Source organism: Osmia lignaria, unplaced genomic scaffold (assembly GCF_051020975.1).
Source record: "Osmia lignaria lignaria isolate PbOS001 unplaced genomic scaffold, iyOsmLign1 scaffold0006, whole genome shotgun sequence".
In the NCBI taxonomy this organism is placed as follows: domain Eukaryota; kingdom Metazoa; phylum Arthropoda; class Insecta; order Hymenoptera; family Megachilidae; genus Osmia; species Osmia lignaria.
In genome coordinates this window covers 19,799,112-19,871,200 of record NW_027478163.1, presented here as the reverse complement: position 1 = coordinate 19,871,200, position 72,089 = coordinate 19,799,112, and positions in this window count along the sequence as shown.

Genomic DNA, 72,089 nt, shown 5'->3' with positions numbered 1-72,089 from the left:
GCAAAATGTTAAGAGACGTTTTTTGTAGAAAATTAGGTTTCCTACAATTTATGTTCTATGATGTTTTTTGATCAGAAGCGTAGTTTTCGAGATATATCGAGATATTTAAAAGTTCCGAAGCCGCACCAACATAATAGAGATACAGAAACAACGTGGCCCCTTTCTTTGAGATAACTCTGCACTAGTGCGAGCCGCAAATGCCACCTCCAGCTTAGCTGTGCAGAAGAAGGACAACAAGAAGAAGAAATATCTCGAAATATGTCCGTCAGGCCCCTTCACTTGAGATAAATCTGCAAATATCTCGGAAACGAAGCGAGCTATGGCAAAATGTTAAGAGACGTTTTTTGTAGAGAATTATGTTTCCTACAATTTATGTTCTATGATGTTTTTTGACCAGAAGCGTAGTTTTCGAGATATATCGAGATATTCAAAAGTTCCGAAGCCGCACCAACATAATAGAGATACAGAAACACCGTGGCCCCTTTCTTTGAGATAACTCTGCACTAGTGCGAGCCGCAAATGCCACTTCCAGCTTAGCTGTGCAGAAGAAGGACAACAAGAAGAAGAAATATCTCGAAATATGTCCGTCAGGCCCCTTCACTTGAGATAAATCTGCAAATATCTCGGAAACGAAGCGAGCTATGGCAAAATGTTAAGAGACGTTTTGTGTAGAGAATTATGTTTCCTACAATTTATGTTGTATGATATTTTTTGATCAGAAGCGTAGTTTTCGAGATATATCGAGATATTTAAAAGCTCCGAAGCCGCACCAACATAATAGAGATACAGAAACACCGTGGCCCCTTTCTTTGAGATAACTCTGCACTAGTGCGAGCCACAAATGCCACTTCCAGCTTAGCTGTGCAGAGGAAGAACAACAAGAAGAAGAAATATCTCGAAATATGTCCGTCAGGCCCCTTCCCTTGAGATAAATCTGCAAATATCTCGGAAACCAAGCGAGCTATGGCAAAATGTTAAGAGACCTTTTTTGTAGAGAATTAAGTTTCCTACTTTTTATGTTCTATGATATTTTTTGATCAGATGCGTAGTTCTCGAGATATATCAAGATATTTAAAAGTTCCGAAGCCGCACCAACATAATAGAGATACAGAAACACCGTGGCCCCTTTCTTTGAGATAACTCTGCACTATTGCGCGCTGCAAATGCCACTTCCAGCTTAGCTGTGCAGAGGAAGAACAACAAGAAGAAGAAATATCTCGAAATATGTCCGTCAGGCCCGTTCCTTTGAGCTGAATCTGCAAATATCTCGGAAACGAAGCGAGCTATGGCAAAATGTTAAGAGACGTTTTTTGTAGAAAATTAGGTTTCCTACAATTTATGTTCTATGATGTTTTTTGATCAGAAGCGTAGTTTTCGAGATATATCGAGATATTTAAAAGTTCCGAAGCCGCACCAACATAATAGAGATACAGAAACAACGTGGCCCCTTTCTTTGAGATAACTCTGCACTAGTGCGAGCCGCAAATGCCACCTCCAGCTTAGCTGTGCAGAAGAAGGACAACAAGAAGAAGAAATATCTCGAAATATGTCCGTCAGGCCCCTTCACTTGAGATAAATCTGCAAATATCTCGGAAACGAAGCGAGCTATGGCAAAATGTTAAGAGACGTTTTTTGTAGAGAATTATGTTTCCTACAATTTATGTTCTATGATGTTTTTTGATCAGAAGCGTAGTTTTCGAGATATATCGAGATATTCAAAAGTTCCGAAGCCGCACCAACATAATAGAGATACAGAAACACCGTGGCCCCTTTCTTTGAGATAACTCTGCACTAGTGCGAGCCGCAAATGCCACTTCCAGCTTAGCTGTGCAGAGGAAGAACAACAAGAAGAAGAAATATCTCGAAATATGTCCGTCAGGCCCGTTCCTTTGAGCTGAATCTGCAAATATCTCGGAAACGAAGCGAGCTATGGCAAAATGTTAAGAGACATTTTTTGTAGACAATTATGTTTCCTACAATTTATGTTCTATGATATTTTTTGATCAGAAGCGTAGTTTTCGAGATATATCGAGATATTTAAAAGTTCCGAAGCCGCACCAACATAATAGAGATACAGAAACACCGTGGCCCCTTTCTTTGAGATAACTCTGCACTAGTGCGAGCCGCAAATGCCACTTCCAGCTTAGCTGTGCAGAAGAAGGACAACAAGAAGAAGAAATATCTCGAAATATATCCGTCAGGCCCCTTCCCTTGAGATAAATCTGCAAATATCTCGGAAACGAAGCGAGCTATGGCAAAATGTTAAGAGACCTTTTTTGTAGAGAATTAAGTTTCCTACTTTTTACCTTCTATGATATTTTTTGATCAGATGCGTAGTTCTCGAGATATATCAAGATATTTAAAAGTTCCGAAGCCGCACCAACATTATAGCGATACAGAAACACCGTGGCCCCCTTCTTTGAGATAACTCTGCACTATTGCGAGCTGCAAATGCCACTTCCAGCTTAGCTGTGCAGAAGAAGAACAACAAGAAGAAGAAATATTTCGAAATATGTCCGTCAGGCCCCTTCCATTGAGATAAATCTGCAAATATCTCGGAAACGAAGCGAGCTACGGCAAAATGTTAAGAGACGTTTTTTGTAGAAAATTAGGTTTCCTACTTTTTATGTTCTATGATATTTTTTGATCAGATGCGTAGTTCTCGAGATATATCAAGATATTTAAAAGTTCCGAAGCTGCACCAACATAATAGAGGTACAGAAACACCGTGGCCTCTTTCTTTGAGATAACTCTGCACTATTGCGAGCTGCAAATGCCACTTCCAGCTTAGCTGTGCAGAGGAAGAACAACAAGAAGAAGAAATATCTCGAAATATGTCCGTCAGGCCCGTTCCTTTGAGCTGAATCTGCAAATATCTCGGAAACGAAGCGAGCTATGGCAAAATGTTAAGAGACGTTTTTTGTAGAAAATTATGTTTCCTACAATTTATGTTCTATGATGTTTTTTGATCAGAAGCGTAGTTTTCGAGATATATCGAGATATTTAAAAGTTCCGAAGCCGCACCAACATAATAGAGATACAGAAACAACGTGGCCCCTTTCTTTGAGATAACTCTGCACTAGTGCGAGCCACAAATGCCACTTCCAGCTTAGCTGTGCAGAGGAAGAACAACAAGAAGAAGAAATATCTCGAAATATGTCCGTCAGGCCCCTTCCCTTGAGATAAATCTGCAAATATCTCGGAAACGAAGCGAGCTATGGCAAAATGTTAAGAGACCTTTTTTGTAGAGAATTAAGTTTCCTACTTTTTATCTTCTATGATATTTTTTGATCAGATGCGTAGTTCTCGAGATATATCAAGATATTTAAAAATTCCGAAGCCGCACCAACATAATAGAGATACAGAAACACCGTGGCCCCTCTCTTTGAGATAACTCTGCACTATTGCGAGCTGGAAATGCCACTTCCAGTTTAGCTGTGCAGAAGAAGAACAACAAGAAGAAGAAATATCTCGAAATATGTCCGTTAGGCCCCTTCCCTTGAGATAAATCTGCAAATACCTCGGAAACGAAGCGAGCTATGGCAAAATCTTAAGAGACCTTTTTTGTAGAGAATTAAGTTTCCTACTTTTTATGTTCTATGATATTTTTTGATCAGATGCGTAGTTCTCGAGATATATCAAGATATTTAAAAGTTCCGAAGCCGCACCAACATAATAGAGATACAGAAACACCGTGGCCCCTTTGTTTGAGATAACTCTGCACTAGTGCGAGCCGCAAATGCCACTTCCAGGTTAGCTGTGCAGAGGAAGAACAACAAGAAGAAGAAATATCTCGAAATATGTCCGTCAGGCCCGTTCCTTTGAGCTGAATCTGCAAATATCTCGGAAACGAAGCGAGCTATGGCAAAATGTTAAGAGACGTTCTTTGTAGAGAATTATGTTTCCTACAATTTATGTTCTATGATATTTTTTGATCAGAAGCGTAGTTTTCGAGATATATCGAGATATTTAAAAGTTCCGAAGCCGCACCAACATAATAGAGATACAGAAACACCGTGGCCCCTTTCTTTGAGATAACTCTGCACTAGTGCGAGCCGCAAATGCCACTTCCAGCTTAGCTGTGCAGAAGAAGGACAACAAGAAGAAGAAATATCTCGAAATATGTCCGTCAGGCCCCTTCCCTTGAGATAAATCTGCAAATATCTCGGAAACGAAGCGAGCTATGGCAAAATGTTAAGAGACCTTTTTTGTAGAGAATTAAGTTTCCTACTTTTTATCTTCTATGATATTTTTTGATCAGAAGCGTAGTTTTCGAGATATATCGAGATATTTAAAAGTTCCGAAGCCGCACCAACATAATAGAGATACAGAAACACCGTGGCCCCTTTCTTTGAGATAACTCTGCACTAGTGCGAGCCGCAAATGCCACTTCCAGCTTAGCTGTGCAGAAGAAGGACAACAAGAAGAAGAAATATCTGGAAATATGTCCGTCAGGCCCCTTCCCTTGAGATAAATCTGCAAATATCTCGGAAACGAAGCGAGCTACGGCAAAATGTTAAGAGACGTTTTTTGTACAAAATTAGGTTTCCTACTTTTTATGTTCTATGATATTTTTTGATCAGATGCGTAGTTCTCGAGATATATCAAGATATTTAAAAGTTCCGAAGCTGCACCAACATAATAGAGGTACAGAAACACCGTGGCCTCTTTCTTTGAGATAACTCTGCACTATTGCGAGCTGCAAATGCCACTTCCAGGTTAGCTGTGCAGAGGAAGAACAACAAGAAGAAGAAATATCTCGAAATATGTCCGTCAGGCCCGTTCCTTTGAGCTGAATCTGCAAATATCTCGGAAACGAAGCGAGCTATGGCAAAATGTTAAGAGACCTTTTTTGTAGAGAATTAAGTTTCCTACTTTTTATGTTCTATGATATTTTTCGATCAGATGCGTAGTTCTCGAGATATATCAAGATATTTAAAAGTTCCGAAGCCGCACCAACATAATAGAGATACAGAAACACCGTGGCCCCTTTCTTTGAGATTACTCTGCACTATTGCGAGCTGCAAATGCCACTTCCAGCTTAGCTGTGCAGAAGAAGAACAACAAGAAGAAGAAATATCTCGAAATATGTCCGTCAGGCCCCTTCCCTTGAGATAAATCTGCAAATATCTCGGAAACGAAGCGAACTATGGCAAAATGTTAAGATACCTTTTTTGTAGAGAATTAAGTTTCCTACTTTTTATGCTCTATGATATTTTTTGATCAGATGCGTACTTCTCGAGATATATCAAGATACTTAAAAGTTCCGAAGCCGCACCAACATAATAGAGGTACAGAAACACCGTGGCCCCTTTCTTTGAGATAACTCTGCACTATTGCGAGCTGCAAATGCCACTTCCAGCTTAGCTGTGCAGAAGAAGAACAACAAGAAGAAGAAATATTTCGAAATATGTCCGTCAGGCCCCTTCCCTTGAGATAAATCTGCAAATATCTCGGAAACGAAGCGAGCTACGGCAAAATGTTAAGAGACGTTTTTTGTACAAAATTAGGTTTCCTACTTTTTATGTTCTATGATATTTTTTGATCAGATGCGTAGTTCTCGAGATATATCAAGATATTTAAAAGTTCCGAAGCTGCACCAACATAATAGAGGTACAGAAACACCGTGGCCTCTTTCTTTGAGATAACTCTGCACTATTGCGAGCTGCAAATGCCACTTCCAGGTTAGCTGTGCAGAGGAAGAACAACAAGAAGAAGAAATATCTCGAAATATGTCCGTCAGGCCCGTTCCTTTGAGCTGAATCTGCAAATATCTCGGAAACGAAGCGAGCTATGGCAAAATGTTAAGAGACGTTTTTTGTAGAGAATTATGTTTCCTACAATTTATGTTCTATGATATTTTTTGATCAGAAGCGTAGTTTTCGAGATATATCGAGATATTTAAAAGTTCCGAAGCCGCACCAACATAATAGAGATACAGAAACACCGTGGCCCCTTTCTTTGAGATAACTCTGCACTAGTGCGAGCTGCAAATGCCACTTCCAGCTTAGCTGTGCAGAAGAAGAACAACAAGAAGAAGAAATATCTCGAAATATGTTCGTCAGGCCCCTTCCCTTGAGATGTATCTGCAAATATCTCGGAAACGAAGCGAGCTATGGCAAAATGTTAAGAGACCTTTTTTGTAGAGAATTAAGTTTCCTACTTTTTATCTTCTATGATATTTTTTGATCAGAAGCGTAGTTTTCGAGATATATCGAGATATTTAAAAGTTCCGAAGCCGCACCAACATAATAGAGATACAGAAACACCGTGGCCCCTTTCTTTGAGATAACTCTGCACTAGTGCGAGCCGCAAATGCCACTTCCAGCTTAGCTGTGCAGAAGAAGGACAACAAGAAGAAGAAATATCTCGAAATATGTCCGTCAGGCCCCTTCCCTTGAGATAAATCTGCAAATATCTCGGAAACGAAGCGAGCTATGGCAAAATGTTAAGAGACCTTTTTTGTAGAGAATTAAGTTTCCTACTTTTTATCTTCTATGATATTTTTTGATCAGATGCGTAGTTCTCGAGATATATCGAGATATTTAAAAGTTCCGAAGCCGCACCAACATAATAGAGATACAGAAACACCGTGGCCCCTTTCTTTGAGATAACTCTGCACTAGTGCGAGCCGCAAATGCCACTTCCAGCTTAGCTGTGCAGAAGAAGGACAACAAGAAGAAGAAATATCTCGAAATATGTCCGTCAGGCCCCTTCCCTTGAGATAAATCTGCAAATATCTCGGAAACGAAGCGAGCTATGGCAAAATGTTAAGAGACCTTTTTTGTAGAGAATTAAGTTTCCTACTTTTTATCTTCTATGATATTTTTTGATCAGATGCGTAGTTCTCGAGATATATCAATATATTTAAAAGTTCCGAAGCCGCACCAACATAATAGAGATACAGAAACACCGTGGCCCCTCTCTTTGAGATAACTCTGCACTATTGCGAGCTGGAAATGCCACTTCCAGTTTAGCTGTGCAGAAGAAGAACAACAAGAAGAAGAAATATCTCGAAATATGTCCGTTAGGCCCCTTCCCTTGAGATAAATCTGCAAATATCTCGGAAACGAAGCGAGCTATGGCAAAATGTTGAGAGACCTTTTTTGTAGAGAATTATGTTTCCTACTTTTTATGTTCTATGATATTTTTTGATCAGATGCGTAGTTCTCGAGATATATCAAGATATTTAAAAGTTCCGAAGCCGCACCAACATAATAGAGATACAGAAATACCGTGGCCCCTCTCTTTGAGATAACTCTGCACTATTGTGAGCTGGAAATGCCACTTCCAGTTTAGCTGTGCAGAAGAAGAACAAGAAGAAGAAGAAATATCTCGAAATATGTCCGTCAGGCCCCTTCCCTTGAGATAAATGTGCAAATATCTCGGAAACGAAGCGAGCTATGGCAAAATGTTGAGGGACCTTTTTTGTAGAGAATTAAGTTTCCTACCATTTATGTTCTATGATATTTTTTGATCAGATGCGTAGTTCTCGAGATATATCAAGATATTTAAAAGTTCCGAAGCCGCACCAACATAATAGAGATACAGAAACACCGTGGCCCCTTTCTTCGAGATAACTCTGCACTAGTGCGAGCCGCAAATGCCACTTCCAGCTTAGCTGTGCAGAAGAAGAACAACAAGAAGAAGAAATATCTCGAAATATGTCCGTCAGGCCCCTTCCCTTGAGATAAATCTGCAAATATCTCGGAAAAGAAGCGAGCTATGGCAAAATGTTAAGAGACCTTTTTTGTAGAGAATTAAGTTTCCTACTTTTTATGTTCTATGATATTTTTCGATCAGATGCGTAGTTCTCGAGATATATCAATATATTTAAAAGTTCCGAAGCCGCACCAACATAATAGAGATACAGAAACACCGTGGCCCCTTTCTTCGAGATAACTCTGCACTAGTGCGAGCCGCAAATGCCACTTCCAGCTTAGTTGTGCAGAAGAAGAACAACAAGAAGAAGAAATATCTCGAAATATGTCCGTCAGGCCCCTCCCCTTGAGATAAATCTGCAAATATCTCGGAAACGAAGCGAGCTATGGCAAAATGTTAAGAGACGTTTTTTGTACAGAATTATGTTTCCTACAATTTATTTTCTATGATATTTTTTGATCAGAAGCGTAGTTTTCGAGATATATCGAGATATTTAAAAGTTCCGAAGCCGCACCAACATAATAGAGGTACAGAAACACCGTGGCCTCTTTCTTTGAGATAACTCTGCACTAGTGCGAGCCGCAAATGCCACTTCCAGCTTAGCTGTGCAGAAGAAGGACAACAAGAAGAGGAAATATCTCGAAATATGTCCGTCAGGCCCCTTCCCTTGAGATAAATCTGCAAATATCTCGGAAACGAAGCGAGCTATGGCAAAATGTTAAGAGACCTTTTTTGTAGAGAATTAAGTTTCCTACTTTTTACCTTCTATGATATTTTTTGATCAGATGCGTAGTTCTCGAGATATATCGAGATATTTAAAAGTTCCGAAGCCGCACCAACATAATAGAGATACAGAAACACCGTGGCCCCTTTCTTTGAGATAACTCTGCACTAGTGCGAGCCGCAAATGCCACTTCCAGCTTAGCTGTGCAGAAGAAGGACAACAAGAAGAAGAAATATCTCGAAATATGTCCGTCAGGCCCCTTCCCTTGAGATAAATCTGCAAATATCTCGGAAACGAAGCGAGCTATGGCAAAATGTTAAGAGACCTGTTTTGTAGAGAATTAAGTTTCCTACTTTTTATCTTCTATGATATTTTTTGATCAGATGCGTAGTTCTCGAGATATATCAATATATGTAAAAGTTCCGAAGCCGCACCAACATAATAGAGATACAGAAACACCGTGGCCCCTCTCTTTGAGATAACTCTGCACTATTGCGAGCTGCAAATGCCACTTCCAGCTTAGCTGTGCAGAGGAAGAACAACAAGAAGAAGAAGTATCTCGAAATATGTCCGTCAGGCCCCTTCCCTTGAGATAAATCTGCAAATATCTCGGAAACGAAGCGAGCTATGGCAAAATGTTAAGAGACCTTTTTTGTAGAGAATTAAGTTTCCTACTTTTTATCTTCTATGATATTTTTTGATCAGATGCGTAGTTCTCGAGATATATCAATATATTTAAAAGTTCCGAAGCCGCACCAACATAATAGAGATACAGAAACACCGTGGCCCCTCTCTTTGAGATAACTCTGCACTATTGCGAGCTGGAAATGCCACTTCCAGTTTAGCTGTGCAGAAGAAGAACAACAAGAAGAAGAAATATCTCGAAATATGTCCGTTAGGCCCCTTCCCTTGAGATAAATCTGCAAATATCTCGGAAACGAAGCGAGCTATGGCAAAATGTTAAGAGACCTTTTTTGTAGAGAATTATGTTTCCTACTTTTTATGTTCTATGATATTTTTTGATCAGATGCGTAGTTCTCGAGATATATCAAGATATTTAAAAGTTCCGAAGCCGCACCAACATAATAGAGATACAGAAACACCGTGGCCCCTCTCTTTGAGATAACTCTGCACTATTGCGAGCTGGAAATGCCACTTCCAGTTTAGCTGTGCAGAAGAAGAACAACAAGAAGAAGAAATATCTCGAAATATGTCCGTCAGGCCCCTTCCCTTGAGATAAATGTGCAAATATCTCGGAAACGAAGCGAGCTATGGCAAAATGTTGAGGGACCTTTTTTGTAGAGAATTAAGTTTCCTACCATTAATGTTCTATGATATTTTTTGATCAGATGCGTAGTTATCGAGATATATCAAGATATTTAAAAGTTCCGAAGCCGCACCAACATAATAGAGATACAGAAACACCGTGGCCCCTTTCTTCGAGATAACTCTGCACTAGTGCGAGCCGCAAATGCCACTTCCAGCTTAGCTGTGCAGAAGAAGAACAACAAGAAGAAGAAATATCTCGAAATATGTCCGTCAGGCCCCTTCCCTTGAGATAAATCTGCAAATATCTCGGAAAAGAAGCGAGCTATGGCCAATGTTAAGAGACCTTTTTTGTAGAGAATTAAGTTTCCTACTTTTTATGTTCTATGATATTTTTGATCAGATGCGTAGTTCTCGAGATATATCAAGATATTTAAAAGTTCCGAAGCCGCACCAACATAATAGAGATACAGAAACACCGTGGCCCCTTTCTTTGAGATTACTCTGCACTATTGCGAGCTGCAAATGCCACTTCCAGCTTAGCTGTGCAGAGGAAGAACAACAAGAAGAAGAAATATCTCGAAATATGTCCGTCAGGCCCCTTCCTTTGAGATAAATCTGCAAATATCTCGGAAACGAAGCGAGCTATGGCAAAATGTTAAGAGACCTTTTTTGTAGAGAATTAAGTTTCCTACTTTTTATGTTCTATGATATTTTTCGATCAGATGCGTAGTTCTCGAGATATATCAATATATTTAAAAGTTCCGAAGCCGCACCAACATAATAGAGATACAGAAACACCGTGGCCCCTTTCTTCGAGATAACTCTGCACTAGTGCGAGCCGCAAATGCCACTTCCAGCTTAGCTGTGCAGAAGAAGAACAACAAGAAGAAGAAATATCTCGAAATATGTCCGTCAGGCCCCTCCCCTTGAGATAAATCTGCAAATATCTCGGAAACGAAGCGAGCTATGGCAAAATGTTAAGAGACGTTTTTTGTACAGAATTATGTTTCCTACAATTTATTTTCTATGATATTTTTTGATCAGAAGCGTAGTTTTCGAGATATATCGAGATATTTAAAAGTTCCGAAGCCGCACCAACATAATAGAGGTACAGAAACACCGTGGCCTCTTTCTTTGACATAACTCTGCACTAGTGCGAGCCGCAAATGCCACTTCCAGCTTAGCTGTGCAGAAGAAGGACAACAAGAAGAGGAAATATCTCGAAATATGTCCGTCAGGCCGCTTCCCTTGAGATAAATCTGCAAATATCTCGGAAACGAAGCGAGCTATGGCAAAATGTTAAGAGACCTGTTTTGTAGAGAATTAAGTTTCCTACTTTTTATCTTCTATGATATTTTTTGATCAGATGCGTAGTTCTCGAGATATATCAATATATGTAAAAGTTCCGAAGCCGCACCAACATAATAGAGATACAGAAACACCGTGGCCCCTCTCTTTGAGATAACTCTGCACTATTGCGAGCTGCAAATGCCACTTCCAGCTTAGCTGTGCAGAGGAAGAACAACAAGAAGAAGAAATATCTCGAAATATGTCCGTCAGGCCCCTTCCCTTGAGATAAATCTGCAAATATCTCGGAAACGAAGCGAGCTATGGCAAAATGTTAAGAGACCTTTTTTGTAAAGAAGTAAGTTTCCTACTTTTTATGTTGTATGATATTTTTGATCAGATGCGTAGTTCTCGAGATATATCAATATATTTCAAAGTTCCGAAGCCGCACCAACATAATACAGATACAGAAACACCGTGGCCCCTTTCTTCGAGATAACTCTGCACTAGTGCGAGCCGCAAATGCCACTTCCAGCTTAGCTGTGCAGAAGAAGAACAACAAGAAGAAGAAATATCTCGAAATATGTCCGTCAGGCCCCTTCCCTTGAGATAAATCTGCAAATATCTCGGAAACGAAGCGAGCTATGGCAAAATGTTAAGAGACGTTTTTTGTAGAGAATTATGTTTCCTACAATTTATGTTCTATGATATTTTTTGATCAGATGCGTAGTTCTCGAGATACATCAAGATATTTAAAAGTTCCGAAGCCGCACCAACATAATAGAGATACAGAAACACCGTGGCCCCTCTCTTTGAGATGACTCTGCACTATTGCGAGCTGGAAATGCCACTTCCAGTTTAGCTGTGCAGAAGAAGAACAACAAGAAGAAGAAATATCTCGAAATATGTCCGTCAGGCCCCTTCCCTTGAGATAAATGTGCAAATATCTCGGAAACGAAGCGAGCTATGGCAAAATGTTGAGGGACCTTTTTTGTAGAGAATTAAGTTTCCTACCATTTATGTTCTATCATATTTTTTGATCAGATGCGTAGTTCTCGAGATATATCAAGATATTTAAAAGTTCCGAAGTCGCACCAACATAATAGAGATACAGAAACACCGTGGCCCCCTTCTTTGAGATAACTCTGCACTATTGCGAGCCGCAAATGCCACTTCCAGCTTAGCTGTGCAGAAGAAGGACAACAAGAAGAGGAAATATCTCGAAATATGTCCGTCAGGCCCCTTCCCTTGAGATAAATCTGCAAATATCTCGGAAACGAAGCGAGCTATGGCAAAATGTTAAGAGACCTTTTTTGTAGAGAATTAAGTTTCCTACTTTTTATCTTCTATGATATTTTTTGATCAGATGCGTAGTTCTCGAGATATATCAATATATTTAAAAGTTCCGAAGCCGCACCAACATAATAGAGATACAGAAACACCGTGGCCCCTCTCTTTGATATAACTCTGCACTATTGCGAGCTGGAAATGCCACTTCCGGTTTAGCTGTGCAGAAGAAGAACAATAAGAAGAAGAAATATCTCGAAATATGTCCGTTAGGCCCCTTCCCTTGAGATAAATCTGCAAATATCTCGGAAACGCAGCGAGCTATTGCAAAATGTTAAGAGACCTTTTTTGTAGAGAATTAAGTTTCCTACTTTTTATGTTCTATGATATTTTTTGATCAGATGCGTAGTTCTCGAGATATATCAAGATATTTAAAAGTTCCGAAGCCGCACCAACATAATAGAGATACAGAAACACCGTGGCCCCTTTCTTTGAGATAACTCTGCACTAGTGCCAGCCGCAAATGCCACTTCCAGCTTAGCTGTGCAGAAGAAGAACAACAAGAAGAAGAAATATCTCGAAATATGTCCGTCAGGCCCCATCCCTTGAGATAAATCTACAAATATCTCGGAAACGAAGCGAGCTATGGCAAAATGTTAAGAGACCTTTTTTGTAAAGAAGTAAGTTTCCTACTTTTTATGTTGTATGATATTTTTGATCAGATGCGTAGTTCTCGAGATATATCAATATATTTCAAAGTTCCGAAGCCGCACCAACATAATACAGATACAGAAACACCGTGGCCCCTTTCTTCGAGATAACTCTGCACTAGTGCGAGCCGCAAATGCCACTTCCAGCTTAGCTGTGCAGAAGAAGAACAACAAGAAGAAGAAATATCTCGAAATATGTCCGTCAGGCCCCTTCCCTTGAGATAAATCTGCAAATATCTCGGAAACGAAGCGAGCTATGGCAAAATGTTAAGAGACGTTTTTTGTAGAGAATTATGTTTCCTACAATTTATGTTCTATGATATTTTTTGATCAGATGCGTAGTTCTCGAGATACATCAAGATATTTAAAAGTTCCGAAGCCGCACCAACATAATAGAGATACAGAAACACCGTGGCCCCTCTCTTTGAGATGACTCTGCACTATTGCGAGCTGGAAATGCCACTTCCAGTTTAGCTGTGCAGAAGAAGAACAACAAGAAGAAGAAATATCTCGAAATATGTCCGTCAGGCCCCTTCCCTTGAGATAAATGTGCAAATATCTCGGAAACGAAGCGAGCTATGGCAAAATGTTGAGGGACCTTTTTTGTAGAGAATTAAGTTTCCTACCATTTATGTTCTATCATATTTTTTGATCAGATGCGTAGTTCTCGAGATATATCAAGATATTTAAAAGTTCCGAAGTCGCACCAACATAATAGAGATACAGAAACACCGTGGCCCCCTTCTTTGAGATAACTCTGCACTATTGCGAGCCGCAAATGCCACTTCCAGCTTAGCTGTGCAGAAGAAGGACAACAAGAAGAGGAAATATCTCGAAATATGTCCGTCAGGCCCCTTCCCTTGAGATAAATCTGCAAATATCTCGGAAACGAAGCGAGCTATGGCAAAATGTTAAGAGACCTTTTTTGTAGAGAATTAAGTTTCCTACTTTTTATCTTCTATGATATTTTTTGATCAGATGCGTAGTTCTCGAGATATATCAATATATTTAAAAGTTCCGAAGCCGCACCAACATAATAGAGATACAGAAACACCGTGGCCCCTCTCTTTGATATAACTCTGCACTATTGCGAGCTGGAAATGCCACTTCCGGTTTAGCTGTGCAGAAGAAGAACAATAAGAAGAAGAAATATCTCGAAATATGTCCGTTAGGCCCCTTCCCTTGAGATAAATCTGCAAATATCTCGGAAACGAAGCGAGCTATGGCAAAATGTTAAGAGACCTTTTTTGTAGAGAATTAAGTTTCCTACTTTTTATGTTCTATGATATTTTTTGATCAGATGCGTAGTTCTCGAGATATATCAAGATATTTAAAAGTTCCGAAGCCGCACCAACATAATAGAGATACAGAAACACCGTGGCCCCTTTCTTTGAGATAACTCTGCACTAGTGCCAGCCGCAAATGCCACTTCCAGCTTAGCTGTGCAGAAGAAGAACAACAAGAAGAAGAAATATCTCGAAATATGTCCGTCAGGCCCCATCCCTTGAGATAAATCTACAAATATCTCGGAAACGAAGCGAGCTATGGCAAAATGTTAAGAGACCTTTTTTGTAGAGAATTAAGTTTCCTACTTTTAATCTTCTATGATATTTTTTGAGCAGATGCGTAGTTTTCGAGGTATATCAAGATATTTAAAAGTTCCGAAGCCGCACCAACATAATAGAGATACAGAAACACCGTGGCCCCTCTCTTTGAGATAACTCTGCACTATTGCGAGCTGGAAATGCCACTTCCAGTTTAGCTGTGCAGAAGAAGAACAACAAGAAGAAGAAATATCTCGAAATATGTCCGTCAGGCCCCTTCCCTTGAGATGAATGTGCAAATATCTCGGAAACGAAGCGAGCTATGGCAAAATGTTGAGGGACCTTTTTTGTAGAGAATTAAGTTTCCTACTATTTATGTTCTATGATATTTTTTGATCAGATGCGTAGTTCTCGAGATATATCAAGATATTTAAAAGTTCCGAAGCCGCACCAACATAATAGAGATACAGAAACACCGTGGCCCCTTTCTTTGAGATTACTCTGCACTATTGCGAGCTGCAAATGCCACTTCCAGCTTAGCTGTGCAGAGGAAGAACAACAAGAAGAAGAAATATCTCGAAATATGTCCGTCAGGCCCCTCCCCTTGAGATAAATCTGCAAATATCTCGGAAACGAAGCGAGCTATGGCAAAATGTTAAGAGACGTTTTTTGTACAGAATTATGTTTCCTACAATTTATTTTGTATGATATTTTTGATCAGATGCGTAGTTCTCGAGATATATCAATATATTTCAAAGTTCCGAAGCCGCACCAACATAATACAGATACAGAAACACCGTGGCCCCTTTCTTCGAGATAACTCTGCACTAGTGCGAGCCGCAAATGCCACTTCCAGCTTAGCTGTGCAGAAGAAGAACAACAAGAAGAAGAAATATCTCGAAATATGTCCGTCAGGCCCCTTCCCTTGAGATAAATCTGCAAATATCTCGGAAACGAAGCGAGCTATGGCAAAATGTTAAGAGACGTTTTTTGTAGAGAATTATGTTTCCTACAATTTATGTTCTATGATATTTTTTGATCAGATGCGTAGTTCTCGAGATACATCAAGATATTTAAAAGTTCCGAAGCCGCACCAACATAATAGAGATACAGAAACACCGTGGCCCCTCTCTTTGAGATAACTCTGCACTATTGCGAGCTGGAAATGCCACTTCCAGTTTAGCTGTGCAGAAGAAGAACAACAAGAAGAAGAAATATCTCGAAATATGTCCGTCAGGCCCCTTCCCTTGAGATGAATGTGCAAATATCTCGGAAACGAAGCGAGCTATGGCAAAATGTTGAGGGACCTTTTTTGTAGAGAATGAAGTTTCCTACTATTTATGTTCTATGATATTTTTTGATCAGATGCGTAGTTCTCGAGATATATCAAGATATTTAAAAGTTCCGAAGCCGCACCAACATAATAGAGATACAGAAACACCGTGGCCCCTTTCTTTGAGATTACTCTGCACTATTGCGAGCCGCAAATGCCACTTCCAGCTTAGCTGTGCAGAAGAAGGACAACAAGAAGAGGAAATATCTCGAAATATGTCCGTCAGGCCCCTTCCCTTGAGATAAATCTGCAAATATCTCGGAAACGAAGCGAGCTATGGCAAAATGTTAAGAGACCTGTTTTGTAGAGAATTAAGTTTCCTACTTTTTATCTTCTATGATATTTTTTGATCAGATGCGTAGTTCTCGAGATATATCAATATATGTAAAAGTTCCGAAGCCGCACCAACATAGTAGAGATACAGAAACACCGTGGCCCCTCTCTTTGAGATAACTCTGCACTATTGCGAGCTGCAAATGCCACTTCCAGCTTAGCTGTGCAGAGGAAGAACAACAAGAAGAAGAAATATCTCGAAATATGTCCGTCAGGCCCCTTCCCTTGAGATAAATCTGCAAATATCTCGGAAACGAAGCGAGCTATGGCAAAATGTTAAGAGACGTCTTTTGTAGAGAATTATGTTTCCTACAATTTATGTTCTATGATATTTTTTGATCAGATGCGTAGTTCTCGAGATACATCAAGATATTTAAAAGTTCCGAAGCCGCACCAACATAATAGAGATACAGAAACACCGTGGCCCCTCTCTTTGAGATAACTCTGCACTATTGCGAGCTGGAAATGCCACTTCCAGTTTAGCTGTGCAGAAGAAGAACAACAAGAAGAAGAAATATCTCGAAATATGTCCGTCAGGCCCCTTCCCTTGAGATAAATGTGCAAATATCTCGGAAACGAAGCGAGCTATGGCAAAATGTTGAGGGACCTTTTTTGTAGAGAATTAAGTTTCCTACCATTTATGTTCTATGATATTTTTTGATCAGATGCGTAGTTCTCGAGATATATCAAGATATTTAAAAGTTCCGAAGTCGCACCAACATAATAGAGATACAGAAACACCGTGGCCCCCTTCTTTGAGATAACTCTGCACTATTGCGAGCCGCAAATGCCACTTCCAGCTTAGCTGTGCAGAAGAAGGACAACAAGAAGAGGAAATATCTCGAAATATGTCCGTCAGGCCCCTTCCCTTGAGATAAATCTGCAAATATCTCGGAAATGAAGCGAGCTATGGCAAAATGTTAAGAGACCTTTTTTGTAGAGAATTAAGTTTCCTACTTTTTATCTTCTATGATATTTTTTGATCAGATGCGTAGTTCTCGAGATATATCAATATATTTAAAAGTTCCGAAGCCGCACCAACATAATAGAGATACAGAAACACCGTGGCCCCTCTCTTTGATATAACTCTGCACTATTGCGAGCTGGAAATGCCACTTCCAGTTTAGCTGTGCAGAAGAAGAACAATAAGAAGAAGAAATATCTCGAAATATGTCCGTTGGGCCCCTTCCCTTGAGATAAATCTGCAAATATCTCGGAAACGAAGCGAGCTATGGCAAAATGTTAAGAGACCTTTTTTGTAGAGAATTAAGTTTCCTACTTTTTATGTTCTATGATATTTTTTGATCAGATGCGTAGTTCTCGAGATATATCAAGATATTTAAAAGTTCCGAAGCCGCACCAACATAATAGAGATACAGAAACACCGTGGCCCCTTTCTTTGAGATAACTCTGCACTAGTGCCAGCCGCAAATGCCACTTCCAGCTTAGCTGTGCAGAAGAAGAACAACAAGAAGAAGAAATATCTCGAAATATGTCCGTCAGGCCCCATCCCTTGAGATAAATCTACAAATATCTCGGAAACGAAGCGAGCTATGGCAAAATGTTAAGAGACCTTTTTTGTAGAGAATTAAGTTTCCTACTTTTAATCTTCTATGATATTTTTTGAGCAGATGCGTAGTTTTCGAGGTATATCAAGATATTTAAAAGTTCCGAAGCCGCACCAACATAATAGAGATACAGAAACACCGTGGCCCCTCTCTTTGAGATAACTCTGCACTATTGCGAGCTGGAAATGCCACTTCCAGTTTAGCTGTGCAGAAGAAGAACAACAAGAAGAAGAAATATCTCGAAATATGTCCGTCAGGCCCCTTCCCTTGAGATGAATGTGCAAATATCTCGGAAACGAAGCGAGCTATGGCAAAATGTTGAGGGACCTTTTTTGTAGAGAATTAAGTTTCCTACTATTTATGTTCTATGATATTTTTTGATCAGATGCGTAGTTCTCGAGATATATCAAGATATTTAAAAGTTCCGAAGCCGCACCAACATAATAGAGATACAGAAACACCGTGGCCCCTTTCTTTGAGATTACTCTGCACTATTGCGAGCCGCAAATGCCACTTCCAGCTTAGCTGTGCAGAAGAAGGACAACAAGAAGAGGAAATATCTCGAAATATGTCCGTCAGGCCCCTTCCCTTGAGATAAATCTGCAAATATCTCGGAAACGAAGCGAGCTATGGCAAAATGTTAAGAGACCTGTTTTGTAGAGAATTAAGTTTCCTACTTTTTATCTTCTATGATATTTTTTGATCAGATGCGTAGTTCTCGAGATATATCAATATATGTAAAAGTTCCGAAGCCGCACCAACATAATAGAGATACAGAAACACCGTGGCCCCTCTCTTTGAGATAACTCTGCACTATTGCGAGCTGCAAATGCCACTTCCAGCTTAGCTGTGCAGAGGAAGAACAACAAGAAGAAGAAATATCTCGAAATATGTCCGTCAGGCCCCTTCCCTTGAGATAAATCTGCAAATATCTCGGAAACGAAGCGAGCTATGGCAAAATGTTAAGAGACGTCTTTTGTAGAGAATTATGTTTCCTACAATTTATGTTCTATGATATTTTTTGATCAGATGCGTAGTTCTCGAGATACATCAAGATATTTAAAAGTTCCGAAGCCGCACCAACATAATAGAGATACAGAAACACCGTGGCCCCTCTCTTTGAGATAACTCTGCACTATTGCGAGCTGGAAATGCCACTTCCAGTTTAGCTGTGCAGAAGAAGAACAACAAGAAGAAGAAATATCTCGAAATATGTCCGTTAGGCCCCTTCCCTTGAGATAAATCTGCAAATATCTCGGAAACGAAGCGAGCTATGGCAAAATGTTAAGAGACCTTTTTTGTAGAGAATTATGTTTCCTACTTTTTATGTTCTATGATATTTTTCGATCAGATGCGTAGTTCTCGAGATATATCAAGATATTTAAAAGTTCCGAAGCCGCACCAACATAATAGAGATACAGAAACACCGTGGCCCCTCTCTTTGAGATAACTCTGCACTATTGCGAGCTGGAAATGCCACTTCCAGTTTAGCTGTGCAGAAGAAGAACAACAAGAAGAAGAAATATCTCGAAATATGTCCGTCAGGCCCCTTCCCTTGAGATAAATGTGCAAATATCTCGGAAACGAAGCGAGCTATGGCAAAATGTTGAGGGACCTTTTTTGTAGAGAATTAAGTTTCCTACCATTTATGTTCTATGATATTTTTTGATCAGATGCGTAGTTCTCGAGATATATCAAGATATTTAAAAGTTCCGAAGTCGCACCAACATAATAGAGATACAGAAACACCGTGGCCCCCTTCTTTGAGATAACTCTGCACTATTGCGAGCCGCAAATGCCACTTCCAGCTTAGCTGTGCAGAAGAAGGACAACAAGAAGAGGAAATATCTCGAAATATGTCCGTCAGGCCCCTTCCCTTGAGATAAATCTGCAAATATCTCGGAAATGAAGCGAGCTATGGCAAAATGTTAAGAGACCTTTTTTGTAGAGAATTAAGTTTCCTACTTTTTATCTTCTATGATATTTTTTGATCAGATGCGTAGTTCTCGAGATATATCAATATATTTAAAAGTTCCGAAGCCGCACCAACATAATAGAGATACAGAAACACCGTGGCCCCTCTCTTTGATATAACTCTGCACTATTGCGAGCTGGAAATGCCACTTCCAGTTTAGCTGTGCAGAAGAAGAACAATAAGAAGAAGAAATATCTCGAAATATGTCCGTTAGGCCCCTTCCCTTGAGATAAATCTGCAAATATCTCGGAAACGAAGCGAGCTATGGCAAAATGTTAAGAGACCTTTTTTGTAGAGAATTAAGTTTCCTACTTTTTATGTTCTATGATATTTTTTGATCAGATGCGTAGTTCTCGAGATATATCAAGATATTTAAAAGTTCCGAAGCCGCACCAACATAATAGAGATACAGAAACACCGTGGCCCCTTTCTTTGAGATAACTCTGCACTAGTGCCAGCCGCAAATGCCACTTCCAGCTTAGCTGTGCAGAAGAAGAACAACAAGAAGAAGAAATATCTCGAAATATGTCCGTCAGGCCCCATCCCTTGAGATAAATCTACAAATATCTCGGAAACGAAGCGAGCTATGGCAAAATGTTAAGAGACCTTTTTTGTAGAGAATTAAGTTTCCTACTTTTAATCTTCTATGATATTTTTTGAGCAGATGCGTAGTTTTCGAGGTATATCAAGATATTTAAAAGTTCCGAAGCCGCACCAACATAATAGAGATACAGAAACACCGTGGCCCCTCTCTTTGAGATAACTCTGCACTATTGCGAGCTGGAAATGCCACTTCCAGTTTAGCTGTGCAGAAGAAGAACAACAAGAAGAAGAAATATCTCGAAATATGTCCGTCAGGCCCCTTCCCTTGAGATAAATGTGCAAATATCTCGGAAACGAAGCGAGCTATGGCAAAATGTTGAGGGACCTTTTTTGTAGAGAATTAAGTTTCCTACTATTTATGTTCTATGATATTTTTTGATCAGATGCGTAGTTCTCGAGATATATCAAGATATTTAAAAGTTCCGAAGCCGCACCAACATAATAGAGATACAGAAACACCGTGGCCCCCTTCTTTGAGATAACTCTGCACTATTGCGAGCTGCAAATGCCACTTCGAGCTTAGCTGTGCAGAAGAAGAACAACAAGAAGAAGAAATATCTCGAAATATGTCCGTCAGGCCCCTTCCCTTGAGATAAATCTGCAAATATCTCGGAAACGAAGCGAGCTATGGCAAAATGTTAAGAGACCTTTTTTGTAGAGAATTAAGTTTCCTACTTTTTATGTTCTATGATATTTTTTGATCAGATGCGTAGTTCTCGAGATATATCAAGATATTTAAAAGTTCCGAAGCCGCACCAACATAATAGAGATACAGGAACACCGTGGCCCCCTTCTTTGAGATAACTCTGCACTATTGCGAGCTGCAAATGCCACTTCCAGCTTAGCTGTGCAGAGGAAGAACAACAAGAAGAAGAAATATCTCGAAATATGTCCGTCAGGCCCCTTCCCTTGAGATAAATCTGCAAATATCTCGGAAACAAAGCGAGCTATGGCAAAATCTTAAGAGAACTTTTTTGTAGAGAAATAAGTTTCCTACTTTTTATGTTCTATGATATTTTTTGATCAGATGCGTAGTTCTCGAGATATATCAAGATATTTAAAAGTTCCGAAGCCGCACCAACATAATAGAGATACAGAAACACCGTGGCCCCTTTCTTCGAGATAACTCTGCACTAGTGCGAGCCGCAAATGCCACTTCCAGCTTAGCTGTGCAGAAGAAGAACAACAAGAAGAAGAAATATCTCGAAATATGTCCGTCAGGCCCCTTCCCTTGAGATAAATCTGCAAATATCTCGGAAAAGAAGCGAGCTATGGCAAAATGTTAAGAGACCTTTTTTGTAGAGAATTAAGTTTCCTACTTTTTATGTTCTATGATATTTTTTGATCAGATGCGTAGTTCTCGAGATATATCAAGATATTTAAAAGTTCCGAAGCCGCACCAACATAATAGAGATACAGAAACACCGTGGCCCCTTTCTTTGAGATTACTCTGCACTATTGCGAGCCGCAAATGCCACTTCCAGCTTAGCTGTGCAGAAGAAGGACAACAAGAAGAGGAAATATCTCGAAATATGTCCGTCAGGCCCCTTCCCTTGAGATAAATCTGCAAATATCTCGGAAACGAAGCGAGCTATGGCAAAATGTTAAGAGACCTGTTTTGTAGAGAATTAAGTTTCCTACTTTTTATCTTCTATGATATTTTTTGATCAGATGCGTAGTTCTCGAGATATATCAATATATGTAAAAGTTCCGAAGCCGCACCAACATAATAGAGATACAGAAACACCGTGGCCCCTCTCTTTGAGATAACTCTGCACTATTGCGAGCTGCAAATGCCACTTCCAGCTTAGCTGTGCAGAGGAAGAACAACAAGAAGAAGAAATATCTCGAAATATGTCCGTCAGGCCCCTTCCCTTGAGATAAATCTGCAAATATCTCGGAAACGAAGCGAGCTATGGCAAAATGTTAAGAGACGTCTTTTGTAGAGAATTATGTTTCCTACAATTTATGTTCTATGATATTTTTTGATCAGATGCGTAGTTCTCGAGATACATCAAGATATTTAAAAGTTCCGAAGCCGCACCAACATAATAGAGATACAGAAACACCGTGGCCCCTCTCTTTGAGATAACTCTGCACTATTGCGAGCTGGAAATGCCACTTCCAGTTTAGCTGTGCAGAAGAAGAACAACAAGAAGAAGAAATATCTCGAAATATGTCCGTTAGGCCCCTTCCCTTGAGATAAATCTGCAAATATCTCGGAAACGAAGCGAGCTATGGCAAAATGTTAAGAGACCTTTTTTGTAGAGAATTATGTTTCCTACTTTTTATGTTCTATGATATTTTTCGATCAGATGCGTAGTTCTCGAGATATATCAAGATATTTAAAAGTTCCGAAGCCGCACCAACATAATAGAGATACAGAAACACCGTGGCCCCTCTCTTTGAGATAACTCTGCACTATTGCGAGCTGGAATTGCCACTTCCAGTTTAGCTGTGCAGAAGAAGAACAACAAGAAGAAGAAATATCTCGAAATATGTCCGTCAGGCCCCTTCCCTTGAGATAAATGTGCAAATATCTCGGAAACGAAGCGAGCTATGGCAAAATGTTGAGGGACCTTTTTTGTAGAGAATTAAGTTTCCTACCATTTATGTTCTATGATATTTTTTGATCAGATGCGTAGTTCTCGAGATATATCAAGATATTTAAAAGTTCCGAAGTCGCACCAACATAATAGAGATACAGAAACACCGTGGCCCCCTTCTTTGAGATAACTCTGCACTATTGCGAGCCGCAAATGCCACTTCCAGCTTAGCTGTGCAGAAGAAGGACAACAAGAAGAGGAAATATCTCGAAATATGTCCGTCAGGCCCCTTCCCTTGAGATAAATCTGCAAATATCTCGGAAATGAAGCGAGCTATGGCAAAATGTTAAGAGACCTTTTTTGTAGAGAATTAAGTTTCCTACTTTTTATCTTCTATGATATTTTTTGATCAGATGCGTAGTTCTCGAGATATATCAATATATTTAAAAGTTCCGAAGCCGCACCAACATAATAGAGATACAGAAACACCGTGGCCCCTCTCTTTGATATAACTCTGCACTATTGCGAGCTGGAAATGCCACTTCCAGTTTAGCTGTGCAGAAGAAGAACAATAAGAAGAAGAAATATCTCGAAATATGTCCGTTAGGCCCCTTCCCTTGAGATAAATCTGCAAATATCTCGGAAACGAAGCGAGCTATGGCAAAATGTTAAGAGACCTTTTTTGTAGAGAATTAAGTTTCCTACTTTTTATGTTCTATGATATTTTTTGATCAGATGCGTAGTTCTCGAGATATATCAAGATATTTAAAAGTTCCGAAGCCGCACCAACATAATAGAGATACAGAAACACCGTGGCCCCTTTCTTTGAGATAACTCTGCACTAGTGCCAGCCGCAAATGCCACTTCCAGCTTAGCTGTGCAGAAGAAGAACAACAAGAAGAAGAAATATCTCGAAATATGTCCGTCAGGCCCCATCCCTTGAGATAAATCTACAAATATCTCGGAAACGAAGCGAGCTATGGCAAAATGTTAAGAGACCTTTTTTGTAGAGAATTAAGTTTCCTACTTTTAATCTTCTATGATATTTTTTGAGCAGATGCGTAGTTTTCGAGGTATATCAAGATATTTAAAAGTTCCGAAGCCGCACCAACATAATAGAGATACAGAAACACCGTGGCCCCTCTCTTTGAGATAACTCTGCACTATTGCGAGCTGGAAATGCCACTTCCAGTTTAGCTGTGCAGAAGAAGAACAACAAGAAGAAGAAATATCTCGAAATATGTCCGTCAGGCCCCTTCCCTTGAGATAAATGTGCAAATATCTCGGAAACGAAGCGAGCTATGGCAAAATGTTGAGGGACCTTTTTTGTAGAGAATTAAGTTTCCTACTATTTATGTTCTATGATATTTTTTGATCAGATGCGTAGTTCTCGAGATATATCAAGATATTTAAAAGTTCCGAAGCCGCACCAACATAATAGAGATACAGGAACACCGTGGCCCCCTTCTTTGAGATAACTCTGCACTATTGCGAGCTGCAAATGCCACTTCCAGCTTAGCTGTGCAGAGGAAGAACAACAAGAAGAAGAAATATCTCGAAATATGTCCGTCAGGCCCCTTCCCTTGAGATAAATCTGCAAATATCTCGGAAACAAAGCGAGCTATGGCAAAATCTTAAGAGAACTTTTTTGTAGAGAAATAAGTTTCCTACTTTTTATGTTCTATGATATTTTTTGATCAGATGCGTAGTTCTCGAGATATATCAAGATATTTAAAAGTTCCGAAGCCGCACCAACATAATAGAGATACAGAAACACCGTGGCCCCTTTCTTCGAGATAACTCTGCACTAGTGCGAGCCGCAAATGCCACTTCCAGCTTAGCTGTGCAGAAGAAGAACAACAAGAAGAAGAAATATCTCGAAATATGTCCGTCAGGCCCCTTCCCTTGAGATAAATCTGCAAATATCTCGGAAAAGAAGCGAGCTATGGCAAAATGTTAAGAGACCTTTTTTGTAGAGAATTAAGTTTCCTACTTTTTATGTTCTATGATATTTTTTGATCAGATGCGTAGTTCTCGAGATATATCAAGATATTTAAAAGTTCCGAAGCCGCACCAACATAATAGAGATACAGAAACACCGTGGCCTCTTTCTTCGAGATAACTCTGCACTAGTGCGAGCCGCAAATGCCACTTCCAGCTTAGCTGTGCAGAAGAAGGACAACAAGAAGAGGAAATATCTCGAAATATGTCCGTCAGGCCCCTTCCCTTGAGATAAATCTGCAAATATCTCGGAAACGAAGCGAGCTATGGCAAAATGTTAAGAGACCTTTTTTGTAGAGAATTAAGTTTCCTACTTTTTATCTTCTATGATATTTTTTGATCAGATGCGTAGTTCTCGAGATATATCAATATATTTAAAAGTTCCGAAGCCGCACCAACATAATAGAGATACAGAAACACCGTGGCCCCTCTCTTTGAGATAACTCTGCACTATTGCGAGCTGGAAATGCCACTTCCAGTTTAGCTGTGCAGAAGAAGAACAATAAGAAGAAGAAATATCTCGAAATATGTCCGTTAGGCCCCTTCCCTTGAGATAAATCTGCAAATATCTCGGAAACGAAGCGAGCTATGGCAAAATGTTAAGAGACCTTTTTTGTAGAGAATTAAGTTTCCTACTTTTTATGTTCTATGATATTTTTTGATCAGATGCGTAGTTCTCAAGATATATCAAGATATTTAAAAGTTCCGAAGCCGCACCAACATAATAGAGATACAGAAACACCGTGGCCCCTCTCTTTGAGATAACTCTGCACTATTGCGAGCTGGAAATGCCACTTCCAGTTTAGCTGTGCAGAAGAAGAACAACAAGAAGAAGAAATATCTCGAAATATGTTCGTCAGGCCCCTTCCCTTGAGATAAATGTGCAAATATCTCGGAAACGAAGCGAGCTATGGCAAAATGTTGAGGGACCTTTTTTGTAGAGAATTAAGTTTCCTACTATTTATGTTCTATGATATTTTTTGATCAGATGCGTAGTTCTCGAGATATATCAAGATATTTAAAAGTTCCGAAGCCGCACCAACATAATAGAGATACAGAAACACCGTGGCCCCCTTCTTTGAGATAACTCTGCACTATTGCGAGCTGCAAATGCCACTTCGAGCTTAGCTGTGCAGAAGAAGAACAACAAGAAGAAGAAATATCTCGAAATATGTCCGTCAGGCCCCTTCCCTTGAGATAAATCTGCAAATATCTCGGAAACGAAGCGAGCTATGGCAAAATGTTAAGAGACATTTTTTGTAGAGAATTAAGTTTCCTACTTTTTATGTTCTATGATATTTTTTGATCAGATGCGTAGTTCTCGAGATATATCAAGATATTTAAAAGTTCCGAAGCCGCACCAACATAATAGAGATACAGAAACACCGTGGCCCCTTTCTTCGAGATAACTCTGCACTAGTGCGAGCCGCAAATGCCACTTCCAGCTTAGCTGTGCAGAAGAAGAACAACAAGAACAAGAAATATCTCGAAATATGTCCGCCAGGCTCCTTCCCTTGAGATAAATCTGCAAATATCTCGGAAACGAAGCGAGCTATGGCAAAATGATAAGAGACCTTTTTTGTAGAGAATTAAGTTTCCTACTTTTTATGTTCTATGATATTTTTCGATCAGATGCGTAGTTCTCGAGATATATCAAGATATTTAAAAGTTCCGAAGCCGCACCAACATAATAGAGATACAGAAACACCGTGGCCCCTTTCTTTGAGATTACTCTGCACTATTGCGAGCTGCAAATGCCACTTCCAGCTTAGCTGTGCAGAAGAAGAACAACAAGAAGAAGAAATATCTCGAAATATGTCCGTCAGGCCCGTTCCTTTGAGCTGAATCTGCAAATATCTCGGAAACAAAGCGAGCTATGGCAAAATGTTAAGAGACGTTTTTTGTACAGAATTATGTTTCCTACAATTTATGTTCTATGATATTTTTTGATCAGAAGCGTAGTTCTCGAGATATATCGAGATATTTAAAAGTTCCGAAGCCGCACCAACATAATAGAGATTCAGAAACACCGTGGCCCCTTTCTTTGAGATAACTCTGCACTAGTGCGAGCCGCAAATGCCACTTCCAGCTTAGCTGTGCAGAAGAAGAACAACAAGAAGAAGAAATATCTCGAAATATGTCCGTCAGGCCCCTTCCCTTGAGATAAATCTGCAAATATCTCGGAAACGAAGCGAACTATGGCAAAATGTTAAGATACCTTTTTTGTAGAGAATTAAGTTTCCTACTTTTTATGCTCTATGATATTTTTTGATCAGATGCGTAGTTCTCGAGATATATCAAGATACTTAAAAGTTCCGAAGCCGCACCAACATAATAGAGGTACAGAAACACCGTGGCCCCTTTCTTTGAGATAACTCTGCACTATTGCGAGCTGCAAATGCCACTTCCAGCTTACCTGTGCAGAAGAAGAACAACAAGAAGAAGAAATATTTCGAAATATGTCCGTCAGGCCCCTTCCCTTGAGATAAATCTGCAAATATCTCGGAAACGAAGCGAGCTATGGCAAAATGTTAAGAGACCTTTTTTGTAGAGAATTAAGTTTCCTACTTTTAATCTTCTATGATATTTTTTGAGCAGATGCGTAGTTTTCGAGGTATATCAAGATATTTAAATGTTCCGAAGCCGCACCAACATAATAGAGATACAGAAACACCGTGGCCCCTCTCTTTGAGATAACTCTGCACTATTGCGAGCTGGAAATGCCACTTCCAGTTTAGCTGTGCAGAAGAAGAACAACAAGAAGAAGAAATATCTCGAAATATGTCCGTCAGGCCCCTTCCCTTGAGATAAATGTGCAAATATCTCGGAAACGAAGCGAGCTATGGCAAAATGTTGAGGGACCTTTTTTGTAGAGAATTAAGTTTCCTACTATTTATGTTCTATGATATTTTTTGATCAGATGCGTAGTTCTCGAGATATATCAAGATATTTAAAAGTTCCGAAGCCGCACCAACATAATAGAGATACAGAAACACCGTGGCCCCTTTGTTTGAGATAACTCTGCACTAGTGCGAGCCGCAAATGCCACTTCCAGCTTAGCTGTGCAGAAGAAGAACAACAAGAAGAAGAAATATCTCGAAATATGTCCGTCAGGCCCGTTCCTTTGAGCTGAATCTGCAAATATCTCGGAAACGAAGCGAGCTATGGCAAAATGTTCAGAGACGTTTTTTGTAGAGAATTATGTTTCCTGCAATTTATGTTCTATGATATTTTTTGATCAGAAGCGTAGTTTTCGAGATATATCGAGATATTTAAAAGTTCCGAAGCCGCACCAACATAATAGAGATACAGAAACACCGTGGCCCCTTTCTTTGAGATAACTCTGCACTACTGCGAGCTGCAAATGCCACTTCCAGCTTAGCTGTGCAGAAGAAGAACAACAAGAAGAAGAAATATCTCGAAATATGTCCGTCAGGCCCCTTCCCTGGAGATAAATCTGCAAATATCTCGGAAACCAAGAGAGCTATGGCAAAATGTTAAGAGACCTTTTTTGTAGAGAATTAAGTTTCCTACTTTTTATGTTGTATGATATTTTTTGATCAGATGCGTAGTTCTCGAGATATATCAAGATATTTAAAAGTTCCGAAGCCGCACCAACATAATAGAGATACAGAAACACCGTGGCCCCTTTCTTTGAGATAACTCTGCACTACTGCGAGCTGCAAATGCCACTTCCAGCTTAGCTGTGCAGAAGAAGAACAACAAGAAGAAGAAATATCTCGAAATATGTCCGTCAGGCCCCTTCCCTGGAGATAAATCTGCAAATATCTCGGAAACCAAGAGAGCTATGGCAAAATGTTAAGAGACTTTTTTGTAGAGAATTAAGTTTCCTACTTTTTATGTTCTATGATATTTTTTGATCAGATGCGTAGTTCTCGAGATATATCAAGATATTTAAAAGTTCCGAAGCCGCACCAACATAATAGAGATACAGAAACACCGTGGCCCCTTTCTTTGAGATAACTCTGCACTATTGCGAGCTGTAAATGCCACTTCCAGCTTAGCTGTGCAGAAGAAGAACAACAAGAAGAAGAAATATCTCGAAATATGTCCGTCAGGCCCCTTCCCTTGAGATATATCTGCAAATATCTCGGAAACGAAGCGAGCTATGGCAAAATGTTAAGAGACCTTTTTTGTAGAGAATTAAGTTTCCTACTTTTCATGTTCTATGATATTTTTTGATCAGATGCGTAGTTCTCGAGATATATCAAGATATTTAAAAGTTCCGAAGCCGCACCAACATAATAGAGATACAGAAACACCGTGGCCCCTTTCATCGAGATAACTCTGCACTAGTGCGAGCCGCAAATGCCACTTCCAGCTTAGCTGTGCAGAAGAAGAACAACAAGAAGAAGAAATATCTCGAAATATGTCCGTCAGGCCCCTTCCCTTGAGATAAATCTGCAAATATCTCGGAAACGAAGCGAGCTATGGCAAAATGTTAAGAGACCTTTTTTGTAGAGAATTAAGTTTCCTACTTTTTATGTTCTATGGTATTTTTTGATCAGATGCGTAGTTCTCGAGATATATCAAGATATTTAAAAGTTCCGAAGCCGCACCAACATAATAGAGATACAGAAACACCGTGGCCCCTTTCTTTGAGATTACTCTGCACTATTGCGAGCTGCAAATGCCACTTCCAGCTTAGCTGTGCAGAAGAAGAACAACAAGAAGAAGAAATATCTCGAAATATGTCCGTCAGGCCCGTTCCTTTGAGCTGAATCTGCAAATATCTCGGAAACAAAGCGAGCTATGGCAAAATGTTAAGAGACGTTTTTTGTAGAGAATTAAGTTTCCTACTTTTGATGTTCTATGATATTTTTTGATCAGATGCGTAGTTCTCGAGATATATCAAGATATTTAAAAGTTCCGAAGCCGCACCAACATAATAGAGATACAGAAACACCGTGGCCCCTTTCTTCGAGATAACTCTGCACTAGTGCGAGCCGCAAATGCCACTTCCAGCTTAGCTGTGCAGAAGAAGAACAGCAAGAAGAAGAAATATCTCGAAATATGTCCGTCAGGCCCCTTCCTTTGAGATGTATCTGCAAATATCTCGGAAACGAAGCGAGCTATGGCAAAAGGTTAAGAGACGTTTTTTGTAGAGAATTATGTTTCCTACAATTTATGTTGTATGATATTTTTTGATCAGAAGCGTAGTTTTCGAGATATATCAAGGTATTTAAAAGTTCCGACGCCGCACCAACATAATAGAGATACAGAAACACCGTGGCCCCTTTCTTTGAGATAACTCTGCACTATTGCGAGCTGCAAATACCACTTCCAGCTTAGCTGTGCAGAAGAAGAACAACAAGAAGAAGAAATATCTCGAAATATGTCCGTCAGGCCCCTTCCCTTGAGATATATCTGCAAATATCTCGGAAACGAAGCGAGCTATGGCAAAATGTTAAGAGACCTTTTTTATAGAGAATTAAGTTTCCTACTTTTTATGTTCTATGATATTTTTTGATCAGATGCGTAGTTCTCGAGATATATCAAGATATTTAAAAGTTCCGAAGCCGCACCAACATAATAGAGATACAGAAACACCGTGGCCCCTTTCTTTGAGATAACTCTGCACTATTGCGAGCTGCAAATGCCACTTCCAGCTTAGCTGTGCAGAAGAAGAACAACAAGAAGAAGAAATATCTCGAAATATGTCCGTCAGGCCCCTTCCCTTGAGATATATCTGCAAATATCTCGGAAACGAAGCGAGCTATGGCAAAATGTTAAGAGACCTTTTTTGTAGAGAATTAAGTTTCCTACTTTTTATGTTCTATGATATTTTTTGATCAGATGCGTAGTTCTCGAGATATATCAAGATATTTAAAAGTTCCGAAGCCGCACCAACATAATAGAGATACAGAAACACCGTGGCCCCTTTCTTCGAGATAACTCTGCACTAGTGCGAGCCGCAAATGCCACTTCCAGCTTAGCTGTGCAGAAGAAGAACAACAAGAAGAAGAAATATCTCGAAATATGTCCGTCAGGCCCGTTCCTTTGAGCTGAATCTGCAAATATCTCGGAAACAAAGCGAGCTATGGCAAAATGTTAAGAGACGTTTTTTGTAGAGAATTAAGTTTCCTACTTTTGATGTTCTATGATATTTTTTGATCAGATGCGTAGTTCTCGAGATATATCAAGATATTTAAAAGTTCCGAAGCCGCACCAACATAATAGAGATAGAGAAACACCGTGGCCCCTTTCTTTGAGATAACTCTGCACTATTGCGAGCTGGAAATGCCACTTCCAGTTTAGCTGTGCAGAAGAAGAACAACAAGAAGAAGAAATATCTCGAAATATGCCCGTCAGGCCCCTTCCCTGGAGATAAATCTGCAAATATCTCGGAAACGAAGCGAGCTATGGCAAAATGTTAAGAGACCTTTTTTGTAGAGAATTAAGTTTCCTACTTTTTATGTTCTATGATATTTTTTGATCAGATGCGTAGTTCTCGAGATATATCAAGATATTTAAAAGTTCCGAAGCCGCACCAACATAATAGAGATACAGAAACACCGTGGCCCCTTTCTTTGAGATAACTCTGCGCTACTGCGAGCTGCAAATGCCACTTCCAGCTTAGCTGTGCAGAAGAAGAACAACAAGAAGAAGAAATATCTCGAAATATGTCCGTCAGGCCCCTTCCCTGGAGATAAATCTGCAAATATCTCGGAAACGAAGAGAGCTATGGCAAAATGTTAAGAGACCTTTTTTGTAGAGAATTAAGTTTCCTACTTTTTATGTTCTATGATATTTTTTGATCAGATGCGTAGTTCTCGAGATATATCAAGATATTTAAAAGTTCCGAAGCCGCACCAACATAATAGAGATACAGAAACACCGTGGCCCCTTTCTTTGAGATAACTCTGCACTATTGCGAGCTGTAAATGCCACTTCCAGCTTAGCTGTGCAGAAGAAGAACAACAAGAAGAAGAAATATCTCGAAATATGTCCGTCAGGCCCCTTCCCTTGAGATATATCTGCAAATATCTCGGAAACGAAGCGAGCTATGGCAAAATGTTAAGAGACCTTTTTTGTAGAGAATTAAGTTTCCTACTTTTTATGTTCTATGATATTTTTTGATCAGATGCGTAGTTCTCGAGATATATCAAGATATTTAAAAGTTCCGAAGCCGCACCAACATAATAGAGATACAGAAACACCGTGGCCCCTTTCTTCGAGATAACTCTGCACTAGTGCGAGCCGCAAATGCCACTTCCAGCTTAGCTGTGCAGAAGAAGAACAACAAGAAGAAGAAATATCTCGGAATATGTCCGTCAGGCCCGTTCCTTTGAGCTGAATCTGCAAATATCTCGGAAACGAAGCGAGCTATAGCAAAATGTTAAGAGACGTTTTTTGTAGAGAATTATGTTTCCTACAATTTATGTTCTATGATATTTCTTGATCAGATGCGTAGTTCTCGAGATATATCAAGATATTTAAAAGTTCCGAAGCCGCACCAACATAATAGAGATACAGAAACACCGTGGCCCCTTTCATCGAGATAACTCTGCACTAGTGCGAGCCGCAAATGCCACTTCCAGCTTAGCTGTGCAGAAGAAGAACAACAAGAAGAAGAAATATCTCGAAATATGTCCGTCAGGCCCCTTCCCTTGAGATAAATCTGCAAATATCTCGGAAACGAAGCGAGCTATGGCAAAATGTTAAGAGACCTTTTTTGTAGAGAATTAAGTTTCCTACTTTTTATGTTCTATGGTATTTTTTGATCAGATGCGTAGTTCTCGAGATATATCAAGATATTTAAAAGTTCCGAAGCCGCACCAACATAATAGAGATACAGAAACACCGTGGCCCCTTTCTTTGAGATTACTCTGCACTATTGCGAGCTGCAAATGCCACTTCCAGCTTAGCTGTGCAGAAGAAGAACAACAAGAAGAAGAAATATCTCGAAATATGTCCGTCAGGCCCGTTCCTTTGAGCTGAATCTGCAAATATCTCGGAAACAAAGCGAGCTATGGCAAAATGTTAAGAGACGTTTTTTGTAGAGAATTAAGTTTCCTACTTTTGATGTTCTATGATATTTTTTGATCAGATGCGTAGTTCTCGAGATATATCAAGATATTTAAAAGTTCCGAAGCCGCACCAACATAATAGAGATACAGAAACACCGTGGCCCCTTTCTTCGAGATAACTCTGCACTAGTGCGAGCCGCAAATGCCACTTCCAGCTTAGCTGTGCAGAAGAAGAACAACAAGAAGAAGAAATATCTCGAAATATGTCCGTCAGGCCCCTTCCTTTGAGATGTATCTGCAAATATCTCGGAAACGAAGCGAGCTATGGCAAAAGGTTAAGAGACGTTTTTTGTAGAGAATTATGTTTCCTACAATTTATGTTGTATGATATTTTTTGATCAGAAGCGTAGTTTTCGAGATATATCAAGGTATTTAAAAGTTCCGACGCCGCACCAACATAATAGAGATACAGAAACACCGTGGCCCCTTTCTTTGAGATAACTCTGCACTATTGCGAGCTGCAAATACCACTTCCAGCTTAGCTGTGCAGAAGAAGAACAACAAGAAGAAGAAATATCTCGAAATATGTCCGTCAGGCCCCTTCCCTTGAGATATATCTGCAAATATCTCGGAAACGAAGCGAGCTATGGCAAAATGTTAAGAGACCTTTTTTATAGAGAATTAAGTTTCCTACTTTTTATGTTCTATGATATTTTTTGATCAGATGCGTAGTTCTCGAGATATATCAAGATATTTAAAAGTTCCGAAGCCGCACCAACATAATAGAGATACAGAAACACCGTGGCCCCTTTCTTTGAGATAACTCTGCACTATTGCGAGCTGCAAATGCCACTTCCAGCTTAGCTGTGCAGAAGAAGAACAACAAGAAGAAGAAATATCTCGAAATATGTCCGTCAGGCCCCTTCCCTTGAGATATATCTGCAAATATCTCGGAAACGAAGCGAGCTATGGCAAAATGTTAAGAGACCTTTTTTGTAGAGAATTAAGTTTCCTACTTTTTATGTTCTATGATATTTTTTGATCAGATGCGTAGTTCTCGAGATATATCAAGATATTTAAAAGTTCCGAAGCCGCACCAACATAATAGAGATACAGAAACACCGTGGCCCCTTTCTTCGAGATAACTCTGCACTAGTGCGAGCCGCAAATGCCACTTCCAGCTTAGCTGTGCAGAAGAAGAACAACAAGAAGAAGAAATATCTCGGAATATGTCCGTCAGGCCCGTTCCTTTGAGCTGAATCTGCAAATATCTCGGAAACGAAGCGAGCTATGGCAAAATGTTAAGAGACGTTTTTTGTAGAGAATTATGTTTCCTACAATTTATGTTCTATGATATTTTTTGATCAGAAGCGTAGTTTCCGAGATATATCGAGATATTTAAAAGTTCCGAAGCCGCACCAACATAATAGAGATTCAGAAACACCGTGGCCCCTTTCTTTGAGATAACTCTGCACTAGTGCGAGCCGCAAATGCCACTTCCAGCTTAGCTGTGCAGAAGAAGAACAACAAGAAGAAGAAATATCTCGAAATATGTCCGTCAGGCCCGTTCCTTTGAGCTGAATCTGCAAATATCTCGGAAACGAAGCGAGCTATGGCAAAATGTTAAGAGACCTTTTTTGTAGAAAATTAAGTTTCCTACTTTTTATGTTCTATGATATTTTTTGATCAGATGCGTAGTTCTCGAGATATATCAAGATATTTAAAAGTTCCGAAGCCGCACCAACATAATAGAGATACAGAAACACCGTGGCCCCTTTCTTCGAGATAACTCTGCACTAGTGCGAGCCGCAAATGCCACTTCCAGCTTAGCTGTGCAGAAGAAGAACAACAAGAAGAAGAAATATCTCGAAATATGTCCGTCAGGCCCCTTCCCTTGAGATAAATCTGCAAATATCTCGGAAACGAAGCGAGCTATGGCAAAATGTTAAGAGACCTTTTTTGTAGAGAATTAAGTTTCCTACAATTTATGTTCTATGATATTTTTTGATCAGAAGCGTAGTTTTCGAGATATATCGAGATATTTAAACGTTCCGAAGCCGCACCAACATAATAGAGATTCAGAAACACCGTGGCCCCTTTCTTTGAGATAACTCTGCACTAGTGCGAGCCGCAAATGCCACTTCCAGCTTAGCTGTGCAGAAGAAGAACAACAAGAAGAAGAAATATCTCGAAATGTGTCCGTCAGGCCCCTTCCCTGGAGATAAATCTGCAAATATCTCGGAAACGAAGCGAGCTATGGCAAAATGTTAAGAGACCTTTTTTGTAGAGAATTAAGTTTCCTACTTTTTATGTTCTATGATATTTTTTGATCAGATGCGTAGTTCTCGAGATATATCAAGATACTTAAAAGTTCCGAAGCCGCACCAACATAATAGAGATACAGAAACACCGTGGCCCCTTTCTTTGAGATTACTCTGCACTATTGCGAGCTGCAAATGCCACTTCCAGCTTAGCTGTGCAGAAGAAGAACAACAAGAAGAAGAAATACCTCGAAATATGTCCGTCAGGCCCGTTCCTTTGAGCTGAATCTGCAAATATCTCGGAAACGAAGCGAGCTATGGCAAAATGTTAAGAGACGTTTTTTGTAGAGAATTATGTTTCCTACAATTTATGTTCTATGATATTTTTTGATCAGAAGCGTAGTTTTCGAGATATATCGAGATATTTAAAAGTTCCGAAGCCGCACCAACATAATAGAGATTCAGAAACACCGTGGCCCCTTTCTTTGAGATAACTCTGCACTAGTGCGAGCCGCAAATGCCACTTCCAGCTTAGCTGTGCAGAAGAAGAACAACAAGAAGAAGAAATATCTCGAAATATGTCCGTCAGGCCCGTTCCTTTGAGCTGAATCTGCAAATATCTCGGAAACGAAGCGAGCTATGGCAAAATGTTAAGAGACCTTTTTTGTAGAAAATTAAGTTTCCTACTTTTTATGTTCTATGATATTTTTTGATCAGATGCGTAGTTCTCGAGATATATCAAGATATTTAAAAGTTCCGAAGCCGCACCAACATAATAGAGATACAGAAACACCGTGGCCCCTTTCTTCGAGATAACTCTGCACTAGTGCGAGCCGCAAATGCCACTTCCAGCTTAGCTGTGCAGAAGAAGAACAACAAGAAGAAGAAATATCTCGAAATATGTCCGTCAGGCCCCTTCCCTTGAGATAAATCTGCAAATATCTCGGAAACGAAGCGAGCTATGGCAAAATGTTAAGAGACCTTTTTTGTAGAGAATTAAGTTTCCTACTTTTTATGTTCTATGGTATTTTTTGATCAGATGCGTAGTTCTCGAGATATATCAAGATATTTAAAAGTTCCGAAGCCGCACCAACATAATAGAGATACAGAAACACCGTGGCCCCTTTCTTTGAGATTACTCTGCACTATTGCGAGCTGCAAATGCCACTTCCAGCTTAGCTGTGCAGAAGAAGAACAACAAGAAGAAGAAATATCTCGAAATATGTCCGTCAGGCCCGTTCCTTTGAGCTGAATCTGCAAATATCTCGGAAACGAAGCGAGCTATGGCAAAATGTTAAGAGACGTTTTTTGTAGAGAATTATGTTTCCTACAATTTATGTTCTATGATATTTTTTGATCAGAAGCGTAGTTTTCGAGATATATCGAGATATTTAAACGTTCCGAAGCCGCACCAACATAATAGAGATTCAGAAACACCGTGGCCCCTTTCTTTGAGATAACTCTGCACTAGTGCGAGCCGCAAATGCCACTTCCAGCTTAGCTGTGCAGAAGAAGAACAACAAGAAGAAGAAATATCTCGAAATGTGTCCGTCAGGCCCCTTCCCTGGAGATAAATCTGCAAATATCTCGGAAACGAAGCGAGCTATGGCAAAATGTTAAGAGACCTTTTTTGTAGAGAATTAAGTTTCCTACTTTTTATGTTCTATGATATTTTTTGATCAGATGCGTAGTTCTCGAGATATATCAAGATACTTAAAAGTTCCGAAGCCGCACCAACATAATAGAGATACAGAAACACCGTGGCCCCTTTCTTTGAGATTACTCTGCACTATTGCGAGCTGCAAATGCCACTTCCAGCTTAGCTGTGCAGAAGAAGAACAACAAGAAGAAGAAATATCTCGAAATATGTCCGTCAGGCCCGTTCCTTTGAGCTGAATCTGCAAATATCTCGGAAACGAAGCGAGCTATGGCAAAATGTTAAGAGACGTTTTTTGTAGAGAATTATGTTTCCTACAATTTATGTTCTATGATATTTTTTGATCAGAAGCGTAGTTTTCGAGATATACCGAGATATTTAAAAGTTCAGAAGCCGCACCAACATAATAGAGATTCAGAAACACCGTGGCCCCTTTCTTTGAGATAACTCTGCACTAGTGCGAGCCGCAAATGCCACTTCCAGCTTAGCTGTGCAGAAGAAGAACAACAAGAAGAAGAAATATCTCGAAATATGTCCGTCAGGCCCGTTCCTTTGAGCTGAATCTGCAAATATCTCGGAAACGAAGCGAGCTATGGCAAAATGTTAAGAGACCTTTTTTGTAGAAAATTAAGTTTCCTACTTTTTATGTTCTATGATATTTTTTGATCAGATGCGTAGTTCTCGAGATATATCAAGATATTTAAAAGTTCCGAAGCCGCACCAACATAATAGAGATACAGAAACACCGTGGCCCCTTTCTTCGAGATAACTCTGCACTAGTGCGAGCCGCAAATGCCACTTCCAGCTTAGCTGTGCAGAAGAAGAACAACAAGAAGAAGAAATATCTCGAAATATGTCCGTCAGGCCCCTTCCCTTGAGATAAATCTGCAAATATCTCGGAAACGAAGCGAGCTATGGCAAAATGTTAAGAGACCTTTTTTGTAGAGAATTAAGTTTCCTACTTTTTATGTTCTATGGTATTTTTTGATCAGATGCGTAGTTCTCGAGATATATCAAGATATTTAAAAGTTCCGAAGCCGCACCAACATAATAGAGATACAGAAACACCGTGGCCCCTTTCTTTGAGATTACTCTGCACTATTGCGAGCTGCAAATGCCACTTCCAGCTTAGCTGTGCAGAAGAAGAACAACAAGAAGAAGAAATATCTCGAAATATGTCCGTCAGGCCCGTTCCTTTGAGCTGAATCTGCAAATATCTCGGAAACGAAGCGAGCTATGGCAAAATGTTAAGAGACGTTTTTTGTAGAGAATTATGTTTCCTACAATTTATGTTCTATGATATTTTTTGATCAGAAGCGTAGTTTTCGAGATATATCGAGATATTTAAACGTTCCGAAGCCGCACCAACATAATAGAGATTCAGAAACACCGTGGCCCCTTTCTTTGAGATAACTCTGCACTAGTGCGAGCCGCAAATGCCACTTCCAGCTTAGCTGTGCAGAAGAAGAACAACAAGAAGAAGAAATATCTCGAAATGTGTCCGTCAGGCCCCTTCCCTGGAGATAAATCTGCAAATATCTCGGAAACGAAGCGAGCTATGGCAAAATGTTAAGAGACCTTTTTTGTAGAGAATTAAGTTTCCTACTTTTTATGTTCTATGATATTTTTTGATCAGATGCGTAGTTCTCGAGATATATCAAGATACTTAAAAGTTCCGAAGCCGCACCAACATAATAGAGATACAGAAACACCGTGGCCCCTTTCTTTGAGATAACTCTGCACTACTGCGAGCTGCAAATGCCACTTCCAGCTTAGCTGTGCAGAAGAAGAACAACAAGAAGAAGAAGTATCTCGAAATATGTCCGTCAGGCCCCTTCCCTTGAGATATATCTGCAAATATCTCGGAAACGAAGCGAGCTATGGCAAAATGTTAAGAGACCTTTTTTGTAGAGAATTAAGTTTCCTACTTTTTATGTTCTATGATATTTTTTGATCAGATGCGTAGTTCTCGAGATATATCAAGATATTTAAAAGTTCCGAAGCCGCACCAACATAATAGAGATACAGAAACACCGTGGCCCCTTTCTTCGAGATAACTCTGCACTAGTGCGAGCCGCAAATGCCACTTCCAGCTTAGCTGTGCAGAAGAAGAACAACAAGAAGAAGAAATATCTCGAAATATGTCCGTCAGGCCCCTTCCCTTGAGATAAATCTGCAAATATCTCGGAAACGAAGCGAGCTATGGCAAAATGTTAAGAGACCTTTTTTGTAGAGAATTAAGTTTCCTACTTTTCATGTTCTATGGTATTTTTTGATCAGATGCGTAGTTCTCGAGATATATCAAGATATTTAAAAGTTCCGAAGCCGCACCAACATAATAGAGATACAGAACCACCGTGGCCCCTTTCTTTGAGATTACTCTGCACTATTGCGAGCTGCAAATGCCACTTCCAGCTTAGCTGTGCAGAAGAAGAACAACAAGAAGAAGAAATATCTCGAAATATGTCCGTCAGGCCCGTTCCTTTGAGCTGAATCTGCAAATATCTCGGAAACGAAGCGAGCTATGGCAAAATGTTAAGAGACGTTTTTTGTAGAGAATTATGTTTCCTACAATTTATGTTCTATGATATTTTTTGATCAGAAGCGTAGTTTTCGAGATATATCGAGATATTTAAACGTTCCGAAGCCGCACCAACATAATAGAGATTCAGAAACACCGTGGCCCCTTTCTTTGAGATAACTCTGCACTAGTGCGAGCCGCAAATGCCACTTCCAGCTTAGCTGTGCAGAAGAAGAACAACAAGAAGAAGAAATATCTCGAAATATGTCCGTCAGGCCCGTTCCTTTGAGCTGAATCTGCAAATATCTCGGAAACGAAGCGAGCTATGGCAAAATGTTAAGAGACCTTTTTTGTAGAGAATTAAGTTTCCTACTTTTTATGTTCTATGATATTTTTTGATCAGATTCGTAGTTCTCGAGATATATCAAGATATTTAAAAGTTCCGAAGCCGCACCAACATAATAGAGATACAGAAACACCGTGGCCCCTTTCTTCGAGATAACTCTGCACTAGTGCGAGCCGCAAATGCCACTTCCAGCTTAGCTGTGCAGAAGAAGAACAACAAGAAGAAGAAATATCTCGAAATATGTCCGTCAGGCCCCTTCCCTTGAGATAAATCTGCAAATATCTCGGAAACGAAGCGAGCTATGGCAAAATGTTAAGAGACCTTTTTTGTAGAGAATTAAGTTTCCTACTTTTTATGTTCTATGGTATTTTTTGATCAGATGCGTAGTTCTCGAGATATATCAAGATATTTAAAAGTTCCGAAGCCGCACCAACATAATAGAGATACAGAAACACCGTGGCCCCTTTCTTTGAGATTACTCTGCACTATTGCGAGCTGCAAATGCCACTTCCAGCTTAGCTGTGCAGAAGAAGAACAACAAGAAGAAGAAATATCTCGAAATATGTCCGTCAGGCCCGTTCCTTTGAGCTGAATCTGCAAATATCTCGGAAACGAAGCGAGCTATGGCAAAATGTTAAGAGACGTTTTTTGTAGAGAATTATGTTTCCTACAATTTATGCTCTATGATATTTTTTGATCAGAAGCGTAGTTTTCGAGATATATCGAGATATTTAAACGTTCCGAAGCCGCACCAACATAATAGAGATTCAGAAACACCGTGGCCCCTTTCTTCGAGATAACTCTGCACTAGTGCGAGCCGCAAATGCCACTTCCAGCTTAGCTGGGCAGAAGAAGAACAACAAGAAGAAGAAATATCTCGAAATATGTCCGTCAGGCCCCTTCCCTGGAGATAAATCTGCAAATATCTCGGAAACGAAGCGAGCTATGGCAAAATGTTAAGAGACCTTTTTTGTAGAGAATTAAGTTCCCTACTTTTTATGTTCTATGATATTTTTTGATCAGATGCGTAGTTCTCGAGATATATCAAGATATTTAAAAGTTCCGAAGCCGCACCAACATAATAGAGATACAGAAACACCGTGGCCCCTTTCTTTGAGATAACTCTGCACTACTGCGAGCTGCAAATGCCACTTCCAGCTTAGCTGTGCAGAAGAAGAACAACAAGAAGAAGAAATATCTCGAAATATGTCCGTCAGGCCCCTTCCCTGGAGATAAATCTGCAAATATCTCGGAAACGGAGAGAGCTATGGCAAAATGTTAAGAGACCTTTTTTGTAGAGAATTAAGTTTCCTACTTTTTATGTTCTATGATATTTTTTGATCAGATGCGTAGTTCTCGAGATATATCAAGATATTTAAAAGTTCCGAAGCCGCACCAACATAATAGAGATACAGAAACACCGTGGCCCCTTTCTTCGAGATAACTCTGCACTAGTGCGAGCCGCAAATGCCACTTCCAGCTTAGCTGTGCAGAAGAAGAACAACAAGAAGAAGAAATATCTCGAAATATGTCCGTCAGGCCCCTTCCCTTGAGATAAATCTGCAAATATCTCGGAAACGAAGCGAGCTATGGTAAAATGTTAAGAGACCTTTTTTGTAGAGAATTAAGTTTCCTACTTTTTATGTTCTATGGTATTTTTTGATCAGATGCGTAGTTCTCGAGATATATCAAGATATTTAAAAGTTCCGAAGCCGCACCAACATAATAGAGATACAGAAACACCGTGGCCCCTTTCTTTGAGATTCCTCTGCACTATTGCGAGCTGCAAATGCCACTTCCAGCTTAGCTGTGCAGAAGAAGAACAACAAGAAGAAGAAATATCTCGAAATATGTCCGTCAGGCCCGTTCCTTTGAGCTGAATCTGCAAATATCTCGGAAACGAAGCGAGCTATGGCAAAATGTTAAGAGACGTTTTTTGTAGAGAATTATGTTTCCTACAATTTATGTTCTATGATATTTTTTGATCAGAAGCGTAGTTTTCGAGATATATCGAGATATTTAAACGTTCCGAAGCCGCACCAACATAATAGAGATTCAGAAACACCGTGGCCCCTTTCTTTGAGATAACTCTGCACTAGTGCGAGCCGCAAATGCCACTTCCAGCTTAGCTGGGCAGAAGAAGAACAACAAGAAGAAGAAATATCTCGAAATATGTCCGTCAGGCCCCTTCCCTGGAGATAAATCTGCAAATATCTCGGAAACGAAGCGAGCTATGGCAAAATGTTAAGAGACCTTTTTTGTAGAGAATTAAGTTTCCTACTTTTTATGTTCTATGATATTTTTTGATCAGATGCGTAGTTCTCGAGATATATCAAGATATTTAAAAGTTCCGAAGCCGCACCAACATAATAGAGATACAGAAACACCGTGGCCCCTTTCTTTGAGATAACTCTGCACTACTGCGGGCTGCAAATGCCACTTCCAGCTTAGCTGTGCAGAAGAAGAACAACAAGAAGAAGAAATATCTCGAAATATGTCCGTCAGGCCCCTTCCCTGGAGATAAATCTGCAAATATCTCGGAAACGGAGAGAGCTATGGCAAAATGTTAAGAGACCTTTTTTGTAGAGAATTAAGTTTCATACTTTTTATGTTCTATGATATTTTTTGATCAGATGCGTAGTTCTCGAGATATATCAAGATATTTAAAAGTTCCGAAGCCGCACCAACATAATAGAGATACAGAAACACCGTGGCCCCTTTCTTCGAGATAACTCTGCACTAGTGCGAGCCGCAAATGCCACTTCCAGCTTAGCTGTGCAGAAGAAGAACAACAAGAAGAAGAAATATCTCGAAATATGTCCGTCAGGCCCCTTCCCTTGAGATAAATCTGCAAATATCTCGGAAACGAAGCGAGCTATGGTAAAATGTTAAGAGACCTTTTTTGTAGAGAATTAAGTTTCCTACTTTTTATGTTCTATGGTATTTTTTGATCAGATGCGTAGTTCTCGAGATATATCAAGATATTTAAAAGTTCCGAAGCCGCACCAACATAATAGAGATACAGAAACACCGTGGCCCCTTTCTTTGAGATTACTCTGCACTATTGCGAGCTGCAAATGCCACTTCCAGCTTAGCTGTGCAGAAGAAGAACAACAAGAAGAAGAAATATCTCGAAATATGTCCGTCAGGCCCCTTCCTTTGAGATGTATCTGCAAATATCTCGGAAACGAAGCGAGCTATGGCAAAAGGTTAAGAGACGTTTTTTGTAGAGAATTATGTTTCCTACAATTTATGTTCTATGATATTTTTTGATCAGAAGCGTAGTTTTCGAGATATATCGAGATATTTAAAAGTTCCGAAGCCGCACCAACATAATAGAGATTCAGAAACACCGTGGCCCCTTTCTTTGAGATAACTCTGCACTAGTGCGAGCCGCAAATGCCACTTCCAGCTTAGCTGTGCAGAAGAAGAACAACAAGAAGAAGAAATATCTCGAAATATGTCCGTCAGGCCCGTTCCGTTGAGCTGAATCTGCAAATATCTCGGAAACGAAGCGAGCTATGGCAAAATGTTAAGAGACCTTTTTTGTAGAGAATTAAGTTTCCTACTTTTTATGTTCTATGATATTTTTTGATCAGATGCGTAGTTCTCGAGATATATCAAGATATTTAAAAGTTCCGAAGCCGCACCAACATAATAGAGATACAGAAACACCGTGGCCCCTTTCTTCTAGATAACTCTGCACTAGTGCGAGCCGCAAATGCCACTTCCAGCTTAGCTGTGCAGAAGAAGAACAACAAGAAGAAGAAATATCTCGAAATATGTCCGTCAGGCCCCTTCCCTTGAGATAAATCTGCAAATATCTCGGAAACGAAGCGAGCTATGGCAAAATGTTAAGAGACCTTTTTTGTAGAGAATTAAGTTTCCTACTTTTTATGTTCTATGGTATTTTTTGATCAGATGCGTAGTTCTCGAGATATATCAAGATATTTAAAAGTTCCGAAGCCGCACCAACATAATAGAGATACAGAAACACCGTGGCCCCTTTCTTTGAGATTACTCTGCACTATTGCGAGCTGCAAATGCCACTTCCAGCTTAGCTGTGCAGAAGAAGAACAACAAGAAGTAGAAATATCTCGAAATATGTCCGTCAGGCCCGTTCCTTTGAGCTGAATCTGCAAATATCTCGGAAACGAAGCGAGCTATGGCAAAATGTTAAGAGACGTTTTTTGTAGAGAATTATGTTTCCTACAATTTATGTTCTATGATATTTTTTGGTCAGAAGCGTAGTTTTCGAGATATATCGAGATATTTATACGTTCCGAAGCCGCACCAACATAATAGAGATTCAGAAACACCGTGGCCCCTTTCTTTGAGATAACTCTGCACTAGTGCGAGCCGCAAATGCCACTTCCAGCTTAGCTGTGCAGAAGAAGAACAACAAGAAGAAGAAATATCTCGAAATATGTCCGTCAGGCCCGTTCCTTTGAGCTGAATCTGCAAATATCTCGGAAACGAAGCGAGCTATGGCAAAATGTTAAGAGACCTTTTTTGTAGAGAATTAAGTTTCCTACTTTTTATGTTCTATGATATTTTTTGATCAGATGCGTAGTTCTCGAGATATATCAAGATATTTAAAAGTTCCGAAGCCGCACCAACATAATAGAGATACAGAAACACCGTGGCCCCTTTCTTCGAGATAACTCTGCACTAGTGCGAGCCGCAAATGCCACTTCCAGCTTAGCTGTGCAGAAGAAGAACAACAAGAAGAAGAAATATCTCGAAATATGTCCGTCAGGCCCCTTCCCTTGAGATAAATCTGCAAATATCTCGGAAACGAAGCGAGCTATGGCAAAATGTTAAGAGACCTTTTTTGTAGAGAATTAAGTTTCCTACTTTTTATGTTCTATGGTATTTTTTGATCAGATGCGTAGTTCTCGAGATATATCAAGATATTTAAAAGTTCCGAAGCCGCACCAACATAATAGAGATTCAGAAACACCGTGGCCCCTTTCTTTGAGATAACTCTGCACTAGTGCGAGCCGCAAATGCCACTTCCAGCTTAGCTGTGCAGAAGAAGAACAACAAGAAGAAGAAATATCTCGAAATATGTCCGTCAGGCCCCTTCCCTGGAGATAAATCTGCAAATATCTCGGAAACGAAGCGAGCTATGGCAAAATGTTAAGAGACCTTTTTTGTAGAGAATTAAGTTTCCTACTTTTTATGTTCTATGATATTTTTTGATCAGATGCGTAGTTCTCGAGATATATCAAGATATTTAAAAGTTCCGAAGCCGCACCAACATAATAGAGATACAGAAACACCGTGGCCCCTTTCTTTGAGATAACTCTGCACTACTGCGAGCTGCAAATGCCACTTCCAGCTTAGCTGTGCAGAAGAAGAACAACAAGAAGAAGAAATATCTCGAAATATGTCCGTCAGGCCCCTTCCCTGGAGATAAATCTGCAAATATCTCGGAAACGACGAGAGCTATGGCAAAATGTTAAGAGACCTTTTTTGTAGAGAATTAAGTTTCCTACTTTTTATGTTCTATGATATTTTTTGATCAGATGCGTAGTTCTCGAGATATATCAAGATATTTAAAAGTTCCGAAGCCGCACCAGCATAATAGAGATACAGAAACACCGTGGCCCCTTTCTTCGAGATAACTCTGCACTAGTGCGAGCCGCAAATGCCACTTCCAGCTTAGCTGTGCAGAAGAAGAACAACAAGAAGAAGAAATATCTCGAAATATGTCCGTCAGGCCCCTTCCCTTGAGATAAATCTGCAAATATCTCGGAAACGAAGCGAGCTATGGTAAAATGTTAAGAGACCTTTTTTGTAGGGAATTAAGTTTCCTACCTTTTATGTTCTATGGTATTTTTTGATCAGATGCGTAGTTCTCGAGATATATCAAGATATTTAAAAGTTCCGAAGCCGCACCAACATAATAGAGATACAGAAACACCGTGGCCCCTTTCTTTGAGATTACTCTGCACTATTGCGAGCTGCAAATGCCACTTCCAGCTTAGCTGTGCAGAAGAAGAACAACAAGAAGAAGAAATATCTCGAAATATGTCCGTCAGGCCCCTTCCTTTGAGATGTATCTGCAAATATCTCGGAAACGAAGCGAGCTATGGCAAAAGGTTAAGAGACGTTTTTTGTAGAGAATTATGTTTCCTACAATTTATGTTGTATGATATTTTTTGATCAGAAGCGTAGTTTTCGAGATATATCGAGATATTTAAAAGTGCCGAAGCCGCACCAACATAATAGAGATACAGAAACACCGTGGCCCCTTTCTTTGAGATAACTCTGCACTAGTGCGAGCCGCAAATGCCACTTCCAGCTTAGCTGTGCAGAAGAAGAACAACAAGAAGAAGAAATATCTCGAAATATGTCCGTCAGGCCCCTTCCCTTGAGATATATCTGCAAATATCTCGGAAACGAAGCGAGCTATGGCAAAATGTTAAGAGACGTTTTTTGTAGAGAATTATGTTTCCTACAATTTATGTTGTATGATATTTTTTGATCAGAAGCGTAGTTTTCGAGATATATCGAGATATTTAAAAGTTCCGAAGCCGCACCAACATAATAGAGATACAGAAACACCGTGGCCCCTTTCTTTGAGATAACTCTGCACTAGTGCGAGCCGCAAATGCCACTTCCAGCTTAGCTGTGCAGAAGAAGAACAACAAGAAGAAGAAATATCTCGAAATATGTCCGTCAGGCCCCTTCCCTTGAGATAAATCTGCAAATATCTCGGAAACGAAGCGAGCTATAGCAAAATGTTAAGAGACCTTTTTTGTAGAGAATTAAGTTTCCTACTTTTTATGTTCTATGGTATTTTTTGATCAGATGCGTAGTTCTCGAGATATATCAAGATATTTAAAAGTTCCGAAGCCGCACCAACATAATAGAGATACAGAACCACCGTGGCCCCTTTCTTTGAGATTACTCTGCACTATTGCGAGCTGCAAATGCCACTTCCAGCTTAGCTGTGCAGAAGAAGAACAACAAGAAGAAGAAATATCTCGAAATATGTCCGTCAGGCCCGTTCCTTTGAGCTGAATCTGCAAATATCTCGGAAGCGAAGCGAGCTATGGCAAAATGTTAAGAGACGTTTTTTGTAGAGAATTATGTTTCCTACAATTTATGTTCTATGATATTTTTTGATCAGAAGCGTAGTTTTCGAGATATATCGAGATATTTAAACGTTCCGAAGCCGCACCAACATAATAGAGATTCAGAAACACCGTGGCCCCTTTCTTTGAGATAACTCTGCACTAGTGCGAGCCGCAAATGCCACTTCCAGCTTAGCTGTGCAGAAGAAGAACAACAAGAAGAAGAAATATCTCGAAATATGTCCGTCAGGCCCCGACCCTGGAGATAAATCTGCAAATATCTCGGAAACGAAGCGAGCTATGGCAAAATGTTAAGAGACCTTTTTTGTAGAGAATTAAGTTTCCTACTTTTTATGTTCTATGATATTTTTTGATCAGATGCGTAGTTCTCGAGATATATCAAGATATTTAAAAGTTCCGAAGCCGCACCAACATAATAGAGATACAGAAACACCGTGGCCCCTTTCTTCGAGATAACTCTGCACTAGTGCGAGCCGCAAATGCCACTTCCAGCTTAGCTGTGCAGAAGAAGAACAACAAGAAGAAGAAATATCTCGAAATATGTCCGTCAGGCCCCTTCCCTTGAGATAAATCTGCAAATATCTCGGAAACGAAGCGAGCTATGGCAAAATGTTAAGAGACCTTTTTTGTAGAGAATTAAGTTTCCTACTTTTTATGTTCTATGGTATTTTTTGATCAGATGCGTAGTTCTCGAGATATATCAAGATATTTAAAACTTCCGAAGCCGCACCAACATAATAGAGATACAGAAACACCGTGGCCCCTTTCTTTGAGATTACTCTGCACTATTGCGAGCTGCAAATGCCACTTCCAGCTTAGCTGTGCAGAAGAAGAACAACAAGAAGAAGAAATATCTCGAAATATGTCCGTCAGGCCCGTTCCTTTGAGCTGAATCTGCAAATATCTCGGAAACGAAGCGAGCTATGGCAAAATGTTAAGAGACGTTTTTTGTAGAGAATTATGTTTCCTACAATTTATGTTCTATGATATTTTTTGATCAGAAGCGTAGTTTTCGAGATATATCGAGATATTTAAACGTTCCGAAGCCGCACCAACATAATAGAGATTCAGAAACACCGTGGCCCCTTTCTTTGAGATAACTCTGCACTAGTGCGAGCCGCAAATGCCACTTCCAGCTTAGCTGTGCAGAAGAAGAACAACAAGAAGAAGAAATATCTCGAAATATGTCCGTCAGGCCCGTTCCTTTGAGCTGAATCTGCAAATATCTCGGAAACGAAGCGAGCTATGGCAAAATGTTAAGAGACCTTTTTTGTAGAGAATTAAGGTTCCTACTTTTTATGTTCTATGATATTTTTTGATCAGATGCGTAGTTCTCGAGATATATCAAGATATTTAAAAGTTCCGAAGCCGCACCAACATAATAGAGATACAGAAACACCGTGGCCCCTTTCTTCGAGATAACTCTGCACTAGTGCGAGCCGCAAATGCCACTTCCAGCTTAGCTGTGCAGAAGAAGAACAACAAGAAGAAGAAATATCTCGAAATATGTCCGTCAGGCCCCTTCCCTTGAGATAAATCTGCAAATATCTCGGAAACGAAGCGAGCTATGGCAAAATGTTAAGAGACCTTTTTTGTAGAGAATTAAGTTTCCTACTTTTTATGTTCTATGGTATTTTTTGATCAGATGCGTAGTTCTCGAGATATATCAAGATATTTAAAAGTTCCGAAGCCGCACCAACATAATAGAGATTCAGAAACACCGTGGCCCCTTTCTTTGAGATAACTCTGCACTAGTGCGAGCCGCAAATGCCACTTCCAGCTTAGCTGTGCAGAAGAAGAACAACAAGAAGAAGAAATATCTCGAAATATGTCCGTCAGGCCCCTTCCCTGGAGATAAATCTGCAAATATCTCGGAAACGAAGCGAGCTATGGCAAAATGTTAAGAGACCTTTTTTGTAGAGAATTAAGTTTCCTACTTTTTATGTTCTATGATATTTTTTGATCAGATGCGTAGTTCTCGAGATATATCAAGATATTTAAAAGTTCCGAAGCCGCACCAACATAATAGAGATACTGAAACACCGTGGCCCCTTTCTTTGAGATAACTCTGCACTACTGCGAGCTGCAAATGCCACTTCCAGCTTAGCTGTGCAGAAGAAGAACAACAAGAAGGAGAAATATCTCGAAATATGTCCGTCAGGCCCCTTCCCTGGAGATAAATCTGCAAATATCTCGGAAACGACGAGAGCTATGGCAAAATGTTAAGAGACCTTTTTTGTAGAGAATTAAGTTTCCTACTTTTTATGTTCTATGATATTTTTTGATCAGATGCGTAGTTCTCGAGATATATCAAGATATTTAAAAGTTCCGAAGCCGCACCAGCATAATAGAGATACAGAAACACCGTGGCCCCTTTCTTCGAGATAACTCTGCACTAGTGCGAGCCGCAAATGCCACTTCCAGCTTAGCTGTGCAGAAGAAGAACAACAAGAAGAAGAAATATCTCGAAATATGTCCGTCAGGCCCCTTCCCTTGAGATAAATCTGCAAATATCTCGGAAACGAAGCGAGCTATGGTAAAATGTTAAGAGACCTTTTTTGTAGGGAATTAAGTTTCCTACCTTTTATGTTCTATGGTATTTTTTGATCAGATGCGTAGTTCTCGAGATATATCAAGATATTTAAAAGTTCCGAAGCCGCACCAACATAATAGAGATACAGAAACACCGTGGCCCCTTTCTTTGAGATTACTCTGCACTATTGCGAGCTGCAAATGCCACTTCCAGCTTAGCTGTGCAGAAGAAGAACAACAAGAAGAAGAAATATCTCGAAATATGTCCGTCAGGCCCCTTCCTTTGAGATGTATCTGCAAATATCTCGGAAACGAAGCGAGCTATGGCAAAAGGTTAAGAGACGTTTTTTGTAGAGAATTATGTTTCCTACAATTTATGTTGTATGATATTTTTTGATCAGAAGCGTAGTTTTCGAGATATATCGAGATATTTAAAAGTGCCGAAGCCGCACCAACATAATAGAGATACAGAAATACCGTGGCCCCTTTCTTTGAGATAACTCTGCACTAGTGCGAGCCGCAAATGCCACTTCCAGCTAAGCTGTGCAGAAGAAGAACAACAAGAAGAAGAAATATCTCGAAATATGTCCGTCAGGCCCCTTCCCTTGAGATATATCTGCAAATATCTCGGAAACGAAGCGAGCTATGGCAAAATGTTAAGAGACGTTTTTTGTAGAGAATTATGTTTCCTACAATTTATGTTGTATGATATTTTTTGATCAGAAGCGTAGTTTTCGAGATATATCGAGATATTTAAAAGTTCCGAAGCCGCACCAACATAATAGAGATACAGAAACACCGTGGCCCCTTTCTTTGAGATAACTCTGCACTAGTGCGAGCCGCAAATGCCACTTCCAGCTTAGCTGTGCAGAAGAAGAACAACAAGAAGAAGAAATATCTCGAAATATGTCCGTCAGGCCCCTTCCCTTGAGATAAATCTGCAAATATCTCGGAAACGAAGCGAGCTATAGCAAAATGTTAAGAGACCTTTTTTGTAGAGAATTAAGTTTCCTACTTTTTATGTTCTATGGTATTTTTTGATCAGATGCGTAGTTCTCGAGATATATCAAGATATTTAAAAGTTCCGAAGCCGCACCAACATAATAGAGATACAGAAACACCGTGGCCCCTTTCTTTGAGATTACTCTGCACTATTGCGAGCTGCAAATGCCACTTCCAGCTTAGCTGTGCAGAAGAAGAACAACAAGAAGAAGAAATATCTCGAAATATGTCCGTCAGGCCCCTTCCTTTGAGATGTATCTGCAAATATCTCGGAAACGAAGCGAGCTATGGCAAAAGGTTAAGAGACGTTTTTTGTAGAGAATTATGTTTCCTACAATTTATGTTCTATGATATTTTTTGATCAGAAGCGTAGTTTTCGAGATATATCGAGATATTTAAACGTTCCGAAGCCGCACCAACATAATAGAGATTCAGAAACACCGTGGCCCCTTTCTTTGAGATAACTCTGCACTAGTGCGAGCCGCAAATGCCACTTCCAGCTTAGCTGTGCAGAAGAAGAACAACAAGAAGAAGAAATATCTCGAAATATGTCCGTCAGGCCCCGACCCTGGAGATAAATCTGCAAATATCTCGGAAACGAAGCGAGCTATGGCAAAATGTTAAGAGACCTTTTTTGTAGAGAATTAAGTTTCCTACTTTTTATGTTCTATGATATTTTTTGATCAGATGCGTAGTTCTCGAGATATATCAAGATATTTAAAAGTTCCGAAGCCGCACCAACATAATAGAGATACAGAAACACCGTGGCCCCTTTCTTCGAGATAACTCTGCACTAGTGCGAGCCGCAAATGCCACTTCCAGCTTAGCTGTGCAGAAGAAGAACAACAAGAAGAAGAAATATCTCGAAATATGTCCGTCAGGCCCCTTCCCTTGAGATAAATCTGCAAATATCTCGGAAACGAAGCGAGCTATGGCAAAATGTTAAGAGACCTTTTTTGTAGAGAATTAAGTTTCCTACTTTTTATGTTCTATGGTATTTTTTGATCAGATGCGTAGTTCTCGAGATATATCAAGATATTTAAAACTTCCGAAGCCGCACCAACATAATAGAGATACAGAAACACCGTGGCCCCTTTCTTTGAGATTACTCTGCACTATTGCGAGCTGCAAATGCCACTTCCAGCTTAGCTGTGCAGAAGAAGAACAACAAGAAGAAGAAATATCTCGAAATATGTCCGTCAGGCCCGTTCCTTTGAGCTGAATCTGCAAATATCTCGGAAACGAAGCGAGCTATGGCAAAATGTTAAGAGACGTTTTTTGTAGAGAATTATGTTTCCTACAATTTATGTTCTATGATATTTTTTGATCAGAAGCGTAGTTTTCGAGATATATCGAGATATTTAAACGTTCCGAAGCCGCACCAACATAATAGAGATTCAGAAACACCGTGGCCCCTTTCTTTGAGATAACTCTGCACTAGTGCGAGCCGCAAATGCCACTTCCAGCTTAGCTGTGCAGAAGAAGAACAACAAGAAGAAGAAATATCTCGAAATATGTCCGTCAGGCCCGTTCCTTTGAGCTGAATCTGCAAATATCTCGGAAACGAAGCGAGCTATGGCAAAATGTTAAGAGACCTTTTTTGTAGAGAATTAAGTTTCCTACTTTTTATGTTCTATGATATTTTTTGATCAGATTGGTAGTTCTCGAGATATATCAAGATATTTAAAAGTTCCGAAGCCGCACCAACATAATAGAGATACAGAAACACCGTGGCCCCTTTCTTCGAGATAACTCTGCACTAGTGCGAGCCGCAAATGCCACTTCCAGCTTAGCTGTGCAGAAGAAGAACAACAAGAAGAAGAAATATCTCGAAATATGTCCGTCAGGCCCCTTCCCTTGAGATAAATCTGCAAATATCTCGGAAACGAAGCGAGCTATGGCAAAATGTTAAGAGACCTTTTTTGTAGAGAATTAAGTTTCCTACTTTTTAGGTTCTATGATATTTTTTGATCAGATGCGTAGTTCTCGAGATATATCAAGATATTTAAAAGTTCCGAAGCCGCACCAACATAATAGAGATACAGAAACACCGTGGCCCCTTTCTTTGAGATAACTCTGCACTAGTGCGAGCCGCAAATGCCACTTCCAGCTTAGCTGTGCAGAAGAAGAACAACAAGAAGAAGAAATATCGCGAAATATGTCCGTCAGGCCCCTTCCCTTGAGATAAATCTGCAAATATCTCGGAAACGAAGCGAGCTATGGCAAAATGTTAAGAGACCTTTTTTGTAGAGAATTAAGTTTCCTACTTTTTATGTTCTCTGATATTTTTTGATCAGATGCGTAGTTCTCGAGATATATCAAGATATTTAAAAGTTCCGAAGCCGCACCAACATAATAGAGATACAGAAACACCGTGGCCCCTTTCTTTGAGATAACTCTGCACTACTGCGAGCTGCAAATGCCACTTCCAGCTTAGCTGTGCAGAAGAAGAACAACAAGAAGAAGAAATATCTCGAAATATGTCCGTCAGGCCCCTTCCCTGGAGATAAATCTGCAAATATCTCGGAAACGACGAGAGCTATGGCAAAATGTTAAGAGACCTTTTTTGTAGAGAATTAAGTTTCCTACTTTTTATGTTCTATGATATTTTTTGATCAGATGCGTAGTTCTCGAGATATATCAAGATATTTAAAAGTTCCGAAGCCGCACCAGCATAATAGAGATACAGAAACACCGTGGCCCCTTTCTTCGAGATAACTCTGCACTAGTGCGAGCCGCAAATGCCACTTCCAGCTTAGCTGTGCAGAAGAAGAACAACAAGAAGAAGAAATATCTCGAAATATGTCCGTCAGGCCCCTTCCCTTGAGATAAATCTGCAAATATCTCGGAAACGAAGCGAGCTATGGTAAAATGTTAAGAGACCTTCTTTGTAGGGAATTAAGTTTCCTACCTTTTATGTTCTATGGTATTTTTTGATCAGATGCGTAGTTCTCGAGATATATCAAGATATTTAAAAGTTCCGAAGCCGCACCAACATAATAGAGATACAGAAACACCGTGGCCCCTTTCTTTGAGATTACTCAGCACTATTGCGAGCTGCAAATGCCACTTCCAGCTTAGCTGTGCAGAAGAAGAACAACAAGAAGAAGAAATATCTCGAAATATGTCCGTCAGGCCCCTTCCTTTGAGATGTATCTGCAAATATCTCGGAAACGAAGCGAGCTATGGCAAAAGGTTAAGAGACGTTTTTTGTAGAGAATTATGTTTCCTACAATTTATGTTGTATGATATTTTTTGATCAGAAGCGTAGTTTTCGAGATATATCGAGATATTTAAAAGTTCCGAAGCCGCACCAACATAATAGAGATACAGAAACACCGTGGCCCCTTTCTTTGAGATAACTCTGCACTAGTGCGAGCCGCAAATGCCACTTCCAGCTTAGCTGTGCAGAAGAAGAACAACAAGAAGAAGAAATATCTCGAAATATGTCCGTCAGGCCCCTTCCCTTGAGATATATCTGCAAATATCTCGGAAACGAAGCGAGCTATGGCAAAATGTTAAGAGACGTTTTTTGTAGAGAATTATGTTTCCTACAATTTATGTTGTATGATATTTTTTGATCAGAAGCGTAGTTTTCGAGATATATCGAGATATTTAAAAGTTCCGAAGCCGCACCAACATAATAGAGATACAGAAACACCGTGGCCCCTTTCTTTGAGATAACTCTGCACTAGTGCGAGCCGCAAATGCCACTTCCAGCTTAGCTGTGCAGAAGAAGAACAACAAGAAGAAGAAATATCTCGAAATATGTCCGTCAGGCCCCTTCCCTTGAGATAAATCTGCAAATATCTCGGAAACGAAGCGAGCTATAGCAAAATGTTAAGAGACCTTTTTTGTAGAGAATTAAGTTTCCTACTTTTTATGTTCTATGGTATTTTTTGATCAGATGCGTAGTTCTCGAGATATATCAAGATATTTAAAAGTTCCGAAGCCGCACCAACATAATAGAGATACAGAACCACCGTGGCCCCTTTCTTTGAGATTACTCTGCACTATTGCGAGCTGCAAATGCCACTTCCAGCTTAGCTGTGCAGAAGAAGAACAACAAGAAGAAGAAATATCTCGAAATATGTCCGTCAGGCCCGTTCCTTTGAGCTGAATCTGCAAATATCTCGGAAGCGAAGCGAGCTATGGCAAAATGTTAAGAGACGTTTTTTGTAGAGAATTATGTTTCCTACAATTTATGTTCTATGATATTTTTTGACCAGAAGCGTAGTTTTCGAGATATATCGAGATATTTAAAAGTTCCGAAGCCGCACCAACATAATAGAGATACAGAAACACCGTGGCCCCTTTCTTTGAGATAACTCTGCACTACTGCGAGCTGCAAATGCCACTTCCTGCTTAGCTGTGCAGAAGAAGAACAACAAGAAGAAGAAATATCTCGAAATATGTCCGTCAGGCCCCTTCCCTGGAGATAAATCTGCAAATATCTCGGAAACGAAGAGAGCTATGGCAAAATGTTAAGAGACCTTTTTTGTAGAGAATTAAGTTTCCTACTTTTTATGTTCTATGATATTTTTTGATCAGATGCGTAGTTCTCGAGATATATCAAGATATTTAAAAGTTCCGAAGCCGCACCAACATGATAGAGATACAGAAACACCGTGGCCCCTTTCTTTGAGATAACTCTGCACTATTGCGAGCTGCAAATGCCACTTCCAGCTTAGCTGTGCAGAAGAAGAACAACAAGAAGAAGAAATATCTCGAAATATGTCCGTCAGGCCCCTTTCCTGGAGATAAATCTGCAAGTATCTCGGAAACCAAGAGAGCTATGGCAAAATGTTAAGAGACCTTTTTTGTAGAGAATTAAGTTTCCTACTTTTTATGTACTATGATATTTTTTGATCAGATGCGTAGTTCTCGAGATATATCAAGATATTTAAAAGTTCCGAAGCCGCACCAACATAATAGAGATACAGAAACACCGTGGCCCCTTTCTTCGAGATAACTCTGCACTAGTGCGAGCCGCAAATGCCACTTCCAGCTTAGCTGTGCAGAATAAGAACAACAAGAAGAAGAAATATCTCGAAATATGTCCGTCAGGCCCCTTCCCTTGAGATAAATCTGCAAATATCTCGGAAACGAACCGAGCTATGGCAAAATGTTAAGAGATCTTTTTTGTAGAGAATTAAGTTTCCTACTTTTTATGTTCTATGATATTTTTTGATCAGATGCGTAGTTCTCGAGATATATCAAGATATTTAAAAGTTCCGAAGCCGCACCAACATAATAGAGATTCAGAAACACCGTGGCCCCTTTCTTCGAGATAACTCTGCACTAGTGCGAGCCGCAAATGCCACTTCCAGCTTAGCTGTGCAGAATAAGAACAACAAGAAGAAGAAATATCTCGAAATATGTCCGTCAGGCCCCTTCCCTTGAGATAAATCTGCAAATATCTCGGAAACGAAGCGAGCTATGGCAAAATGTTAAGAGATCTTTTTTGTAGAGAATTAAGTTTCCTACTTTTTATGTTCTATGATATTTTTTGATCAGATGCGTAGTTCTCGAGATATATCAAGATATTTAAAAGTTCCGAAGCCGCACCAACATAATAGAGATACAGAAACACCGTGGCCCCTTTCTTCGAGATAACTCTGCACTATTGCGAGCTGGAGATGCCACTTCCAGTTTAGCTGTGCAGAAGAAGAACAACAAGAAGAAGAAATATCTCGAAATATGTCCGTCAGGCCCGTTCCTTTGAGCTGAATCTGCAAATATCTCGGAAACGAAGCGAGCTATGGCAAAATGTTAAGAGACGTTTTTTGTAGAGAATTATGTTTCCTACAATTTATGTTCTATGATATTTTTTGATCAGAAGCGTAGTTTTCGAGATATATCGGGATATTTAAACGTTCCGAAGCCGCACCAACATAATAGAGATTCAGAAACACCGTGGCCCCTTTCTTTGAGATAACTCTGCACTAGTGCGAGCCGCAAATGCCACTTCCAGCTTAGCTGTGCAGAAGAAGAACAACAAGAAGAAGAAATATCTCGAAATATGTCCGTCAGGCCCCTTCCCTGGAGATAAATCTGCAAATATCTCGGAAACGAAGCGAGCTATGGCAAAATGTTAAGAGACCTTTTTTGTAGAGAATTAAGTTTCCTACTTTTTATGTTCTATGATATTTTTTGATCAGATGCGTAGTTCTCGAGATATATCAAGATATTTAAAAGTTCCGAAGCCGCACCAACATAATAGAGATACAGAAACACCGTGGCCCCTTTCTTTGAGATAACTCTGCACTACTGCGAGCTGCAAATGCCACTTCGAGCTTAGCTGTGCAGAAGAAGAACAACAAGAAGAAGAAATATCTCGAAATATGTCCGTCAGGCCCCTTCCTTTGAGATGTATCTGCAAATATCTCGGAAACGAAGCGAGCTATGGCAAAAGGTTAAGAGACGTTTTTTGTAGAGAATTATGTTTCCTACAATTTATGTTGTATGATATTTTTTGATCAGAAGCGTAGTTTTCGAGATATATCAAGATATTTAAAAGTTCCGACGCCGCACCAACATAATAGAGATACAGAAACACCGTGGCCCCTTTCTTTGAGATAACTCTGCACTATTGCGAGCTGCAAATGCCACTTCCAGCTTAGCTGTGCAGAAGAAGAACAACAGGAAGAAGAAATATCTCGAAATATGTCCGTCAGGCCCCTCCCCTTGAGATATATCTGCAAATATCTCGGAAACGAAGCGAGCTATGGCAAAATGTTAAGAGACCTTTTTTGTAGAGAATTATGTTTCCTACAATTTATGTTCTATGATATTTTTTGATCAGAAGCGTAGTTTTCGAGATATATCGAGATATTTAAAAGTTCCGAAGCCGCACCAACATAATAGAGGTACAGAAACACCGTGGCCCCTTTCTTTGAGATAACTCTGCACTAGTGCGAGCCGCAAATGCCACTTCCAGCTTAGCTGTGCAGAAGAAGAACAACAAGAAGAAGAAATATCTCGAAATATGTCCGTCAGGCCCCTTCCCTTGAGATAAATCTGCAAATATCTCGGAAACGAAGCGAGCTATGGCAAAATGTTAAGAGACCTTTTTTGTAGAGAATTAAGTTTCCTATGTTTTATGTTCTATGATATTTTTGGATCAGACGCGTAGTTCTCGAGATATATCAAGATATTTAAAAGTTCCGAAGCCGCACCAACATAATAGAGATACAGAAACACCGTTGCCCCTTTCTTTGAGATAACTCTGCACTATTGCGAGCTGCAAATGCCACTTCCAGCTTAGCTGTGCAGAAGAAGAACAACAAGAAGAAGAAATATCTCGAAATATGTCCGTCAGGCCCCTTCCCTTGAGATAAATCTGCAAATATCTCGGAAACCAAGCGAGCTATGGCAAAATGTTAAGAGACCTTTTTTGTAGAGAATTAAGTTTCCTACTTTTTATGTTCTATGATATTTTTTGATCAGATGCGTAGTTCTCGAGATATATCAAGATATTTAAAAGTTCCGAAGCCGCACCAACATAATAGAAATACAGAAACACCGTGGCCCCTTTCTTTGAGATAACTCTGCACTATTGCGAGCTGCAAATGCCACTTCCAGCTTAGCTGTGCAGAAGAAGAACAACAAGAAGAAGAAATATCTCGAAATATGTCCGTCAGGCCCCTTCCCTTGAGATAAATCTGCAAATATCTCGGAAACGAAGCGAGCTATGGCAAAATGTTAAGAGACCTTTTTTATAGAGAATTACGTTTCCTACTTTTTATGTTCTATGATATTTTTTGATCAGATGCGTAGTTCTCGAGATATATCAAGATATTTAAAAGTTCCTAAGCCGCACCAACATAATAGAGATACAGAAACACCGTGGCCCCTTTCTTTGAGATAACTCTGCACTATTGCGAGCTGCAAATGCCACTTCCAGCTTAGCTGTGCAGAAGAAGAACAACAAGAAGAAGAAATATCTCGAAATATGTCCGTCAGGCCCCTTCCCTTGAGATATATCTGCAAATATCTCGGAAACGAAGCGTGCTATGGCAAAATGTTAAGAGATCTTTTCTGTAGAGAATTAAGTTTCCTACTTTTTATGTTCTATGATATTTTTTGATCAGATGCGTAGTTCTCGAGATATATCAAGATATTTAAAAGTTCCGACGCCGCACCAACATAATAGAGATACAGAAACACCGTGGCCCCTTTCTTTGAGATAACTCTGCACTATTGCGAGCTGCAAATGCCACTTCCAGCTTAGCTGTGCAGAAGAAGAACAACAAGAAGATGAAATATCTCGAAATATGTCCGTCAGGCCCCTTCCCTTGAGATAAATCTGCAAATATCTCGGAAACGAAGCGAGCTATGGCAAAATGTTAAGAGACCTTTTTTGTAGAGAATTAAGTTTCCTACAATTTATGTTCTATGATATTTTTTGATCAGAAGCGTAGTTTTCGAGATATATCGAGATATTTAAAAGTTCCGAAGCCGCACCAACATAATAGAGATACAGAAACACCGTGGCCCCTTTCTTTGAGATAACTCTGCACTATTGCGAGCTGCAAATACCACTTCCAGCTTAGCTGTGCAGAAGAAGAACAACAAGAAGAAGAAATATCTCGAAATATGTCCGTCAGGCCCGTTCCTTTGAGCTGAATATGCAAATATCTCGGAAACGAAGCGAGCTATGGCAAAATGTTAAGAGACGTTTTTTGTAGAGAATTATGTTTCCTACAATTTATGTTCTATGATATTTTTTGATCAGAAGCGTAGTTTTCGAGATATATCGAGATATTTAAAAGTTCCGAAGCCGCACCAACATAATAGAGATTCAGAAACACCGTGGCCCCTTTCTTTGAGATAACTCTGCACTATTGCGAGCTGCAAATGCCACTTCCAGCTTAGCTGTGCAGAAGAAGAACAACAAGAAGAAGAAATATCTCGAAATATGTCCGTCAGGCCCCTTCCCTTGAGATAAATCTGCAAATATCTCGGAAACCAAGCGAGCTATGGCAAAATGTTAAGAGACCTTTTTTGTAGAGAATTAAGTTTCCTACTTTTTATGTTCTATGATATTTTTTGATCAGATGCGTAGTTCTCGAGATATATCAAGATATTTAAAAGTTCCGAAGCCGCACCAACATAATAGAAATACAGAAACACCGTGGCCCCTTTCTTTGAGATAACTCTGCACTATTGCGAGCTGCAAATGCCACTTCCAGCTTAGCTGTGCAGAAGAAGAACAACAAGAAGAAGAAATATCTCGAAATATGTCCGTCAGGCCCCTTCCCTTGAGATAAATCTGCAAATATCTCGGAAATGAAGCGAGCTATGGCAAAATGTTAAGAGACCTTTTTTATAGAGAATTAAGTTTCCTACTTTTTATGTTCTATGATATTTTTTGATCAGATGCGTAGTTCTCGAGATATATCAAGATATTTAAAAGTTCCTAAGCCGCACCAACATAATAGAGATACAGAAACACCGTGGCCCCTTTCTTTGAGATAACTCTGCACTATTGCGAGCTGCAAATGCCACTTCCAGCTTAGCTGTCCAGAAGAAGAACAACAAGAAGAAGAAATATCTCGAAATATGTCCGTCAGGCCCCTTCCCTTGAGATATATCTGCAAATATCTCGGAAACGAAGCGTGCTATGGCAAAATGTTAAGAGATCTTTTCTGTAGAGAATTAAGTTTCCTACTTTTTATGTTCTATGATATTTTTTGATCAGATGCGTAGTTCTCGAGATATATCAAGATATTTAAAAGTTCCGACGCCGCACCAACATAATAGAGATACAGAAACACCGTGGCCCCTTTCTTTGAGATAACTCTGCACTATTGCGAGCTGCAAATGCCACTTCCAGCTTAGCTGTGCAGAAGAAGAACAACAAGAAGATGAAATATCTCGAAATATGTCCGTCAGGCCCCTTCCCTTGAGATAAATCTGCAAATATCTCGGAAACGAAGCGAGCTATGGCAAAATGTTAAGAGACCTTTTTTGTAGAGAATTAAGTTTCCTACAATTTATGTTCTATGATATTTTTTGATCAGAAGCGTAGTTTTCGAGATATATCGAGATATTTAAAAGTTCCGAAGCCGCACCAACATAATAGAGATACAGAAACACCGTGGCCCCTTTCTTTGAGATGACTCTGCACTATTGCGAGCTGCAAATGCCACTTCCAGCTTAGCTGTGCAGAAGAAGAACAACAAGAAGAAGAAATATCTCGAAATATGTCCGTCAGGCCCGTTCCTTTGAGCTGAATCTGCAAATATCTCGGAAACGAAGCGAGCTATGGCAAAATGTTAAGAGACGTTTTTTGTAGAGAATTATGTTTCCTACAATTTATGTTCTATGACATTTTTTGATCAGAAGCGTAGTTTTCGAGATATATCGAGATATTTAAAAGTTCCGAAGCCGCACCAACATAATAGAGATTCAGAAACACCGTGGCCCCTTTCTTTGAGATAACTCTGCACTATTGCGAGCTGGAAATGCCACTTCCAGTTTAGCTGTGCAGAAGAAGAACAAGAAGAAGAAGAAATATCTCGAAATATGTCCGTCAGGCCCCTTCCCTTGAGATAAATCTGCAAATATCTCGGAAACCAAGCGAGCTATGGCAAAATGTTAAGAGACCTTTTTTGTAGAGAATTAAGTTTCCTACTTTTTATGTTCTATGATATTTTTTGATCAGATGCGTAGTTCTCGAGATATATCAAGATATTCAAAAGTTCCGAAGCCGCACCAACATAGTAGAAATACAGAAACACCGTGGCCCCTTTCTTTGAGATAACTCTGCACTATTGCGAGCTGCAAATGCCACTTCCAGCTTAGCTGTGCAGAAGAAGAACAACAAGAAGAAGAAATATCTCGAAATATGTCCGTCAGGCCCCTTCCCTTGAGATAAATCTGCAAATATCTCGGAAACGAAGCGAGCTATGGCAAAATGTTAAGAGACCTTTTTTGTAGAGAATTAAGTTTCCTACTTTTTATGTTCTATGATATTTTTTGATCAGATGCGTAGTTCTCGAGATATATCAAGATATTTAAAAGTTCCGAAGCCGCACCAACATAATAGAGATACAGAAACACCGTGGCCCCTTTCTTTGAGATAACTCTGCACTATTGCGAGCTGCAAATGCCACTTCCAGCTTAGCTGTGCAGAAGAAGAACAACAAGAAGAAGAAATATCTCGAAATATGTCCGTCAGGCCCCTTCCCTTGAGATATATCTGCAAATATCTCGGAAACGAAGCGTGCTATGGCAAAATGTTAAGAGATCTTTTTTGTAGAGAATTAAGTTTCCTACTTTTTATGTTCTATGATATTTTTTGATCAGATGCGTAGTTCTCGAGATATATCAAGATATTTAAAAGTTCCGACGCCGCACCAACATAATAGAGATACAGAAACACCGTGGCCCCTTTCTTTGAGATAACTCTGCAGTATTGCGAGCTGCAAATGCCACTTCCAGCTTAGCTGTGCAGAAGAAGAACAACAAGAAGAAGAAATATCTCGAAATATGTCCGTCAGGCCCCTTCCTTTGAGATGTATCTGCAAATATCTCGGAAACGAAGCGAGCTATGGCAAAAGGTTAAGAGACGTTTTTTGTAGAGAATTATGTTTCCTACAATTTATGTTGTATGATATTTTTTGATCAGAAGCGTAGTTTTCGAGATATATCGAGATATTTAAAAGTTCCGAAGCCGCACCAACATAATAGAGATACAGAAACACCGTGGCCCCTTTCTTTGAGATAACTCTGCACTAGTGCGAGCCGCAAATGCCACTTCCAGCTTAGCTGTGCAGAAGAAGAACAACAAGAAGAAGAAATATCTCGAAATATGTCCGTCAGGCCCCTTCCCTTGAGATAAATCTGCAAATATCTCGGAAACGAAGCGAGCTATAGCAAAATGTTAAGAGACCTTTTTTGTAGAGAATTAAGTTTCCTACTTTTTATGTTCTATGGTATTTTTTGAACAGATGCGTAGTTCTCGAGATATATCAAGATATTTAAAAGTTCCGAAGCCGCACCAACATAATAGAGATACAGAAACACCGTGGCCCCTTTCTTCGAGATAACTCTGCACTATTGCGAGCTGGAAATGCCACTTCCAGTTTAGCTGTGCAGAAGAAGAACAACAAGAAGAAGAAATATCTCGAAATATGTCCGTCAGGCCCGTTCCTTTGAGCTGAATCTGCAAACATCTCGGAAACGAAGCGAGCTATGGCAAAATGTTAAGAGACGTTTTTTGTAGAGAATTATGTTTCCTACAATTTATGTTCTATGATATTTTTTGATCAGAAGCGTAGTTTTCGAGATATATCGGGATATTTAAACGTTCCGAAGCCGCACCAACATAATAGAGATTCAGAAACACCGTGGCCCCTTTCTTTGAGATAACTCTGCACTAGTGCGAGCCGCAAATGCCACTTCCAGCTTAGCTGTGCAGAAGAAGAACAACAAGAAGAAGAAATATCTCGAAATATGTCCGTCAGGCCCCTTCCCTGGAGATAAATCTGCAAATATCTCGGAAACGAAGCGAGCTATGGCAAAATGTTAAGAGACCTTTTTTGTAGAGAATTAAGTTTCCTACTTTTTATGTTCTATGATATTTTTTGATCAGATGCGTAGTTCTCGAGATATATCAAGATATTTAAAAGTTCCGAAGCCGCACCAACATAATAGAGATACAGAAACACCGTGGCCCCTTTCTTTGAGATAACTCTGCACTACTGCGAGCTGCAAATGCCACTTCCAGCTTAGCTGTGCAGAAGAAGAACAACAAGAAGAAGAAATATCTCGAAATATGTCCGTCAGGCCCCTTCCCTGGAGATAAATCTGCAAATATCTCGGAAACGAAGAGAGCTATGGCAAAATGTTAAGAGACCTTTTTTGTAGAGAATTAAGTTTCCTACTTTTTATGTTCTATGGTATTTTTTGATCAGATGCGTAGTTCTCGAGATATATCAAGATATTTAAAAGTTCCGAAGCCGCACCAACATAATAGAGATACAGAAACACCGTGGCCCCTTTCTTTGAGATTACTCTGCACTATTGCGAGCTGCAAATGCCACTTCCAGCTTAGCTGTGCAGAAGAAGAACAACAAGAAGAAGAAATATCTCGAAATATGTCCGTCAGGCCCCTTCCTTTGAGATGTATCTGCAAATATCTCGGAAACGAAGCGAGCTATGGCAAAAGGTTAAGAGACGTTTTTTGTAGAGAATTATGTTTCCTACAATTTATGTTGTATGATATTTTTTGATCAGAAGCGTAGTTTTCGAGATATATCGAGATATTTAAAAGTTCCGAAGCCGCACCAACATAATAGAGATACAGAAACACCGTGGCCCCTTTCTTTGAGATAACTCTGCACTAGTGCGAGCCGCAAATGCCACTTCCAGCTTAGCTGTGCAGAAGAAGAACAACAAGAAGAAGAAATATCTCGAAATATGTCCGTCAGGCCCCTTCCCTGGAGATAAATCTGCAAATATCTCGGAAACGAAGCGAGCTATGGCAAAATGTTAAGAGACCTTTTTTGTAGAGAATTAAGTTTTCTACTTTTTATGTTCTATGATATTTTTTGATCAGATGCGTAGTTCTCGAGATATATCAAGATATTTAAAAGTTCCGAAGCCGCACCAACATAATAGAGATACAGAAACACCGTGGCCCCTTTCTTTGAGATAACTCTGCACTACTGCGAGCTGCAAATGCCACTTCCAGCTTAGCTGTGCAGAAGAAGAACAACAAGAAGAAGAAATATCTCGAAATATGTCCGTCAGGCCCCTTCCCTGGAGATAAATCTGCAAATATCTCGGAAACGAAGAGATGTATGGCAAAATGTTAAGAGACCTTTTTTGTAGAGAATTAAGTTTCCTACTTTTTATGTTCTATGATATTTTTTGATCAGATGCGTAGTTCTCGAGATATATCAAGATATTTAAAAGTTCCGAAGCCGCACCAACATAATAGAGATACAGAAACACCGTGGCCCCTTTCTTCGAGATAACTCTGCACTAGTGCGAGCCGCAAATGCCACCTCCAGCTTAGCTGTGCAGAAGAAGAACAACAAGAAGAAGAAATATCTCGAAATATGTCCGTCAGGCCCCTTCCCTTGAGATAAATCTGCAAATATCTCGGAAACGAAGCGAGCTATAGCAAAATGTTAAGAGACCTTTTTTGTAGAGAATTAAGTTTCCTACTTTTTATGTTCTATGGTATTTTTTGAACAGATGCGTAGTTCTCGAGATATATCAAGATATTTAAAAGTTCCGAAGCCGCACCAACATAATAGAGATACAGAAACACCGTGGCCCCTTTCTTCGAGATAACTCTGCACTATTGCGAGCTGGAAATGCCACTTCCAGTTTAGCTGTGCAGAAGAAGAACAACAAGAAGAAGAAATATCTCGAAATATGTCCGTCAGGCCCGTTCCTTTGAGCTGAATCTGCAAACATCTCGGAAACGAAGCGAGCTATGGCAAAATGTTAAGAGACGTTTTTTGTAGAGAATTATGTTTCCTACAATTTATGTTCTATGATATTTTTTGATCAGAAGCGTAGTTTTCGAGATATATCGGGATATTTAAACGTTCCGAAGCCGCACCAACATAATAGAGATTCAGAAACACCGTGGCCCCTTTCTTTGAGATAACTCTGCACTAGTGCGAGCCGCAAATGCCACTTCCAGCTTAGCTGTGCAGAAGAAGAACAACAAGAAGAAGAAATATCTCGAAATATGTCCGTCAGGCCCCTTCCCTGGAGATAAATCTGCAAATATCTCGGAAACGAAGCGAGCTATGGCAAAATGTTAAGAGACCTTTTTTGTAGAGAATTAAGTTTCCTACTTTTTATGTTCTATGATATTTTTTGATCAGATGCGTAGTTCTCGAGATATATCAAGATATTTAAAAGTTCCGAAGCCGCACCAACATAATAGAGATACAGAAACACCGTGGCCCCTTTCTTTGAGATAACTCTGCACTACTGCGAGCTGCAAATGCCACTTCCAGCTTAGCTGTGCAGAAGAAGAACAACAAGAAGAAGAAATATCTCGAAATATGTCCGTCAGGCCCCTTCCCTGGAGATAAATCTGCAAATATCTCGGAAACGAAGAGAGCTATGGCAAAATGTTAAGAGACCTTTTTTGTAGAGAATTAAGTTTCCTACTTTTTATGTTCTATGGTATTTTTTGATCAGATGCGTAGTTCTCGAGATATATCAAGATATTTAAAAGTTCCGAAGCCGCACCAACATAATAGAGATACAGAAACACCGTGGCCCCTTTCTTCGAGATAACTCTGCACTAGTGCGAGCCGCAAATGCCACCTCCAGCTTAGCTGTGCAGAAGAAGAACAACAAGAAGAAGAAATATCTCGAAATATGTCCGTCAGGCCCCTTCCCTTGAGATAAATCTGCAAATATCTCGGAAACGAAGCGAGCTATGGTAAAATGTTAAGAGACCTTTTTTGTAGAGAATTAAGTTTCCTACTTTTTATGTTCTATGATATTTTTTGATCAGATGCGTAGTTCTCGAGATATATCAAGATATTTAAAAGTTCCGAAGCCGCACCAACATAATAGAGATACAGAAACACCGTGGCCCCTTTCTTTGAGATAACTCTGCACTACTGCGAGCTGCAAATGCCACTTCCAGCTTAGCTGTGCAGAAGAAGAACAACAAGAAGAAGAAATATCTCGAAATATGTCCGTCAGGCCCCTTCCCTGGAGATAAATCTGCAAATATCTCGGAAACGAAGAGAGCTATGGCAAAATGTTAAGAGACCTTTTTTGTAGAGAATTAAGTTTCCTACTTTTTATGTTCTATGATATTTTTTGATCAGATGCGTAGTTCTCGAGATATATCAAGATATTTAAAAGTTCCGAAGCCGCACCAACATGATAGAGATACAGAAACACCGTGGCCCCTTTCTTTGAGATAACTCTGCACTATTGCGAGCTGCAAATGCCACTTCCAGCTTAGCTGTGCAGAAGAAGAACAACAAGAAGAAGAAATATCTCGAAATATGTCCGTCAGGCCCCTTCCTTTGAGATGTATCTGCAAATATCTCGGAAACGAAGCGAGCTATGGCAAAAGGTTAAGAGACGTTTTTTGTAGAGAATTATGTTTCCTACAATTTATGTTGTATGATATTTTTTGATCAGAAGCGTAGTTTTCGAGATATATCAAGATATTTAAAAGTTCCGAAGCCGCACCAACATGATAGAGATACAGAAACACCGTGGCCCCTTTCTTTGAGATAACTCTGCACTATTGCGAGCTGCAAATGCCACTTCCAGCTTAGCTGTGCAGAAGAAGAACAACAAGAAGAAGAAATATCTCGAAATATGTCCGTCAGGCCCCTTCCTTTGAGATGTATCTGCAAATATCTCGGAAACGAAGCGAGCTATGGCAAAAGGTTAAGAGACGTTTTTTGTAGAGAATTATGTTTCCTACAATTTATGTTGTATGATATTTTTTGATCAGAAGCGTAGTTTTCGAGATATATCAAGATATTTAAAAGTTCCGACGCCGCACCAACATAATAGAGATACAGAAACACCGTGGCCCCTTTCTTTGAGATAACTCTGCACTATTGCGAGCTGCAAATACCACTTTCAGCTTAGCTGTGCAGAAGAAGAACAACAAGAAGAAGAAATATCTCGAAATATGTCCGTCAGGCCCGTTCCTTTGAGCTGAATCTGCAAATATCTCGGAAACGAAGCGAGCTATGGCAAAATGTTAAGAGACGTTTTTTGTAGAGAATTATGTTTCCTACAATTTATGTTCTATGATATTTTTTGATCAGAAGCGTAGTTTTCGAGATATATCGAGATATTTAAAAGTTCCGAAGCCGCACCAACATAATAGAGATTCAGAAACACCGTGGCCCCTTTCTTTGAGATAACTCTGCACTATTGCGAGCTGGAAATGCCACTTCCAGTTTAGCTGTGCAGAAGAAGAACAACAAGAAGAAGAAATATCTCGAAATATGTCCGTCAGGCCCCTTCCCTTGAGATAAATCTGCAAATATCTCGGAAACCAAGCGAGCTATGGCAAAATGTTAAGAGACCTTTTTTGTAGAGAATTAAGTTTCCTATGTTTTATGTTCTATGATATTTTTTGATCAGATGCGTAGTTCTCGAGATATATCAAGATATTTAAAAGTTCCTAAGCCGCACCAACATAATAGAGATACAGAAACACCGTGGCCCCTTTCTTTGAGATAACTCTGCACTATTGCGAGCTGCAAATGCCACTTCCAGCTTAGCTGTGCAGAAGAAGAACAACAAGAAGAAGAAATATCTCGAAATATGTCCGTCAGGCCCCTTCCCTTGAGATATATCTGCAAATATCTCGGAAACGAAGCGTGCTATGGCAAAATGTTAAGAGATCTTTTTTGTAGAGAATTAAGTTTCCTACTTTTTATGTTCTATGATATTTTTTGATCAGATGCGTAGTTCTCGAGATATATCAAGATATTTAAAAGTTCCGACGCCGCACCAACATAATAGAGATACAGAAACACCGTGGCCCCTTTCTTTGAGATAACTCTGCACTATTGCGAGCTGCAAATGCCACTTCCAGCTTAGCTGTGCAGAAGAAGAACAACAAGAAGAAGAAATATCTCGAAATATGTCCGTCAGGCCCGTTCCTTTGAGCTGAATCTGCAAATATCTCGGAAACGAAGCGAGCTATGGCAAAATGTTAAGAGACGTTTTTTGTAGAGAATTATGTTTCCTACAATTTATGTTCTATGATATTTTTTGATCAGAAGCGTAGTTTTCGAGATATATCGAGATATTTAAAAGTTCCGAAGCCGCACCAACATAATAGAGATTCAGAAACACCGTGGCCCCTTTCTTTGAGATAACTCTGCACTATTGCGAGCTGGAAATGCCACTTCCAGTTTAGCTGTGCAGAAGAAGAACAACAAGAAGAAGAAATATCTCGAAATATGTCCGTCGGGCCCCTTCCCTTGAGATAAATCTGCAAATATCTCGGAAACCAAGCGAGCTATGGCAAAATGTTAAGAGACCTTTTTTGTAGAGAATTAAGTTTCCTACTTTTTATGTTCTATGATATTTTTTGATCAGATGCGTAGTTCTCGAGATATATCAAGATATTTAAAAGTTCCGAAGCCGCACCAACATAATAGAAATACAGAAACACCGTGGCCCCTTTCTTTGAGATAACTCTGCACTATTGCGAGCTGCAAATGCCACTTCCAGCTTAGCTGTGCAGAAGAAGAACAACAAGAAGAAGAAATATCTCGAAATATGTCCGTCAGGCCCCTTCCCTTGAGATAAATCTGCAAATATCTCGGAAACGAAGCGAGCTATGGCAAAATGTTAAGAGACCTTTTTTATAGAGAATTAAGTTTCCTACTTTTTATCTGCTATGATATTTTTTGATCAGAAGCGTAGTTTTCGAGATATATCGAGATATTTAAAAGTTCCGAAGCCGCACCAACATAATAGAGATTCAGAAACACCGTGGCCCCTTTCTTTGAGATAACTCTGCACTATTGCGAGCTGGAAATGCCACTTCCAGTTTAGCTGTGCAGAAGAAGAACAACAAGAAGAAGAAATATCTCGAAATATGTCCGTCAGGCCCCTTCCCTTGAGATAAATCTGCAAATATCTCGGAAACCAATCGAGCTATGGCAAAATGTTAAGAGACCTTTTTTGTAGAGAATTAAGTTTCCTACTTTTTATGTTCTATGATATTTTTTGATCAGATGCGTAGTTCTCGAGATATATCAAGATATTTAAAAGTTCCGAAGCCGCACCAACATAATAGAAATACAGAAACACCGTGGCCCCTTTCTTTGAGATAACTCTGCACTATTGCGAGCTGCAAATGCCACTTCCAGCTTAGCTGTGCAGAAGAAGAACAACAAGAAGAAGAAATATCTCGAAATATGTCCGTCAGGCCCCTTCCCTTGAGATAAATCTGCAAATATCTCGGAAACGAAGCGAGCTATGGCAAAATGTTAAGAGACGTTTTTTGTAGAGAATTATGTTTCCTACAATTTATGTTCTATGATATTTTTTGATCAGAAGCGTAGTTTTCGAGATATATCGAGATATTTAAAAGTTCCGAAGCCGCACCAACATAATAGAGATTCAGAAACACCGTGGCCCCTTTCTTTGAGATAACTCTGCACTATTGCGAGCTGGAAATGCCACTTCCAGTTTAGCTGTGCAGAAGAAGAACAACAAGAAGAAGAAATATCTCGAAATATGTCCGTCAGGCCCCTTCCCTTGAGATAAATCTGCAAATATCTCGGAAACCAAGCGAGCTATGGCAAAATGTTAAGAGACCTTTTTTGTAGAGAATTAAGTTTCCTACTTTTTATGTTCTATGATATTTTTTGATCAGATGCGTAGTTCTCGAGATATATCAAGATATTTAAAAGTTCCGAAGCCGCACCAACATAATAGAGGTACAGAAACACCGTGGCCCCTTTCTTTGAGATAACTCTGCACTAGTGCGAGCCGCAAATGCCACTTCCAGCTTAGCTGTGCAGAAGAAGAACAACAAGAAGAAGAAATATCTCGAAATATGTCCGTCAGGCCCCTTCCCTTGAGATAAATCTGCAAATATCTCGGAAACGAAGCGAGCTATGGCAAAATGTTAAGAGACCTTTTTTGTAGAGAATTAAGTTTCCTATGTTTTATGTTCTATGATATTTTTTGATCAGATGCGTAGTTCTCGAGATATATCAAGATATTTAAAAGTTCCGACGCCGCACCAACATAATAGAGATACAGAAACACCGTGGCCCCTTTCTTTGAGATAACTCTGCACTATTGCGAGCTGCAAATGCCACTTCCAGCTTAGCTGTGCAGAAGAAGAACAACAAGAAGAAGAAATATCTCGAAATATGTCCGTCAGGCCCGTTCCTTTGAGCTGAATCTGCAAATATCTCGGAAACGAAGCGAGCTATGGCAAAATGTTAAGAGACGTTTTTTGTAGAGAATTATGTTTCCTACAATTTATGTTCTATGATATTTTTTGATCAGAAGCGTAGTTTTCGAGATATATCGAGATATTTAAAAGTTCCGAAGCCGCACCAACATAATAGAGATTCAGAAACACCGTGGCCCCTTTCTTTGAGATAACTCTGCACTATTGCGAGCTGGAAATGCCACTTCCAGTTTAGCTGTGCAGAAGAAGAACAACAAGAAGATGAAATATCTCGAAATATGTCCGTCAGGCCCCTTCCCTTGAGATAAATCTGCAAATATCTCGGAAACCAAGCGAGCTATGGCAAAATGTTAAGAGACCTTTTTTGTAGAAAATTAAGTTTCCTACTTTTTATGTTCTATGATATTTTTTGATCAGATGCGTAGTTCTCGAGATATATCAAGATATTTAAAAGTTCCGAAGCCGCACCAACATAATAGAAATACAGAAACACCGTGGCCCCTTACTTTGAGATAACTCTGCACATAGCTCGCTTCGTTTCCGAGATATTTGGAGATACATCTCAAGGGAAGGGGCCTGACGGACATATTTCCAGATATTTCTTCTTCTTGTTGTTCTTCTTCTGCACAGCTAAGCTGGAAGTGGCATTTGCGGCTCGCACTAGTGCAGAGTTATCACAAAGAAAGGGGCCACGGTGTTTCTGTATCTCTATTATGTGGGTGCAGCTTCGGAACTTTTAAATATCTTGATATATCTCGAGAACTACGCATCTGATCAAAAAATATCATGGAACATAAAAAGCTGAAAACTTAATTCTCTACAAAAAAGGTCTCTTAACATTTTGCCATAGCTCGCTTCGTTTCCGAGATATTTGCAGATTTATCTCAAGGGAAGGGGCCTGACGGACATATTTCGAGATATTTCTTCTTCTAGTTGTTCTTCTTCTGCACAGCTAAGCTGGAAGTGGCATTTGCAGCTCGCAATAGTGCAGAGTTATCTCAAAGAAAGGGGCCACGGTGTTTCTGTATCTCTATTATGTTGGTGCGGCTTCGGAACTTTTAAATATCTTGATATATCTCGAGATCTACGCATCTGATCAAAAAATATCATAGAACATAAAAAGTAGGAAACTTAATTCTCTACAAAAAAGGTCTCTTAACATTTTGCCATAGCTCGCTTCGTTTCCGAGATATTTGCAGATTTATCTCAAGGGAAGGGGCCTGACGGACATATTTCGAGATATTTCTTCTTCTTGTTGTTCTTCTTCTGCACAGCTAAGCTGGAAGTGGCATTTGCGGCTCGCACTAGTGCAGAGTTATCTCAAAGGAAGGGGCCACGGTGTTTCTGTATCTCTATTATGTTGGTGCGGCTTCGGAACTTTTAAATATCTTGATATATCTCGAGAACTACGCATCTGATCAAAAAATATCATAGAACATAAAAAGTAGGAAACTTAATTCTCTACAAAAAAGGTCTCTTAACATTTTGCCATAGCTCGCTTCGTTTCCGAGATATTTGCAGATTTATCTCAAGGGAAGGGGCCTGACGGACATATTTCGAGATATTTCTTCTTGTTGTTCTTCTTCTGCACAGCTAAGCTGGAAGTGGCATTTGCGGCTCGCACTAGTGCAGAGTTATCTCAAAGAAAGGGGCCACGGTGTCTCTGTATTTCTATTATGTTGGTGCGGCTTCGGAACTTTTAAATATCTCGATATATCTCGAATACTACGCTTCTGATCAAAAAATATCATAGAACATAAATTGTAGCAAACATAATTCTCTACAAAAAAGGTCTCTTAACATTTTGCCATAGCTCGCTTCGTTTCCGAGATATTTGCAGATTTATCTCAAGGGAAGGGGCCTGACGGACATATTCCGAGATATTTCTTCTTCTTGTTGTTCTTCTTCTGCACAGCTAA